The sequence below is a fragment of the Falco peregrinus genome, chromosome 7, assembly GCF_023634155.1.
Source record: "Falco peregrinus isolate bFalPer1 chromosome 7, bFalPer1.pri, whole genome shotgun sequence".
NCBI classification, from domain to species: Eukaryota; Metazoa; Chordata; class Aves; order Falconiformes; family Falconidae; genus Falco; species Falco peregrinus.
Genome location: NC_073727.1, coordinates 61,675,438 through 61,747,526, shown reverse-complemented (window position 1 = coordinate 61,747,526; position 72,089 = coordinate 61,675,438). Strand labels below are relative to the sequence as shown.

Below are 72,089 nucleotides of genomic sequence, written 5' to 3'. Positions count from 1 at the left end.
GAAAGTCATGGAAATCTAGAAAGCAGCTTTGCAGAAAAAGACCTGGGAGTTCTGGTCATCAGCAAGCTGAGCAGGAGTCAGTCAGGTGCCCTTGAAGCAAAGGTGGCCATCTACATACATCCTGGGCTGCATCAGTGTAGACAAAAGTGTAGTCAGCAGCTCCATGGCAGTGATCCTGCCCCTCTGTTTAGCACTTGTGAAACCACATTTGGATGTTTTGTCCTGTTTGCAGCTCTTCAGCAAAAGTGTCACCATATAGCAAATCGAGTGAAACACCACCAAGCTGGAGCACATAGAGTACAAACAACGGCTGAGGGAACTGGGTTTGCTCAGCCTTAAGAAGAGATGGCTGAGGGGGAGCCTTTTGCTATCTGCAGCTATCTATTAGTAGCATACAGAAAAGACAGAGCCAGAGGTGTAGACTGGGAGGAGGAAAGGTAGCAGTCACTAGCTGGAACACAGGAAACTCCAAGCTGACAGAGGGGAAAATTAGGATGACAGCAGTCAAATATTGCAGCAGGTTGCCCAGAGAGGCTGTGGGAACTCTGTCCTTGGAGATACTCACACCTTGAAGATACAAGACCCTGAGCACCCTGCCATACTGAACTTTGTATGAGCACGAGCTGAGACTGGGGGTCCCTCCAGGGTCCCTCTCTTCCAGCCTATGCAATGCTGTGACTGTCATATCCCTCATTCTGTTTTGTTGCAACAATGATGTCTTCCTTTTTCATCACAATAAAATGATTACAACTCAGAGTCTTTCACAAGGCAATGTAACACTGTCTCCCACACAGACTACATTATACTTTCCATCCTTACAGCAATTTGCATACCTTAATCTACATCTGCGCCAGGTAACTGAGCAGTTGCAGGCTGCACCTGAGCCCAGCTACTGTGTTCAGTCCCCAACCAGACTCTAAGCTCTCTTAGCCTCCAGAATTGGCTGATGACACCCATGCTTCCCTTTGGCAGTTTTTGGACTGTGCTTGCTCCTGAGTCATGCCTGGGAGTTGTCTGGCTGAGTGCAGGCTGGCCTGGGTCAAAACTGTGCAAGGGCCTGAGTCAGCAACGATACAGATGACCAAGTCCCAGCACCTATACAATAAACAGTGTCAGTTTTTAAAGACTTTGCCTTCTCTAGGCTGGTGTGCAAAGGAGGATGAGCTGTCCATTTTACTGCTTGAAAGAGAGACATCTACTGTAAACAATGTTAAGTAAAAAAGTTCACTCACCACACAAAACTGATAAAGGCATCCCTGGTAACTGGTTACCTGTGTGGTTTTGTTTTTTTGAGCAAACAAATGTGCATTGGTAAAAGACTCTCTGTAAATATTGTCCTTTCAGATTTTTTATCTTGTTCCCCCTTGCTGATTTATTCTATGTATAGAACACTGCTTGAATTAGGAACGCGGTATTGTTAACATCCAAATCATGTGATTATTCAGGCTGCTAAAAATACACAGAAAGTGACCTACAGGGAGACACCTGTAGACTAAATGAGATACAAAAAAGGTTATTTCAGTGTTCCTCTCACACACAGCTGACATTATGATGCACAAAAGTGAATTCTAGAATAAAACCATGGAAAATTGTGTTACTAAGACATCATTGTATTTCCACATTGCTGGTAAACTGACAGGGGGATAGTAAAGAAGGAAATAGAGCAAAGCTCATCATGTTTGGGGAGACATTATTAAATTAAGCTGCAACTTGAGCAATAATTAATTAATGTAAAGCAGAAGATACAGGGTGGAGATCTCAAAACAACTCTGCATCAGCCTGACTTCATTCTGATTGAAGTCAAATTGACTTGTTCCCAGTGACGTCAATGGGAGCAAAGTTAGATCAGTACTATTTCTGACAACCCAATCTTTAGTATGCATTGGCCCAAATTGTCAAGAATCATTTGTGGGTTTGGGTGTCCAGCTTAAAGCACCATAATAAGGTCTTCCTTCTGAGACAGGTGTTCAGCATTAAGGTTACCTGGTTGAGTAGAAGCCTGATAACCAAAAATCACAAATCAAATTTTAAGAGTTAAACCTTACAAAAGTAAGGTTGAATTTGCTATAGTGTCTCCCAGTATTTAAGATAAACTGAAATTATATTTGTGTTCAGTTCAAGGAACTGAAGTGCTTTGATTTTCAATAGCCTTTAACAATGTATTTTGGTTTGATTCTTTCATTTCTGTCATGGAAAATTACAATTTCTGCATAAATTGCTTTTTCTTTCAAAGTGATTTTTCTTAACAAAATTCCCAAGCAGCTCTATTAATTAGACATGCTCAATCACACTAAGGAATATCAACATGTATTACAAGTGCCCTTGGAGTCAACACAGAGAGTAAGTTATTTTTTAAAGCAAATAAATTGTTTTGTTCCTTTCATTGCAGAATATATACTGGTTAGTGACCAACTTCAGAAGCAGATCTGATTCCTTCCCTACAGGTTATCCAGCCATAGTACATCTCCCCTTCCCGGTTTCTTCAGACTCACCCTTTGAATTTTCAGAAAGCCCTCAGTTTGACTTTGCACTGCATTCTCAGCCACTGTAAATGGACTAATCAAACCACAGCCTCTTATGTGCAAAATGTCTTGTTTATTGTTCTCATTTGGAATCTGTGCTCTAGTGCAGGGTCCCACTGACTTCTCCTGGCAGTCATAGAAATAGATACACAAATGAAGGAGGTTCACTGTACAATACTTCATAGGGACTTTGAAAAAAGCTACATACATGAGCATTTTCATCTCTTTACAAGTGTCGTGGTTTAACCACAGCTAGTAACTTAGCCACTCACCCACCCCCCACCTAAACCCAGGGGGTGAGGATGAGAATCAGAAAGGAATGTAAAACTCTAGGGTTGAGATAAGAACAGTTTAACAATTGAAATAAAATAAAAACAAAAGAACAATCATAATAACAATAACTTTTATAATGAAAAGGAGGGAGTAGGGGAGAGGAAGGTAATCCAAAGGGAAGGGAGAAAAGAGAACAAGTGATGCACAACACAGTTGCTCACCACCTGCTGACTGATGTCCCTGAGCAATGATCAGCAGCCCCGGCCAACTCCCCCCAGTTTATATACTGAGCATGACATCCCACAGTATGGAATATACCTTTGGCTACTTCGGATCAGCTGTCATGGCTGTGTCCCCTCCCTCCCAATGCCCTGTGCTCCTTCAGCTCTCTCGCTGGCCCTGAGAAACTGGAAAGTCCCCAGCCACACTGTTCCCACACCAAATCCAAAACACAACACTGCACTAGCCACCAAGAAGAAAATTAACTCTATACCAGCTGAAACCAGGACAAGGTACAGAAAAACCTCTCTTTTAGTCCATCTCCAGATTTCCAGTTCAATGTAAGACCCATCCAAAACTTAAATCCTCAAGCCATAACCATGACATAATGATTGTGTTAAGCAGTTGATGCCCACTCAATACTGTCCTCTCATGTGAAATACAAGTTTCAAGAGAGGAAATGGCTTTGCAATGAGGGAGATTCCATTGTTGTTCTACCAATCTAGCAATCAGGCATGGAAACTTTTGTCCCATCTACTGAATCTGTTACCCTTACTGTTAGCTGTGTTTCAACTTTGTTCTTACTTGGATAAGAAAACAACTACTGATGTGACATGTCTCCTAACCTGATGACACTTCTAAATGCAAGTCACACAACATGTATTATAGGTGCAAGATTGATAGGATTGTCTCTGGATATTTCTGTGGCTCTTACAGGGCCCTACAGAAAGGTTTTTTATCTTTCCAAAAAGCAGCTTTATCTACAAAGCATGTAGCAGCTCAAACAGCAGAGGGTGCTTTGTAAGCAAATACAAAACACTTGATCTAAAATTATTGCTGTAGATAGATCCTGCAGCTGTGCAGATGCTTTACTACCAGCCCTATTCATGAAGTGGCAGATTCAATGGGTCACTGCTTATTAGAATTGTTTCAGATGCTTCAATATATGTCTTGTGAAAACCACCCCCAAAATTCTGCATATAGTGGGTAAAATTCTACATATAAGGGGTAGCTCCATGTTTTTAAATTAGGTGAACAGTATGCTATGAAATAATGCATTATTCATAGATTCATACTGTTTCAAAAGCTTAATAAAGAATTTGATTAATAGTCTAGGCACATGTCCTGCATATTTATGCCCTGGTATGCATACAAATGTAATGTATAACATTAGATACTTGTAATATCCTCTTGTCTTTTATGCTTTTTAAGCACTTAGAATGCAGAGCAGTTGAGTCAAATTGCAAAACAAAGTCAAACATGCCGAATTGTTATCATTCTGCAAAGCGGGTGGGTGGTCATCCTTCACAAGGAACTCTATTTCATCACCATTGTGCTGATATGGAACAGTTTGGGGGGAAAAATGCTTGCATGGCCAAAGCTCCCTATTATGGATGAGCTGTGATCATAGGATACCATCTAAAGTATAAAAATTAATCTTCATGAAAAATGAAAGAAAGCTGGTCTACTCCGCACATCACAAAAATATTTAGTCTCATTGATAATCTGCTGCCATGTAAGGGATTCAGCTACTCTGGGTGAAAAGAGAACAGACTTGTTCCTGGGAAGTTGTGAGCTTTTGAGACATTTGTGTAGGTATTTGGTAATGGACTATACATAATAAAGAGTGCTGTATGGAACCTGAACTAAAGCTATGGGTTCTCCACAGGAACATAGGGACTGACATCATCTGCAATGTCATAAAGGTGCTGACCTGTGTAAGAAATAAATCATAGTTTTGAGGAAATTTTTACAAGAGGGAGGTTTTTAGAATGAAGGTTTGTAACATCTGTCAATATTTGCTCCTGCCTGTTCATCTGACTTCTCCAAATTTCTTTCATACATAGTTGACTGGGTCCACTTTTTATAAATGTCCTTTGGCTTAATTTGCATGTACATCTTTTTTCTTTCTTTGATAGATGCACTTTCCCCTCTTTAACATTGCCATAGACTCTTTCCATTGAATTTCTCTTTCATCAAGGGGAAGGGAAGTTCAGTGCTGAGCAGTGAAAAAAATGGCAGTGTTTTCAAGCATGGAGGCAAACAGGTGGGAAATGGAGAACAGCATGAGGGAATCATTAGATCTTCAGTGCCAACATTTACTACAGCTCTGCAGTTACAGTTCTGAAACTAAGATGACTTTCACCAGCTGAGGATCTCATCCAGAAAGCTTTGGATGAAAAAGTGGAATAAACAAGGTTTTGGGCCCATCCATTTCACCTTCTTATAGCGATGGAAGTAATGGATAGTATGTTGAGTAAAGAGCTTGAATGAAAGGAAAAAACAGAAGAAAGCAAAGACATGGCATCACTACAGAGTTTCACAGGCAGCACTACAGGGTTTAATCATAGGAGTAGTAAAGATTGGAATACAAAAGAGGAACAAGGGTGCTGACGCAGAAGTACTAACCGGCACAGTTCTTAGTAGATAGCAACAGGCAGATTCACTCAAGATGTCATTGGGGAATAACACTTACTGAGGTAGAAAGCACACCACAGAGTACAGAGAAGTCCCAGCATGTGAGTTGTCTCACATAAAAACTTTTTATACTAAAGACTTTATTCATATTTTCACGTTTTGATTTCTCTTACACTTCTGCTTGCAAGATCCATTTCAGCAATGTAATTTCTATTGACTTACAGCTTCTGTCTACATATGCCATGACCACATCAAGACGCTTAGTCTGAGGACAAGTTCAGGGCTGGAGTGGACCATGTAAATCAGCAAGTTTGACTTCTGTCACACATTCTCAGCATAACACTTCTGAATTCTAAACTATATTGTATTTTGGGGGGAATAGATAATAAATGCCTTCAAGTCTCTAACTTAAGTTATTCCATTGGCTATTTCTCCTCATTAGTAAAAATTTGTTGTACTTTTGTAGTCTGAACTTGTAACTTTTTTTTCAGTCATCTATTGCCAAAAATCTCTTCCATATTAGGTCCTCATAAGACACAATGAAGCAGCTCTTTTTTTTTTTTTTAAGGGAAGGAAGAGATGTAAATCTTCCATTGTAGACATCTTTCACTTATAAAAAAACAAACACACACAAACAAAAAAAAACAAAAAACAAAAGAAAACCCACAAAAAACCCAAAACAAACAAACAAAACCAAAAACTTACATCTCTTTTCAACTCTTTCTGGTTAAGCGTAAGTTTTGGGAAGCTGATGAATCACTGGCTGCAGTATTGTGCCAACGTTTCCTTGGTTTTGTTACTTCCCGGTAATGAGGCATCTTCTACATTGGACTCTGGAGGACATGGGTGATGGGAAATGAGAAGCAGTAGAAAGTGGCTGCTGTTAGAAAGAAAGGCAATATATAGGTTTGTCCTGTGGGTAGACAGGGTTAAAGGTGCTACACAGCACTTCTACATTAGAGATGAACACTGAGTACAAAACCTTGGGGAAATTTCAAATGGAGAGAGCACTCCAGGCAAAAATGAGAGGGAGGGTCCAACACAGAACCTATATTGTGGTGGTGGAAAGGAATCAACAGAGAAAAAATACAGTGAGTAAAAAGGAGATATTACGATAAAGGCGATATTGCAGCTCTGACAAATACTGGGATTGAAGAGGAGGAAAGGCAAGGAAAAGAAGAGTTAGGGAGATGAGTGATGACATGGATGATAAAGGGAGGGGGAAAGCAGTGGGACACAAAGGCAGAGGAAAAACCTTGTTACAGCAGGAGTCACCAGATGGCATTGTTATACATAGTCTTAAAGGTTATTTTCCTTGGCATGCAAGCAAGTTTTTGTTTCAGGAAAAAATGGTGTGTTTTAACTGTTATAAATGTCTACAGAAGGAGTCATAACAAGCAGCAGAGCTAGAGACAATGTTAGAGATGGAAACTCTAGAGGAACTAAACAAGAAGGTTTGATTTTAAAGTTTTAAAAAAGTTACCAACTCTTCATGGGTGACTGATCTATGAATGATGTAAAACTCCACTTTTTTTTCTTTAAGTAGTGACATAATCTGTAAAGCCCTGACAGCTCCTATCCCTCAGTAGAAACACAATGTGATGATATCAGGAAGGATATGAAGTTTGAAGACAAGAATAAAGTCAATCGAGGAGAAGACAATGAAGTGGAAAAATAGCAGCATTGGAAAAGAACAGGGAAAACATTAGATACAATCAATGGGTAGTGAAGCATACCTACAAGTCAAGGCAGTCGATAGAACAGCAAATACAAAACAATGAAAATGACTCAAAAGGCCATGTAGAAGTGCTATGCAGACAAAATAGTGTAGGTAAAACATTAAAGCGTTGTTTCAGTCTGTTCTAAAAGTGTTGGCGTATTTAAATAACACAAACTGCACTGGAAATGAGGACCTGGGGAGAAAAGCATTGCTGGGGGTGGGAAAGACTTTGGAGCAGAGGGTGCAACAACATTTGCAACAGACACTACTTGCATTACTGCTGAACAGCAGAATTTTGCTTCTATAATACAAAACAAAAATATTACATTTAATACCATTTCTGTCCAGGTTTTAAGTGATAGATATGAACTCTGTAAATTAAAAAACAAACAAACAAACAACAACAAAAAAAAACCAACAAACCAAAAACATTCTAAGAAATGGCTTTTAAGTGTTTCCCTTCTTGCCAGAAAGCAAACTCCCTAGTGAAGAAGTCCAAGAGATGGTCTCTGAGGCACGCTGCTTACTATTCAAAAGGAAATCAGGGAGAGAGGATGTAAACAAGTGTATTCCCACCCTTCTCTGGGCAGAATGTGCACCATGTGTTCATTCCAGATTTCCCTCCTTCCCATGGCCTGACCTTTATAATAATTCAGATGACAAAACAAAAACCTAAGAGTTCTTCACAGTCTTGACTGCTCATGGAGCTTCCCAGAGAAGCTCATCTGTCACAGCATAAGGCTCTCTAGCAGAGAGTACGCTTCAAGCACCTGTACGTTCTGCTACAATAAAAGCAAATTCCATTTAATTGCATGTGGTAGTAAAAATCCTTGTAGGTAAATTCTTGGACCCAATGAAGTCAGACTTCTGCCCTCCTTCTCGCTCAATAGGCAGCCTCTGCTGTGAGCTCGAGCTGCAGTAGAGCTCTGTCCCATTTGTCTACAGCTCTGCAGCCTGATCTTTCCTTACAGCAAAACTAGGAACATGAAGGTTGATTGCTATCAGGGCTAGCTGAGCTGATCTCTACAGCTGTCTGGGTAGCAGCTTTCCAGGGTGATGTCCTGGAGCTGTGCAGTATGTGCTCAGCTACCTCCATGGGCCGTGGAGACAGCCCTGAGTTCCCTTGGCAGCACTGGCTCTCCCACTATGGCCTAACTGACAGGGGTCATTCAGCCCACTAAGGCCCAGATCACTCTTACTTTAAGGCTTTCAACCTACAAACACTGCACAACAGGGAAAAGAATAGCAAGTAATTAAAAATAAGGTAAAATAATAGGAAGAAGGGGTAAATCTTAGAGAGTTCAGGGTATCGGAGCTGGAGATATTGAGGCTTTGGAAGATGAAAACAAGCTTGGTCAGGAAAGAAGGACCACACACAGCACCCATGACAGGATGGGCTGCTCTCAGTTGAGATGGGCTACCTTCATTGTGGTCCCACACTACTTTTCTTTTCAACATTTCTTATTAAAAACAAGATCTAGCTGAGCACAGAAGAGCCCTATAGCTACCTCCACACCTCTTTTCTGTCTTCAGTCCTCCTCTTCTTGCTCTCATCGCATATTGAACTTTTCAGGAACTTACTCAACCCTAGGAAATCCAGGAAACCCAACCTATGGTAATCTTAGCTGGTTTCAGAGCCCTCTTTTTGGCTACTCAGCTGTGTCTAACCCCTCCTTCCTATTCTACTCTGGGAGTCCTTCCAGAACTACCTGCTCTTAGGAGGCCCATGTCTTTAAATAGCATTAGCTATTTCCAGCTAATCAGGGCCTGCTCTACTTAAGAGCATATACCTACTGGTATTTAAGTAACTTTAAAAAAGGAAACAAAGCACTAATACATGCCTCGGCCCACCTGTTCTCACCTCCACCTGGACTCATGAACCATTAGCATCTCTTTCTGACATAACAAGTAAGAAGTTATCTTGTTAGGACAGAAGATTAAAAGGCACTGGATCATACCAGGAGGGTCTCTTTAAAAGGAAAACATTTTAACACTAACCAAACTGATCAGTCAGCAAAATTTCAGAGCAGCAATTTGTATTTCTGTAACAGTACTTCCCTAGGTCTGGATTCCACCTCTTCACAGTTTTGTCGTTTGGTTTAGCTGATCCCAGTTACATAAGTGCTTTCTTTAGTTGGTAAACTTAAAGGTCAGTATAACATAAAGTCAACATCAGGATTATATCACAACACAACAAACTAATGTGCTTTGAGCTGGTGAGCCCATGTGATGTAGCTGACTAGCTCCTCCCCGCTTCCTATCTGCAATTGCCCTGTGACTTGCATCTCACTGATACAGGCCAGAAGAAAAGCATCTGTGCCAACACTCAGGTTTAATGCTTTGAGAAGCTGTTAGTTCCCAAGAACGGAATGTTTTTCAGATTATTGGAAACTGGGGAAACAGGGTATGTAAAAAAATACAAGGGAAAAAACAAGTAACAATGGTTGCTAGGAAATGCAACAGAATCAGCAGGCATGGTCATGCTCTTTCAGCCCTCAAAAATCTATCTGAATGAAGTACTGGATGACTTCCAAAGTAAAGTAATAGTAACAAGGTAGTACAAGGATACACCTCCTATACATTGTAGAGACCACTTCCACTGTGTATGTTTCAGGTTGTCCAAGTACAAAATATAAAAAAAGCCAACTGTATATTTTTAAAGAAGTAAAATAGTGAAACATCAATGAAGAAGCTCCCACATAGCACAAGAAAATCTCAAATTCTCTAGGCAAATGATACAATTTCAAGAAGAAAGTTTGTAAACAAGAATGCTTTGTATGAATTTAAGAATCTTCACCTGAAAGGAAATGTGTCAGTATGGACAATTTCCCAGTTCTTCAAGAGGATCAATGTCATATCACTTGCATTTTCACACTGGAAAATATATCCATTGAGTTATGAAAAGGAGATACCCATTGGTTTAAGTAGCACATTGCTACTTCTGCTGTTCACTTCTACCCATCTGCGAATTTAGTCTCAGTTCACCTTAATTTTGGCACATGGTTTTCAGACTTCTTACAGTTCACTGGAATTTGTTTACGTGCTTAAAAGTTTTGCAGTACTAAGAAATAAAACAGATTAAAGAGGCTACATTTCTTTCTATGAGTTTTACAGTTCCAGTCTTATTACTAACAACTCATTCATTTGCCATTAAAATTTTAGAGATGGCCATGAGCAAACATGAGCATAGGAAAATAAGACTTAGGCAGATGGAGAACAGATCATAAAGAAACAGAATTCTAAAGATAAAGTAAATCACCATCATTGCTACTCACTCACTTTTTTTTTGGTGAAAATACCAGAACCATTTTTCCACATGTAAAGCACCATTCATCTTCCAGCATAGACACAACATTGTCACATTATGTTCTCCAAATTATTGGTGTTAATCTAGTTTAACATGACATGTGCTATCTTTCATGAACAAATGAAATATTTGAAACTCTCTGTGTCTTTGTCCACAGAAGGTCACATTCCAAACCTACTCAATTTTGCATGCATTAAGAACAAATTCATAGCAAATTAAATCCTATGTTAACCTCTTACACAAGGGGACAGAATTACAGCTCTTCCATGATAGGGACAGAGTTTTGGTTGACTATGATTTCCAGGTGCTCGACTTGAAACTGAGATAAATAATCTGATGGTGGGCCTATTTTGTTATTTGTTTTGGTGTGCAATCTAATATTTGCTAAGGATTTGAAAATCTATAAAGCATCATCAGCTTGTGAAATTTTTAATGAATCAGTCCCAGATCATAGCTCTTGGGTTTATTTCTCTCTTATCAGGTGAGAGATGGAGTCCATGGAGGGAGATGATGACAATAAGCTCTCTAGAACATACCAAGTTGGGTGATTCAGCATAGTGTCTCCACACATTGTAATTAAAAGGCAGGCAGACACACATTTTCAATAATGTGAAGGAAAGTGTTTTCTAATTGCTGGGTTTTTTCCAACTGAAATGCATTTGTTTAACCTATATTGCAATCCATCCTTTCCTACCATTATGTGTCATCAATGAATCTGAAGATTTATTCAAGCTCTATGCTATCCTCCCTCAATCATTTTGTACAGGGAAGCTTTAAAGCATGTGTTAGCATTCTGCAGAATTATCTTAGACTGTCTATACAGACATTTCCAATATCTTTACCAAAAAATCAGAAAGGATGGACAAATCTATCTGAAATCAGGTCTGAGAGCATTTAATGATTATAGATGAGAGTCATGCTATCATCAAGTCCTGTGTGGAGTATATGAATCTATTTACACCTCCCTCTGTAGGCGGAGTGGTTTGTTCTCACATACCCTTGCAATGATACATTTACATACAGAGCCTACTCACAGTCCATATCAACTCTGAAGCATTTGGCACCATGTTGCATTATATTTAATGTTAACACTTATGTTAAGGAAGGATATACCAGGAATACAGAACAGTAGTGTAAAAACATTGCTTTCTTTCAGCTTCTTTCCCTTTCTAGCTTGCTGTCACCATATTATTCTCTGCAACACAACACTGATTTATATTAAATTTTAACTTCTCTTTCTATAGAGCATAATTAAGTCTTTTTTCTCCCTTGCTTTTATTTTGCTGATTCCCAGTGATCTGACTGCTGTTTAGTCCTGGGAGATGTCATTACTGTGTGAAGCTTTTTTTCATTCACTACTATTTGTAGGCATGAATACATTTTAGGTTTGGACTCGATCTAATGTTCCAGAGCCACATTTTCCATGACCTTTGCTGAAGCAATTATGTTGACTAAATTAACTGAAGAACCCTTGTATTGCTGCTGATTCAGGGAATCTTGAATTTTCAGCCACTTTTCAGCGAAGGCCCAGGAAACAGTTACTGGACTGAAATTAGGACCTGAAATCGGAAAAAGGCAACCAGCACAAAGAGAAGTATATAATTTTAGTGATTATTTTTTTCCTCCCAAGTATAAAACAAACATCCTCTTTAAACAAAGGGATTCTTTCAGCTGTAACTTAAAACATGTAGAACATCCATACATAGTCAAAAAAGGAAAAGGGTGAAGAGTTACCCAAGAAGGAGGAATGCTCAATACTAGCATTTTGGCCTCCATTGATAGCACTTAGGTTTCAACAACAGCCTAGCAGAAGCTCATATTTTTTGAATACTTTGTCTTACAGATTATTTTATGGAGGAAATCATGATGGAGCTTAAAGTCTTAGTAGACGTTATTCCCATTATTAAATATTTTTCCTATGATCAGTATTGACTGAATAAAGCCTGAGGTTATGGAAGAGCCTGCACAGAAGGAAATTTTGCTGCAGCTTATTTTGTTCCTAACTAATGAGGGAGTAAGAAAGCTCGTCTGTCTAATGAGTCCATTTAGTTATGTTCAGGTCCAGGCTTTTATTGAAAAAGCCCCAGGCTGTGGAGCTGTAACAGGTAGATTAGGTGAAGAGACCTCTGCCTGGTTTCTGGTGCCTGCTTAGTTTACAGTCAGAAATAAATTTTAAAGATCATCCTGGCAGGGCACACAAATAGCTTTGGGCTATATCTACAGCGGGGATTTGTTCTTTTTGCAGTCGTTGGTAACCATCCGGTGGAGCTGATGCACCAATCTTCTCCTCAGGCTTGAAAGACAGGGCTGGAGCAGGAACAAAGGTAGCTCACACTGGCTGCAGGCAGAAAGAGAAAATCACTGCTTGTATATAATGGGTCTGTCTGGGCCTATGTGCCTACAGACACAGAGGCAAATGGCATCCCCTCCCCCCCATACAAACAGGGACAGAGACCCAAACTGGATTTCTTTTTCTGTTGAAGTAGATATACCTCTCAAGTCACAATTTTCCTGGCTATTCCTCTGCATGCCTCTGGAACACTGAGAGTACCTAATTCTGAAAGCAGGTGTGGTCCTGCTCCTAATGAAATCATTAGAAATGTTGCCACTAACATTGATAGGTGCAGGACTGGGCCTGTAGCTCACATGCATCATGTTTCTTGAAATATTAGCTAGACCATGAGTTGCAGAATGCCACACGGCATCCCTGCCAATCCCCGTCCCTCCGGGAGCTGTTTATATGGAAAAGAAGACACCCTGGCACTCTTAATCTGCTTTAGCTTACCGGTGGTTAAGGGACTTCACAGACTTTATTTGAATGAAGTCTATAAATAATTATCATTTCTTGCACTTGGAATTGAAAAGGTGGCTTGGAAAGGATTTTGCTTTTCTTTTGAAAATATACTTGCCTTCTTCCTGGCTTCTTTAAGAACATCACAGTGAAAAAGCTGAAGTTTTTATTGTGTTCTTAGATCATGACATTTGACAGCTCATGGACCTTCTTTTACGTACATGGAAGAATCCCCTGACTGTCACAGAACGAGCATTAGCTCCCACAATTTCACAGCTAAAGGCTCAACATACCCACTGACTTCTTTCTTCCACAGTACTGCTGAAATGAAATAGATATGAACAAGGGCACAAAAAGGTGAGGAAACAAGAAGTCTGTCTGCTACCCTCTCCATTCCTAAATGCATTTGAAAGCATGCCTCCCTTAAACAGCCTTTTCTTCTACCCCATGTGAGCAAGTTAGGTCGAGTAAACATGTCTGTGCAGTGATAATACAAAGAGAGCCATGTATCATTTCATCGCGAGGGAAGGAGCATCTGGTGCATCACAGATTTGTCAGGAATTAGGTTGGGAGTCACAGTACTATGTTTTTTAATCGTTTCACTTAAAACTGTGTTTTGTCATCAGTGTAATAGAAAGGCACCGCTGAGACACAGGGATTAGCTGTAGAAAAGCAAAACAATAGTACACATGGCTCTTTGATGTATTTCTATTTGAATTAGAAAGTGGCACTTTTAACAGCTCATAGAGTTGCATATAAAAATCTCAGTTTAGCAATCACACCGTCCAGCACTTGAACTTCCTGCAAAGCATTGTCAAAGTCAAACAGAAGCAAACTGAGCAATTTAGAAGTGCAATAAAGGGTTCAGTATGCAATAAATCACAAGAAACATGGATCATATTGAGTGGCTACAGCTATCAGTAATGTCAAGCATGTGAGTAGAAAGAAGCACTTAGTAATGAAAATGAAATGTTTAACAGAAGATGTTTAATAAAAGAATGCCTGTTCTTTAATTAGAGAGAGTGGAAGGGAATCAGGGCAAATACTACATATGATTTTAGACTTTTCCTTGTTGAGATTTTCTTGAATTCTGGCTTACGAACACAGGCAGAATGATTATGGAGACCTTCTGTCTGTGGAACATAAACTGGGATTTATCACCCTAGAGGAACTGCCACTGTAGAAATGTCTGTTTCAACATTGTTAAAAGCTGAACATATTTGGCAGTGGAGTAAAGCATTAGGAATTCTTTAAAATCCATCTTTTGATCCAAACTTGTATCGTAAATAACACAGCAGCAGCTACAGAGGATTCTCAATTTTCGCCATTAAGTTGGTAGGCAGAGACTTTTCTTTCTGTAAGTACATTTAACACTTGCTGAGCTGAGTCCACAAAGCTTATACACATCCGTAAGAGCAAATAAAAGCCAAATATATGCTGATGCTTCTTCTTCCTCTTCTTTTTCTTCTTCTTCATCATCATCATCATCATCATCATCATCATCATCATCATCATTATTATTATTGGTTTTGTTATTATTATTATAGTGGATCTGCTCCCACAAGTTTTAGACTAGCAAATCCTTCTTAAATAATACAAGTTTTGCAAGAATTTGAGTTACAGAATCAGGACTAAGTGTACCTTGGACTGTTCTTTTCTGCTGACAGTCAAGTTGCATGCCATCAGCATTCCATGGATAAAAAGAAAGTATTTAATCTGGAGTTTTACAAATTAAGTTTTAAGGAGAGAACATGGCCCAAAACTCTCCACTTCATGCCACATAAGCTCTGAGAAATCAGATGGTCTGTCTGAGAAAAGGGTTAATGAGGCTTATTTTGGAAAGCTGCTTTAGGCTGCATCAGAAAGAAAGATCCAGAAGATTAACCTGAACGGAAAACATAAGACTGTACTCCCTGAGGTATGAGCCAGTGATCAGTTCAGCTGTGGCCAGTTCTGTTTCTATCCGTGCTCAGCCACAACTCTTTCTTCCAGTGCTAAGCAACTCAATACCTGGTTCATGACAGCCTACATAGATATATAACCTAGACAAATTCTTTGCTATCTCCCAAGGGATTGCTCTTTCCTTCTAGCAAAAGCCTCAGTAGCTTAGTGTTCCAACTAAACAAGCAGAGATCCTTTTCTCACCAGAAGGAGTTAAAACCCACACCACTGTTTACTAGGAGAAAACACTTACCACCCAGCTGTGGATTGCAGTAGTGTGGGTACATAGCAGACATCTCTCTCCCCATCAGTTTGATACTCCAGTGGGCCCATACCCATTAAAAATAATTGAGTAAAGTTACTTGCTGGTGAAAACATGAACTAAGTTCTTATTTCAAAAATATGAAATAAACTGTTCTGGGAGCAAGAGGTACAACCCAGTCTGTCTCCATTTTCTCAGGAACCCAGGCTATCGACCATACACTTGGAGAAGCTGACTCTACGGAACATAAGAAGATATTTTTTCTTTTTTTTTCACCTAAGCTGTCTTCCACCTTTTCTTTTTCATGGTCAGGAAATAATGAGGTTACTTAAAGTACATAAGTTCATTGAAACCTTCAGGAACTGACCATTTCAGACATTAAATATACCCCCTCTCCTTTTCACCAGCCGGTGTCTTTGCTTATAACTCAAATCTTTTTAACTATCAAGAACATTAAATTACCTCATAAAGCACGAGGGTTTGGGTGGAACGCCTACAGGAACTCTCCTGGCAAGGCTGCATGTTTCCCATGCCCAGTAATGAGGACAGCCAGGTACAATAATATGCTGAAACTGTACAGGAAATGTAATTGCTGCTAAAAAAGGTTTGTCCTACTCCTGACAGCAGTCAGGGGTGAAATAGACCCTTTGTGTTTCCGCAGAAATTCAAAGACTGCCTACATAGAGAGAATGATGCATCTCAGCAAAGAATTGATGGGAACTGTGAATCTAGAAAGATATATAAGGAGGAGTTTGATTTCCTTCTTTTCTGAGACTCAGGGAATGAAGTATTCAGCAGATATTTGGTATATTTATGACAACAAATAACAAATATCTTCTTTTTCCTTTGATCTGTTACAATAACCTTGCCCTTAAAATTTGCCAATACAAATCTTTTTCTAATTCTGGCTTCTATGATTTCACCCTGAACTATCTCATTACTCAATAAAGCCAACTTTCACCTGCTACATGACTATTTGGTAGCACATGTACTTGGCTAGCTGCATCCAGAGTAATGTTAAGGTAGTTGAGGGGGATGACTTGTTCATTAGATAAATAGATATAGTTAAGCTGTTTCAGGTCCAGTCTGAGCGTTTGAAAACTGACATGGATCAAATGGGTATCTAAAATCTAGATCTCAATGAACAAGCTTCCTGTAACAAACCCACCTTTTTGTCAGGAGAAAAGGCTAGACACGGTGCATCACCTATTCTTGTTGTCATCAATGGACAGAGCTGAGACATATCCAGTCAGAGAAGCTAGCATTATTTTTCCAACACCATTCTTCTTGACAGACTCCCATTCAAGAGCACTATATGCAGCTGGACAGAAAAGTAAATTCAAGGAATGTGCTATAACTTACTTAAATGTGAGATACTACAACATTTATCCCTTCATCTTTCTGATTCTCAGCTGAAGACTGGAGAGGTTATCCTTCCCATTTCCCTTTTTTTTCCAAGGTAAATTCAATGAGACTATGCCTGTTTTCACCTGATGGGGATTTGGCTTACTGAATATCCGACTAATGGCTTCAGAAAACACTTCAGCCTTGGCAGTGATTGTAAATACTGTTTCATGTTAGTTATGTATACCTCACACACTTAGCTCTACCTTACTGTAAATAGAATGAAGAATGCCTTGTTGCTGAATATTTTATTACACATTAAATATGGCCCAAGGCAATAGAATTTTCAAGTTCCACAAAGGCCTTATATATTTCCTGCTGTTATAATTATGTAAAGGAAATACTGACAGTCTGAATTATGTAATATAGATTATCCATTCAGCAACAGTTCAAAGATATATTGTGTATGAGGGTAGTAAGCAAAGACAGGAATTTTCAAACACTGTGTGTATTCTTATGGTAGGTACAATATCTGTTCAAATACCTCTTCGCTGTATAGCAAGTTGCAGAACATGAAGAGACCTTCAGTTACCCCAACAAATAGGCATGGCTGACACTACTGACTCATATCCTCTTTAAAGCCACATTTCTTTCTCTTTTATTTCTTTTCTGGTCTCACTTTATCCTTCTTTTCATGTTTTATGAGACATAAAAATACCTTTACTTCACTGAGCATCTTTCATCCAAGCAGCTCAAAGAATACCACATTAAGGCTCACAACACCTCTGTGAGGAAGGCAAGAGGTACCCAGAGATTTTTTTCACCTTCCATAAGGTTTATGTGTCTCTGAAGTGGAGGGTAGTAACTATTCTGAGAAGCAATGTATCTCAAGATTACTCTTAAATACCATATCACATTGATATAGTCCCGCAAGGTGCTGTATGACAGATCCTCAGTCAGGAAAAATATTCAGTCCTTCTGCTTAAATTAGATGTGTAGGTTTGTTGGAGTTACTTCTTCTTAAAATGTCAGGTGATTAGAAGTTTCACTTCTACACCGCAAAGAACCAAACATCTTAGGAAAGCAGTATGAATGGATTCTGAAGTCTCAGTGAGACCTAAAAAAACATACCAGCTAACATGGCCATAGACACATTTTATATATAAATTTTAAGAAGGATACGTTGCAATTCTGCAATTACTTCCATCAGAATTTAATATGCATTATAAAATTTATGAAGCACATTATCTCTGTTTTAGAAATGAGGAAGCTATGCACAGATGATGTGATTTCCAAAGGTTGACAGTAAACTAGCACGGTACAAACAGGAACATCCTGCTGTCCTCCTGCCCCTTACTTTTCACATTTGGTTGTACTTCCTCTCATATACTTTTTAGAAAAACTTATATGCTCCCTTTTGAATCTAGGCAAAGCTATCCATTGATTTCAATGCTGGAAACTCTGATCTGGGAGTTTTTCTTATATTTTTTTTTTTCTTAAAGAGCCATTGGGCAGGGGACAAAGATATTTTGAAAATTATAAACATGGAGATTTAAACATATTTTTTTCTTGGTTATTCAGGAGTGATTTTTTTTGTGCATTTACGTTTCCTTGCTTTTTAAAACAAATATATTTAACAAATACTTAAACAAAGATATTTAATGGAAGGCTTTCAGAAAACTCACACCTTTCATAGGGAATTTGCTAACTTTTCCAGATCCTCCCAAAACACTCCTGGTCAAATAAATTATGAAACTTTCCTATGATATTTTTGAGTGATGTATCATAATATCTATGGAGGTGATGCATCATACAATTTCTGTATTTCAGATGGAAAAATAATTGGTTTGACAATCATAGGCATGCTGACATTTTAACATAAAAGGTACTTGTGTTGGGTGAAATTCACTACCTGAATGCCAGATCAGATGCACTTTGTTCTATATATGGCATATATATACTCTTAGTCACGCAGTCATGGAACTTCACTCTCGCTGTTAACACTGTATGAAAGGAAAACAGGCTGAGAAAGCAATTCCAGCTGTTATAGTGAGGGTAGGCTGGATTAAGCTTAGCTGAAGCAGAAGTGCACTGCAGTCACTGGGAGGGGAGAGTGAGAGAAGGCATTCTTGGCACCTGCAAAAAATAGAAAAACAAGTGTGATATGATTAAATGGCAGATTTAGGGAAGGGGGCTTGATTTGCCCATACAGCTTCTCTGTTCTTCCTTGTGCTTAAGCATTATGGCTATTTAATTATATTGATCATGTACTATTTTTTTAAATTATTATTATTTCTGCAGAATCACTGCCTCATTTAGTGGGTGGTACTGAGTAAACAAGGCAGCTGTTCAATATTCCTTTTTATCCACTTTATTCACTGTGTGTGGTCTCATGCCTTATTTAGTTCACACAATCCCAAATCGGCCCTGGGTCTGGAATTATTCACCAAATAGTATGTGATTATGCAATTAAAGACTGTATCAAAACACAAAAAAGGGTAGAATTAGGATTGCATACAGTTTAATTTAAGTTAGTTGATTTCTCTACATTTTGAGTGCTTGAATTTTCTACCTTAATAAACTTTTTTTCAGTAGTTTTGGTTTTATTTTTGCTAACTTTCCGAGGAAAAGTCTGTGGTGGACCTTTGTAAGCCTCAGTTACTAGAGCTGCAAAGTTGTAGCCTAAGTTGTGAATGGTTTGCTGTGTGGAGCTAAAAAGCCTTAATTCTCAGTGTATCCCCAGAAAAGCCTCAGGATTTTCTCTGCTGGGCCATTGCCTGGTGCAGCAGTATCATTCATTCCTATGCCATTCTCCTAACAGAATCTTCTGAGAAACAACCTCACCTTTGCTGGAGGAGTAAAAAAGGCTCGTTGTACATCCTACTAATATAACACTGTGTCTTGCACAAGGAAATCCACAAGGGTCTGGAGAGAGATGATGCATCCTGTTCAACAACTGCTGACCAGATGCGGATACCTCAGGTACGATGGCATCCCTGATCACAAACCATGGACAGTGCTTGTGGGTTTACGGGGACATCCCTTCCTCCTTGCTCAGCAACCAAAAAGTATAAGCTGGTCCTTTATAACATCAGAGAGAAAAGACCTATCCTGTCAGCTACTCCATTTCCCCTGTGGTTTTCACACATTTTCGCCTTATTCCCATGTATAAGGGATCCCACTGTTAGCAAGGCTGTTTTTTCATGCTGCTTTTTTTTCCCCCTTTATTTAATCCAAGTCTAATTATACCCAAGTATGTCTAATTATATCCCCTAATAGCAGGCTAAATAATTTCCAACCCTTCTTGGCTTTTACCCTGTTCAAATATTTAAAACCAGGGCCAGAATCTCCTCTCATTTCTACCAGGCTATGTCAGAGTAAAATTTAGCTTTGGAGCTGGACTCATGGTAGTGGCAATGTGGCGTGAGAAGAGGGCAGTGTTTTATACTGCAAGATAATCCTAAAATACAATCATTTTGGTAATCTGGGCCTAAATTGATTCAATTTGGTGATTTTCCATAAGCCAAATTTCTGAGTCTTTGGGGGGTCTGGGAAAGAGGAGGTAGAAGAGAGCAGAAGGATTAACTCATCAAAGGGTGAACTGATTATTGTGAATTTCAAGTGCAGAGGCTTTGGTAAATGAATGCACAGAGGGCTCCAAGGGCACACTCAGAAGCACTGGGTTGCAGGCACTACAAAAGGCTAACTGTTAATTAATTATTGTCACATATGTTGTATGGATTGTTAAACCACAATCACTCTCACACTAGGATATAGCTGCAAATGTCACTGTTCTTGCTTTACATTACCTGGTGCGAGACACAGATGAACATTCATCTAGCTCGTGTAAAGTAGCCTGTGTGTTGGCTGCTGCTCGGTTGTGGGTTTTTTTTTCTCTTTACATTGGCTGTCTTCCTAAATGTATTGCAAATTCCAGTATCCTCCACTTACCACCACTGCCTCCTCTTCCTCCTGTTCCACCTCAAGCTATGTATAAAGAAAAGCAGCTGGGTTTTCTGTCACTTTACATGCTTAACAACTATGTAAATTCACCCCAAATGTACCCACCTGAGACAACACCTTGCCAATGGCCTGAACTGATTCCCACAAAAGGAAATCTAAGTAATCCCATTGACTAATATCCAATATAAAATATTCCATACCAAAATTGAAAAGATAAACTAATATTAAAGGAGCCTTTCTGTTGAATAGGAGCTGAAGTCCTTGTTTTGAAGTAAACACAGCAGAACACCTGAAGTTCCCGTTTCCTACCATTTCAGGGGAGGGTTATGCCATAGTTTTTATAGGAAATTACTTTTTTTGAATAGGAAGTTGAAGAAAGAATCTACAAAAATAATTTTAGTCAATATTCAAAGATTTCTAAAACTATCATAAGAGTTCCTTTGGAGGTTGCGTAAAGATTGGTCTTGAAGCATGAATATAACAGACTTATTGAACAATATAGCATGAAAACATGAAAAACAACATTTCCACATTTGTCTTTGACTCAGACTGAAATGCTCAAAAATATACAGATAAATTAGTACACGTGTAATTTTAAATTAATTTTCAAACACAGCTTTTAAAGAACTGTAGACTTCTTTTTTTTTTTTTTTTTTTAATTACTTCTGTAAGATTTATAAGAGGGAGCCTGAGCCTGCAGGTTGGGTCCAGTCTGCTGAAGCAGTTCACCAGGTACAGCCCATTCCCTGATGGTCCCTTTCCAATCAGCCCCCTAGAGGCAGGCCCTTAATAAACACAAAGGTGTTGCCTCTAGCTGAACAAGTCCCTGAAATGCAAATGCAGGACACAAGGCAAAATACCACAATGTATTTCTTTTGCTCTTCTGCTCTTGACTTTGACTCTGGTGTGAGCCAGTACTACCATTATTATCATTATTTTAATTTAATTGTCTGACAAATTAATTTCTAGCCTCCAGAGGAAGGCATGTGGATTACACCGACCAGAAGGGTGGACACCCAACTGCTCTGAACCACTTACAAAGTCAAAACTCACTGAGATTTTCTCTCAACTGCATTTCAAATGAGGAAGAAGGAGGAAATGAATTAATTTATTATAATTAATACTATTTATACATTAATGCCTTATTTATATGTATATATGTTTCTAAAAGACATCAGACTTGGAGTTGACTGTTCTTTCACACTTTCACAGAGAATTCCACAAATAACTTCCTTTTTTCAAATTAGATATTCAAAACTCACTGTTTTCCAGGGGAACAAGGTTGCAGAGCTGACACTAGCAAATATTATTCTTTTAAAAGGCTTTTTCCTTCATCCTTCTACCTCCAGTTTCTGAAAACAACTCACCTTTGGAAAATATGGTAGCCCAATATATTAGGTTTGCGTGGCAAGGTTTTGGTAGTGGCGAGGCCACAGAGGCGGCTTCTGTGAGCAGCTGGCAGGAGCTGCCCCCATGTCCGACGGAGCCAGCGCCAGCCGGCTCCGAGAGGGACCCGCCGCTGGCCAAGGCCCAGCCCGTCAGTGACGGTGGCAGCGCCCCTGGGACAGCAGATTTCAGAAGGGGAAGAAACCTGTGCAGCGGCAGCGAGAAAGAGGAGTAAGAAGTAAGGCCAGGGCAGGAGGAGGCCGGGGGGCTCCCGGCGCCGCGGCAGAGGCTCCCCCCAGCCCGCGGCGCAGCCCCCGGCGGGGCAGGCTGTGCCCCCAGCCCACGGAGCCCCCGGGGGGCAGCTCCCCCCCCGCAGCCCGGCAGGGCCCCACGCCGGGGCAGGGGGTGCCCGAGGGAGGCTGTGACCCGCGGGCAGCCCGCGCTGGAGCAGCTCCGGGCAGGGCCCGTGGCCCCGCGGGGAGAGGAGCCCGGGCCGGGGCCGGGCTGCGGGCAGGGCCGGGGCCCCCGCGGGGACCCGCGCCGGGGCCGGCCGGGCCTGAGGGGCTGACCGCAGCCCCCTGCACTGTGGACCGTAGAAGGGAAATGAAATCAGGGGTGAAGCTGAGGTTGGGAAGAAGGGATGGGTAGGGGGAAAGTGTTTTCAGATTTGGTTTTATTTCTTATTACCCTACTCTGATTTTTGATTGGTAATAAACCAGTTTCCCCAAGTCAAGTCTGTTTTGTCCATGATGGTAACTGGTGGTGATCCCCCTGCCCTTATCCCGACCCACGAGCCTCTCACTGCATTTTCTCTCCCCTGCCCAGCCTAGGAGGGCACTGACACAGCGGCTTTGATGGGCACCTGGCAGCTAGCCAGGGTCGACCCAAAACACGCATATATGTAAATATATAGAAATACACAACTATGACATCTTAATATCATGGAATTTGTGACACTAGGAAAAAAATGCCTTTAAAAAAGTCAATTGCATTTACTTTGAGGCTACAAAGTCTACTACATTCCCATCCTAAGCGTATTGCTTTTTCTTTGCATCACCCAATGCAAAGTCCAGGGTATGTGGGCCCACTGCCAGTCCTAACTTGGTTAGACGTCTTCTGCGTTAACCTCATCTCTGATTTTCAAATGTTGCAAGGGTTGGGTTTGGAACACTTGTTATTTGTTTGCATTTGTGTTTCACCATGTATATTGAACTTTTATCTAGCATCAGGGAGATCTTATCTAGGGATTTCTATAGTGTCATGATTCTTTTTCACTACTTAACATATACCTAACATATACTTTTCAAGCACAAAGTCTGGAGTGATTCTTTGCTTGAAGGTTTCCTCATGGTTCTACAGTAATTCCAAACTCTGCAAAGGCTAAACCAGATGCTTTAGTCTTTGAGTGAAACCTCTGCAGGTTTGCAGACTAAGTTAGTGACAGCTGATGAACTCCTGATATAACCAGTAGGTTTATGTATGGATGATGATAAATCTTCCAACAACAGAATACAGTGTTCCAAAACTTTGGACCCTTCATTAACTTTGCACTACTTTATTTTCCAAAAAGCTTCTTGTAGTCATTCTACTCATAATTTTTACAGTTGGCATGGTAACTGCCTAAAAATGTGCTAGAAGCATTACAGCTCTAAGCTTTTCTTGTAGCCTATGATGCTTAATCAAAAAGTTTGCAATACATCCTAGTACTGTAAGTGGTAAAGCTAAAAATATTGGTCTCCTCAGAGCATAAACAATGGCAACATGCTTTGAAAAAGAGTTTGTGCTTACGATGAAATGGAAAAACACCAGCACTTACCCCTTTATCCATATCTGCACTTTAGCAGCATGCACCAATCCTGGAAGTCTTGCACGTTTGATATTGAGTAAATTTTTCCTTTATAGCACTATATACTTTCAAGATTGAGGTATGTATGTAGGCTGAAATAGTTTTCTCCCTTTAATATGTGACAAAGACGCTATTTAAAGCCATCATACTGCAAAAGCATACACATAAGGGGGATTTGCACAGAAGTGAACAGTAGCAGTGAACTCATGGGGATGACTTACAATAGTAGTAACTTCTGTGTTCAGCTGGCTACAGCCCTTATAAATCATACACGTGGGCAAATATTTTTGTAACAAATTACTGGTATTGTAAATATTCAATATTTCTTAGAAGACATAAATGCAGACTTAAAAAGGGAAGATGGAAACTGTGAAACCATCACAACACTTGATACAGAAAGATGTAATATTAACAAAGAGCTTAATGGCACACAGCTATCTTTCAGATAAATCTGCACCTGTCTAAAGGTCGGTACTGAAACTAGGGCTATCATAATAACAAACTGTATGAACAAGGAGCATTCCTTGCTAGAATGAGATTCCTTGTATTGATAAAATACACAAAGTGGTTGTAGCCTTTGCTCTAACACACAGGGCAAACATCTTGCAGAGTCGAATGACAGCCCTCACATAGCTTGTTTATGCCTGTAATGTGGGTTAGAATTTTACCTATGGGGAATACATTCCTTTTTGGTACTATTATAAATGGGTCTATAAAACCTGGGATGACACCATAGTATCTTTCTGGAAGATTATGATAGTTCAGATTTATGCACCCTGAACTGGCATTCATGCACTCAGTGGGAGGTCAGATGAACCCTGCTACTTAGCAAATACGAGCTTTTAGAAGGTATGTGGCTGGTTTCCAGGGCTATAGCCCAGCCATGCAGTCCCTAGCACACAGCAAAAGTGATACAGATATTTGCAAGGCATTATTATCTCTCCTGAAATACTGGTCTTCTGGTACTCTCTCCTTTTACTGAAGACTTTCAAACAGGGATATTATCTCTACTCCTGTGTAAGAGGCATGACTAGCAGTGCATTGATGGCAGAAGTGGTAATGGTGGTGACAGCAAATGATGCAGACTCTTGAAACTGTTGCTTAGATTTGCTGGAAAATCCAATGCTGTAAAGCCTTGCAATCTTAATATCCAGCAGTTTCAATGTTTTGATGAGAGTCAGAGGTGCTCAGAGCTTCTGAGAATCAGGTTTCTTAGTGAAGTGTCATGTATGGCTTGGGTAATCTGTATTTGAAAACCTTGCTTTGAAAGGTTTGGCCTCATCACTCACTGCTGTACTCTAATGAGAATAAGAAAGGCTTTTTGACTGTCATGTACAGCTCTAATGAGGGTATATGTAAGCCTGTAATTTTTTTTTTTCTTGTTTCAAGCAATGAACAATTTAATCACAACAGAGGAAGGTCATTTTTATGGTCATAACTTTTTGGATGAAGTTACAGTTTCCTTCTCTGTACATCACCAACTTCTTGCAGTACCTTTGATAACACAGGGGCAGAAAAAGGGCTAGAACCATAAGAGTAAACAAGTTCCATCTTCCACATATAGATACAAACATGAGAGTGATGGTCTTGTAGAATATAAACACAGAAGCACTCAAAACCCCCAGTGTGTTTAATATGTTTACATTTGTTAAGGAAACACCAGGTACTTGTTTGTAAGGGAAACCTTCATTCGACATATAAGAGGCAATGATTGTACTGATATAAGTACAGTTTCTTTATACATTATTGTAGGAACAGGCTCTTAAACAGCATCTTTTTTCATTTTTTAACAAATCTAGGTTTGTTTTAGGAACAAATTTAAGGTATTGCTAAGTATTACACTTTCACAAGAAGGCATAATTCTGCTTGTCATTAAATCTATAAAGTTGCTGAAAAACCAATTATTATTTAGTAACTTTTGTTCACTTTTTAATCTAGTTTCCTAAGGAATGGGGGCCAAGGTAACCATGATGCACTCACTTGTCCATCAGTCTCACTACCATTCTATCTGCCTTGTTTCACAAATAGGTTTTGGACCTCTTGAAAAATTTCAGAGAAATAGAAATTGCAAAGTTATCATACTGCTAAAAGTATTTTGAAAATATGAAACTGCATAGGACAGATATATGATGTTAGCTGTCCTCAGTGGGAGTAAGGATGCAATGTGAGCTCACTCCTGATTACGTATCAGAGCATCCACATAACAAAACAGAAGTGTCCCAACCACTATAATAATATGACTGAGTTATACCTTAGTCAATGCTGGAGAATCTGTTTATCAGTTATAGTATTTCACTGGTGTGGTTTCACTGAGTTGTAGTGAGGGCTGAGCTGGTCCTGCAATTTTAGTGGAATTCAGTTAAAAATTTTACCTCTATTTCCCATTTATTGTCACAAAATATTCCATAATTTTGTAAATATGTTAATTTTAGGTCCATTTTGATTGTCTACAACTTTATCTACGATACATTTCTGTCCCATGAGTGTGATGAACACTGTTTCAGACATTTGGGGCTCTCCTGCAGCTGCGTGTGCTAGCAAAACCCCAGTTTTTTCAATACTCAGATAGGCTGTCACCCAGCCCTAAGGAAACATAGTCACCACTCCAGCTTTGAGCTCCGTCCAGATGAAAGGTATGGCTGAACTGAAACTTCAGTTATTGTTCTGTGATCACCACAGCTTGTAATATCATTCAGTGCAAACTATATAAAGGGCAATTAAAACATCCTTTACACATAGGTCTTCTAAAATCCATGAGAATATCTATGAAGACATTGTCATGATGTTTGGCTTCTGCTCCTACTGGGAGAGACAACATTTCAGTTTGAAGACAAGTGAGGGCCAGACGGCAGTTGTGTTTTTCCAGATCTTGTTCAATTCACTTCAAAACCCTGAGTATACAGTGAAGTACTTCTGATGCTTAAGATTAAGGATGTCTCACCTTAATTACTGATCAAATTTTACTAGGAAACTTCAAATTATTTCAAGCCAATATTAGAAATACTAAATGTTACAGAAAAGCAAAGATACATTGAGAAGTGGGAAGTTACTCAGGCTTTATAGTGTTGGTACATATTTTACCATTCCTCACTCTGTGCAGCTACTATTTCATGAAAACGAAACATACTTTGCAGTTGAATTGGTTTTTAAGCACAGGAAGTTTGCAGTAGCTGCATGTCTAACACAGAGGTTGAATTCAAGGTGGTCGCTCCTCCGACTCAAATGAAACAAGGTGGTGGCTCCCAGGACAAGACGAAAGGCAGCAATCCCTTCTTCCCCAGCACTTTGAGTGACCAACCCAATCCTGAAGAATGACAGCCTTGGGAATGACAATGCTTTAAAACCTCTGCCTGTCTTTACATACACTTAAAATACACCTGAAGTAAAACAAACTAGATTTTCTTAAGATTTAACTATTATGCTTGTGTATACATTTTCCATTTAAAATATAATTTAATATATGCAATATAGATGTGGAATACTTTGTCAAGGAGATTGCAGGGCTTATTTTAACTTCTTCCTTACTTTGCAACTCTTCTGTGACAATATTAAACTCAATTTATTTGGCTTCTTCAATAGTTGAGACTTTCAGGAGCATGGCTTTCTTTTAAATGCTACCTGTGCCATGCTAGCCAGGAAAGCCCCTGTCCTTTGATAGGTCATATTCCTGCACGAGAATTCAAGATACAAACAGCCCCAGACCCTGCAGACATGTAAACAGGTCTACCCTTAACATCAATGTGAAGTTACATATGTGAGTAAAATATGTGGATACGGGCCAGGGTAACATCAAGGGACGTTTGCCAGATCCTAATTGAGCAATAAGGCAGGGTGTAGACTCTGATCCCATGCTTTGGTATGTTGCTAAGCAAAGGGCAACAGCTCTGCACTATCACTCAACAAGGTGTGCTGTCATTGCACAATAATTCCATACCGTGTACCAGGATGATTATAGAGTGCTATTTTCAGTGTATAGAAGATATTTTATTTATGTATATTTTATTCTGCTGACATGCAGAGGAAATAGCTGCTTGGTAAATGTCATGTTATAGTAAGTGCATAGTCTATTTTTAGCTAGACAACACCATGAAAGGTGCTGTTGTTTATAGGCCACCATAGGTGTGCATGGTCTTACATACAAAGTCTGAATGGAAGACTTAAAAAAACCCAGTGCCTTGTTCCTGCAATGATTTGTGGACATGCAGAATCCAACCTACACATGACATGGAGGAGAGAAGAGTTCAGTGCCTTGCTGAAAGTATACTGATCCTGAAAGTATAGCTATAGCAAAAAATTCCTAACACATTTTTTTTTTTTAAGAAAGCCAGGATATATAAAAAGATAACACTGCTCCTTGGAAAAAAAAAACCTCATAGGAAGTAGCATGAAATTGTTTTCAGCTTCACAGTTATCTTGTTTGTTTTGCTAATCCTCACAAAGATTAATAAAGGATGATGAGACAACAGCAAACTGTAAGCACAGGAAGCGACTATTGCCTAAAGCATCTGGATATGATTATGTAAACACAGTGTAATAAGAAAGCTGAGAGATTTAACTTTCGAAATCTCTTTTATTCCCTCCTAAAAAATGCACCCTCTCAGAATATTTACCTTATTCCCCAAGTATCCTGCAAGTTGTTAAAGCACTGCAATTTTCACTGCAAGTTCCTTGCTACCCTAGATTTGATCTTCTATCCAAACTTTTCCCAGCATGTATTCTGGTATCTGACCCTTTAATTTGAGAGAGGTAATTATAATTTGAAGGGGATGTTTTGTATCTAACTGATACTGATACTACTTTCCTTGTACCTGCTGGTAATCAATTAATATTTTGAACATTTATTACATGGTATGTTTTTTTTCTTTTGTCACTGTTTCAGTGTTTCTTTAAGAGCAAGAAGTTGAACATTATTCACAGTAAGCCAGGCTAATCAGCCCCGTTGACAACTGTGCCACTCAGTAAAATTTCCAAGAGATAAACCTTTAAGGATACTGTTCTATCATATATAAATGTTCTTAGCTTTTTTCCTCCCTCTGCAATTCCATTTTGTACAGAGTGCTAGCTGTACCGGTTAATTCTTTTTAGCCCTTTTGTTCCAAGCAAGGACTACAGATTTATTAATGAATCACCTTAAATCTGTATTTTGTATAAAATATATACTTAACTCATTTTGACCTCTTTGTGGTTCTCTCTCCATAGATAATCATTACAGAGCTCATCCACATAAGGCTCCTAGGATATTCTGTGATGCTACTATCTGGCGACGGTTGCAGAGACAACTGATAATGTCTAAATTTGATCCTTTGCTCCCATCATGTGATTTAGGTAAACAGAGGTAATAGGAAGAGTTTTGCATGTCCTAAAGACGACCCACAAACCCCAGCATGCTGAAGGAGGTTGTCCAGAACAAGTTAAGAGGAACCCTTACTCATCCTCATCCTGTGGCATGCAGTCACTGGAGCCAGGGGTGCATCTGGCATGTGTGTGTAACTCGGCAAGCCTTACATCTTTCAGGCTTGACTTTAGACAAATTCTTAAACAGCCATAGAAATGGTGCTATTCTTTATGGTTTTTATAGCAATCTACTGGTTTGGAAAGGTTCCATAGGTCAAGACAGTGCCATGCCCAGGTCATACACAGCACAGGCTCATCCTCAGCCTTCTTTTGAAGCCAAGCCACTGGGAAACCCCAAATGCAAGAGGCATGGGGAAAGATGCAGAGGAAGACCAACAGCTCAGTTACTTGGGCACTTCATAAAAGCAAGAGAAATACGCCTGTCATTCTGTCATTTTGTACCCATTTAATAATGTAGAATGACTGCAGAGTCCAGAAGAGAGAAGGAGGTGGACTGGTTACTGTCTGGCACTTTTATAGCATTCCCTGTAATGCACAGAAAATCCTGCTTAGTCTGAGAAGCTCTTGGCAGAACATAGTCATTGCAGAGGCCTTTTCAATGAAGTTGGGTCTCAGCTCTACTAAGCATATGCACAAGGAGAATGGTGGTAGGAGGCTAATGATTTGGTCATGCAGGTTTGTTTCATGGGGCCACAAAAAATATTTCTCAAGTGGCAGAACAAAAACCCCTGACTCTTTTCCTCTAGCTTTTGCTGTTTAAGCACAGGGCTGAAAGACCTTACCAATGGCACACATGAGGCCAAACACAGATTCCATTGTCCTTCCCCTCCCCCATCCCCACCCCCCAACACCATTTTAGCTGAAATGTTTCAAAAGCAAACACATGAAAAGAGGTTGAGACAGATGTCTGGCGAGGGTATTTTCAATTCAGTTGGTTGGAGTCTGATAAGGTTATAAACAACAAAAAATGTTCCTCTTGCCTAACACAGTTAGTCAACCTTAACAACAGACAGTAGACCAGTCAACTACCTTTGCTTGTAATTGTAATAAGGAACTACTGAATGCCAGACTATTACAGTTTTGCCCATAATATTAAGTTATAAGAGATAATTACAGGTATCAAGATGGGCAGCTGTTTCCCTGAAATAATATTGTCCTCTCATTATTTTTCATTTAGATAAGACACCAAAAATGTTAAAAATGAGTAGTCATTCATTACATAAAGCAGCAGCTGAGCGGTAGGTGGAGGAATAGTTGTTTGTTCTTATTCCTAAGCAAACACACATAGAGTTTCATTTTTAAAATTCATTTTATTTTAATGGCAAAAAAGTGATCTCTAATGACAGAGTTTTGACTGGTAAATCTTCTTTGCAGTTTTTCCTGTTTAATCTCTGAAAGTTGATGTAGCTCATTCCAATTGCCCACAGCATCAACTTTATACTCTTGAAAGAACTTGCTCTCTTTTTAGTTTTCCCTTAATGTTTTGAGCCCTTACCAGAAATGGTAATCTTCTGAAGGTGTTGGCAGGAGCCATGAAATTCGCCAAAAAAGCTCATGTCTAACCAAGTATCCCATTATCAGGACCACCCAAGAGATCCAGGTTTGTCACAGACACAGTATATTCCTTTTTATGTTTTTCTAGGATTAGAAAGAAAAGAGAATTTGGGGTGTTGGTTAGTCAGGTTAGGAAAAAGTTATGAAGTGCATTCTACCTAAATAACACAGTCTTTTAGCTGTTTTGGAGCAAATACATTCAGGTCCATTTGTTTATTACAGCCAGTCTGTTTATCAGGGTTATTTGATTTCACACCACCAACCTGGTGCCGCATCTCACATATTGCATTGAGGAACTTCCCTTGGTAATTTGTGACCAGCGTTTGCCTAAACTCCCCTCTCTCTGCAGGCAGGCACTGGGTCCTATGTGAGATGGAAACCCCACAGGAGCTGCAAGGTGCTACTGCGCCTCTCTGTTATAAACTTTCCCCCTGACCACAGATTTCTGAGCTGAAGCCTCAATTACTGTGACGCACTGCCAGGGATGAGCCATGGAGGTGCATAGGTGTTACTCCACAGTGGGGTGGAAAGGGCAGAGCATTCACCATGAACTGGTCTGGGGATGTCTGCTCTGTCCTGCAGTAAGAGCCCAACAATCAGGTGTGAGTGTCAGCTTCACTCTTTACTTCTCTTTTTTCAGGGAAATGAAAGCCCAGAATGGGGTTGGCTGTGGAAATTCTGAAGCATTGTGATTGTTTCAGCACAGGTTGGGAGTTGCTGCTTTAGCACTTATTGAAAAAACAGTGGTTTGCATCACAAGAGCAGGATGAGACATAATAATACTTGAGCTAAGTCACCGCCACTTCCCAGCACGGTTCAAGGTGATGACTAGTCCCAGAGTAGCTGGCATCCCACTATAGGAAAGATCACTTCTTTCACTGTCTCATACAGTAGTGATTATAATCTGTCAGATCAATCTTTCCTTTCCTGGAGCTGAAATCTCTGTGACTGACAGAAGATCATATTTGGAGGCTCCACAGTTCTGAAATTGGCTTATTCTGGAAATCTGCCAGTGTCACAGCCTGGCAAAGCAGAGGGATCAGAATTACACTTGGCTATTCAGTCAGTGTTGCGAACAGTTTCATCACTGCTGCAGGATGTTGTAAGCTTAAGGGACAGCTCTTTATTTTAGTCTTAGGATCATTTCCATTAATTTCCACATTCCTAAAACCTGGAAAAAATATACACTTCTCAAGTCTATTGCACTTTGAAAGCATAAAATTTCTCTGTTCAATATTTCTTTGTCCATCTTAGCTGAGGAAGTCAGGAAAATACGTAATGTGAAAGGCCTGTAAATAGCAGACTGGGGACCCACATTGAAAGATTAGATGACAATGGTTATTCATTCATGCTTTGTAAGACAGAAAGAAAATGACTTTATGTTCATTTCCTCCCCACACCTTCACCCTTTTCTAAAGGTAACAGAAAGGATTCCTATAGTACACAAGTTATTTTAAGCTCTTGAACAACTTACAGATCTAACATCTTTTTCCATGTACATAAATAACCCCACCTGTTGAAGTATCATATAAATGTGATCATTAAAATAGATGTAAGTAAAAAATAGCAGTATACTACATTTCAATCTAAAAATTATTCTAGGAACAAAGCACAGATATGAGACACAGGCTTTTCCTATTTCAAAAAGATAAAAGGGATTCTCCAGTATGAGGTGTTTTTTTCCAGTGTCAAAAGCCTATTATACACTCATCAACATTTTAAAAGTTACTGAAAACTGAAAAAATAGAAATTTTCCTTGGTCAAGCTGTTGAAGTTCACAGACAATGTTATGTCACCACACACAGTAGGGGTTGCCAAAGTGGTGCCACAGATGCATCAAATTTGTCTCAGTTTCACAAATTCCTCTGTCCTTTTTTTACTGTTGCATCTGAAACAACCACAGTTCGCCAGCAGTTAATGAAGTGATTTCCCTCCATTTTTCAATAGAGATCTGAGACACAAACTGAGAAGGCCCACAGATACTTTGTGATAAAGAAGGCACAAGACACAAGGACGACACAATACCTGCTCCAAACTGTTTCCAGGCTGATCCTAAGTACAATGGAACAGCCATACTTCAGATAAGAAAGAGATCTGAGACCAAACTTCCTGCAAATTTTTCCTAGTGAACTAAAAAGCCACAGTGTGAAGGTAGTTATTTTTAAAGTGGTATTTTGGCTTCTTTGTTTGGTGGTCATATCACATTTTCAGCACCTAGAAATCCTCCGCTTATGACAGTGTCTGAATGAAATGTTGTTACTGACGTAACAATTATCTCCTCACCCTGTAGCTTTCAAGTTATGACTTAATGTTGAGAAAACTGTGGGCTAAGTGAGTGAAATAACTTCAATACCTTCAAAGGATGTGGTTAGAACAGTCTGTAGGGGTGGGAAGAGAGTTTTCCTTTGCAGTTGGTAGAGTGGCAACAACAGAGTGGCTTTTCAATTGCTTCTGTATTGCAGCTTAGGGCTTTTAGCCCCTGTCTGCTGCACCCACACACGATCTGGTGCAGTCACTTAAAAAGCATATAGCAACCTCTCAGCTCAAGGAGTCCTTTCAAAGCAAGCTTCAGTCACCCAAGGGGCCAGCAATCTGCAGAGGCTGCTTTTTCTATCCCTGAGATAGAGAATCACATTGGCTCTGCTGCACTGGGACCACCCTATGCCCATGGTGGAGAAATAGGATTTGCTTTTCATTAATTCTGTTACTATAAAAAATTCCTGTAGGATATTCTGCAGCTAGAGCACTGAATCATTTCTGAAACTTCCTATTCAAATATTTGTTTTATATGGCAATGGTATTAGTAATGTGCAAGTTTTATGCACTGCTATTTCCTCCCACACCCATTGAAAACTAACAAGAGCCAGCCTGTCAAAATAAGAATGTGAATTATAGATCAGCTATAACATGCTTGAAATAGCCAGTGTTCCAGCCTAGGTGATACCATATAACTCTGTTTTCCCTGTGCTTGTAAAATTGCACAGTCTACAATTCACCAAAGAAACCCTATAAATTAAAACCTGAATTTATCCCATTTCATTGGAGATGCTTAAATCAGGTGCTTAAGGTGAATTTTCTCCTATGATTCTATGCAAAGAGACAGAAAACTTCCTTTTAGCTCACCTAGGATTTAACTTGTCCTTAAGGAGGTCCATTGCTCACTACTGACGGAAGCCAAGGTGACTCAAGGATTTCAACTTAGGTGCCTCAATTACATACATCATTTTCAAGGAAAAGAAAAGGAGCCAAGGCTCTCTCTAAAGCTCCAAAAAGCTTGTAGGAAGGCTGAGCTCTCCCTTTTCGGTTTGGTCCTTTTTCATGGACTGCATTCATATGCTGCCTTGGAGGCTGGCTCTGGCATTACTCTGTGCTGCCAGCTGCTCTCAATACCAAGCACCTAGTATGTATATTGTCCTGTGTTCTATATTCAAAACAATCAGGAAACGGAAGCAAGTAATGTGTCTGCAATGTTTGCTCATGTGGGGTAATAAAAATGAAAGCTGACTCTGAGGAGTGGCGGAGAGGCCTTATGCTACAGAGTGATTCGGTAATAAAATGGCAGAGGAAATCCCAAGTTGATAAATGCAAAGCATATCAGAAAAAGGTAAAATACCCCTAACTCATGACCCACCAACAGGCTCCGATCTGGTCTTAATCACTGAGGGAGCACAGAAATCTTGCAGCCATGAACACAGCCATAATCACAGTCACAATCAGCAGTGGTCAGAAAAGCAAGTCAGTATCAATAACTGGTTATGGAAGGTTATGGAGCAGATCTTCCTGAGTTGCCATCACGCAGCATGTACAGGACAATCCGGTGATCAGGCCCAGCCAGCATGGGTTTATGAAAGGCAGGTCCTGCTTGACTAACGTGATCTTCTGTGACAAGGTGACCCACTTAGTGGTTGAGGGAAAGGATGTGGATGTTGTCAACCTGGATCTTAGTAAAGCCTTTGGCACCATTTCCCACAACATTCTCCTGGACAAACTGGCTGCTCATGGCTTCGATGAGTGTAGTCTATGCTGGGTAAAAAACTGGCCAAAGAGTGGTGGTGGATGGAGTTACATCAGCTGGTGACTGGTCACAAGTGGTGTTCCCCAGGGCTCAGTATTGGGGCCAGTTCTGTTTAATAACTTTATCAATGATCTGGACGAGAGAATCGGATGCACTCTCAGTAAGTTTGCAGATGACACCAAGTTGGGGTGGAGTGTTGATCTACTTGAGGGCAGGAAGGCTCTGCAGAGGGATCCGGATAGGCTGCACTGATGGGCCGAGACCAGCTGTATGAGGTTCAACAAGGACAAGTGTCAGGTCCTCCTGCACTTGGGTCACAACAAGCCTGTGCAATGCTACAGGCTTGGGGAAGAGTGGCTGAAAAGCTGCCTGTCAGAAAAGGGCCTGGAGGTCCTCAACCAGTCACCCCAAGTCCCTGAGGTCTCTCTTGAGTGCCCTCAGACTTCTTGTTGTGTGGACTTCATCACTGCCCACTTGGAAGACCAGTAATGGATAGTGAACAGAGGGCCGTGCCAGACAAGGTTGCTGTCTGGTAACATCCCTTACCCAGCCCCCAGGGAGGCAGCAGCCTTCCCTGTGGGTTGGGTATGGTCAGCATAGCAGACCTTCCATTCCTCTCAGAGTGGAGTCACTGGTGACAATCCCCTTTCTTTTCTTCGTAGCAAAGTTGGTCATGATGCATGGGGTTGAACAACTTTCCCCAGGCAACTTCTCCACCTGGATGGGCTTTTGTCCACATCATCATTTTCCTGGCCTCCAGGTTCCAGAGCTGCATACCTATTGTATAGGGGCACCTGGGAAGGTGAAGTAGGCTGGGGGTGATTCACCTGCTGCCCTGACCAGGGACCTGTTTGGTCTCTTCTCCCAAGTAAGAAGCAATAGGACAGGAGAAAATGTCCTCAAGTTGCACCAGGGGAGGTTTAGTTTGGATACTAGGAAAAATTTCTTCCCTGAAAGGGTTGACCAACATTAGACCAGGCTGCCCACGGAGGTAGTTGAGTCACCATCCCTGGAGGTATTTAAAAGACGTATAGATGTGGCACTTAGGGACATGGTTTAGTGGTAGAAATGGCAGTGCTATGTTAATGGTTGGACTTGATAATCTTAAAGGTCTTTTCCAACCTGAGCAATTCTATGATTCTAACTATCAGAAAGAAATATGAAATAAACCAGAAGCCAACAATGTGTCACTATAAATCCATACTGCTTCTGTACACTGAATATTGAGTGGGATTCTAGTTTCCCATCCCAAAGGGTATAGTAGAAGCAGAAATGGGAGAGTGAAATGAGATCTTTATAAAAGGAATTATTAAATAGACTGAGATTCTTCAGCTGGGAAAAGAGATGGGATATAATACAGGGTCTATAAAATCATGAATGGCAGGGAGAAAGTAAGTACAGAATTACTGCTTGCTGTCTCCTCTAACACAGTAACGAGGGGGTATCAAATGAAATTAAGAGGCTTGAATGACACAAGTTCAAACAAAGAGTTACTTTTTCACATCTATAATTAAGTTATGGAATGCCTGGCCACAGGATGCTGCGGTTGCTAAGAGCACATGAGGGCTCAAAAGTGAATCAGAAGAATTCACTAAAGAAAAATCCGCTGATGGATATCAGAAAGGCACTGCTGCTGGTTCAGTGAGCAAATGGGCTCCAAACCACTGGCAGAGGGGCCTGAGAGACTTCTGTGAGGGTGTGTCATTATATGCTTGCACTGTTCTTGTCCTCTCCCATGGACATTTGCTGTTGCCCTGAGTCAGAGAGAAGATAGGGTGCTCGATGGGCCACTGCTCTGACTTTGTATGGTCATGGTTATGTTTTTAGTGTACCTACAGAACTCCTATGCTTGAAGGTGAGAAAAGATCATTCCAGTAAAATCATATATCTTTCTGTCTGGTTGATGTCATCACTTAAGCAAATGGAGGGTAAAAAAATGCTCTTGGAAATCCAAACAGGAAGCACTTTGCAAAGAGGCACAGGCTGGTGCCTGCAGAGCTGCTGGTATTCATGCTCCATGGGACCTGAAAGAGACCTTTGCTACCTGCAGCCTGAGCACAGATGCATAAGGACAATTAAATGATCCGATTCTTTTTTTTTTTTTTTTTTTTTACCTTCTCCAGATTATGGCAGATCTGATGCTTATCATTTGAAAGCTAGGACACACCTGCACAGTAGCAGCACAGTGCTGAGCCAGAATCATGACAGACAGTATCTCTCCCTGGCTAATAAGTTCTGACAAAACCAAGGCCAGCACTCAAGGAAAACTCTCTGGTTTTAGTGCTTTCACGGACTTCAGTGCCAGCAGTGTGGTTACACTGACAGTATAGCATGAACCAAGGCTTTGTTCCAAATAACCCAGAACTGGCTCATCTAACCAGCCTTACCTCTGGGTGTAGAGTGACCTTCCCGATTAGCCTTTTAAAAGCCTTTCACTATATATGGCACTTTCAGTCTTAGCAAGATAAATCTGAAGGGAGAGCAAAGGGATGTCTCATGATGCAAGTACTAAAGCATTCTTGGATTTTCAAGAAAAAATACACAAAACAACTTCCTGACTAAAAAAGAGCTGTATCTGGCATGGGAAACTTCTACATTAGACCTTATCCTGACAGGGAAATATTAATCACAAAAGTTAGTTTGCTTAGGTGGAATTGATGATGACTTGTGTTCTGTGTGCTTTTAAAGTGCATTTTACATGTTTTACATGTAAGCAGGATAAAGTCCTAAACAGTAAGATTTATAACCATTGCCTTAAAAGATCTTGTTCCACAAAGCTGAAAAAAAATTAAGAGATGTATCAGCCAGCCTGGAGGAGAAAATTTAAACCAACAAAAATATGAATAATAATTTACAGCAACTCAGAAAAAAATTGTTAGATCTTCAAGAAGCCACAATTAAGAAAGATGTGCACACCAGCTGAAACCAACATTCTTCTGAGGAGGGACTGGATGATAGTTAATATTTTGCCATTACTTCTGCAGACAAAATAGGGCAACCAGGTAATTATAGGCCTGTCAGTTTGAAGTCTATTCCAGGCAGAGTGATGGAGCTGCTGATAGGAAAGTCAATTAATAAAGTATTAAAACAGTGCAATTTAATTAATGGCAATCAACACAGATTAATGGAAGAAAGATCTTATCAAATTAATGTGCTATTTTTATAAGATTACAAATTTGGTGAATAAAAGCAATTGTGGTAACATTGTATACTTTGACTTTGGATGCATTTGCCATACAGTATTACAAGAGATTCTTACAGAAATCAGAAATAACAGGATGAACACACCTGGCCAACCAACTTGTTCTAAAGCTGGCTAGCACTAGATCTGACAGCCTAATGTAACATGGGGCTATCAGAGAGTCAGTTCTTCAGGGACTGCTTATCAGCCTTGTGTTTACTAATAATGCATTCGGCAATGTGGGAGAAAGCAGTGTCTTCGCTAATAATATTTTTGAATGAACACAAATTTGGAAATGGGCAGAAATGGGCAATGCCTTTTTGGCATTGCTTAAGGAGCAGATGCAAAAGAAATAACAGGTGTTTCACATGTAACCCAACATAAAGGACCTATTTAAGAAGAAACATCTCAGGCTTTACTCATTTAAGAAGAGATCTCCTGTGGGAATCTGAGATTGGAAAATGAACTGGGGGTCCTGGCAGCCAACCAGCTGAACCTCAGAGCCCTCTGAAATCATGTGGCTGAAAGGGCCAGTGCAATCTTTTTCTATGTGCAAAGGATAGCATCGAAGGGGGGTAAGAAGGTTGTATTACTTCTGCATTTGGCATTGGTAAAAGCTGTTGGAATAATGCTGATCATGATGTCAGCAGCTCCAGAAGGATGCTGGCAAATTGGAGGTAGTTCAGAGAAAAACCACAAGAGTATGAATGGAAAAAGAAAAAGCTGTAAAATGGAGTGACTCCACAGGGTAAGTCTATTTAGATTTAGTGTATCAAAGTAAAAGCTAAGGAATAACGTGATTATGCTTTGTAAGTGCTTTCATGTGGAATAGACACTGTCCATTAGGGCAGTTTTGTTCTGTTAGAAAAATATACAAGGAAATCCATGGAAAGCTGAAGGTGCATATTTTCTGTTAGATTAAGGATAGGCAACTACTGCAACCATTTACTATTCATTATGATACAGCTGGGTGTCTTTTCTGTCTAATCCTCCTTAAGTCCTGCTCTTGTTCAACAGGAAGGAATCAGCTCAAGTCGAGGTAAGCTAATGACCCATGTTGAAGAGTCAGAAATGGTGTTAAGATGGTTTACATCATTAACGTCTGTGAATGCAACTGTGTAAATTATATACACAAACATTTTTTTAAGTAAATAAAATAAAGTTATTTCTAAGTGAAGAATGCAATCCAAATTTAGCTAAAGGCAGTTTTTTGTGTAATCAAAAGGTGCTTTGTGAATGATGGGGGTGGTGGTTCTTTCTAGCTCTGCTTTGGGAATCTGCTCATTTTTCAGTGTTACCTAAAAAGATGGCAACACAAGATTGCAAGGAGGTTTTGGAGAACAGCTCCTAGAAGCACATCCAGTTGTTGTGTTTCCATCTCACATTCATCTCCACCAGCATCATGCTGATGGGTGCAACTAAGGCAGCAAAACCTGCCTAAGAGGGATCTGGTTCAGGTTATGTACTTGTATGGAATATAACTTCCAAGGGAATTTATTCTTAAAGTGAAAAGTGTATGTTATACCTCCCTAAAAGAATAGAGACCTTAATGGCAAGTGGCTTCAATCCCAAAAAGTTAGGAATAACCACTCGTAATATTTCATAGCTTCTCTTGCATACAAAGGTTTTCCTGGAATGTGCAAACACAGCACATCTCTTCCTGATCTCCTGATCTTACACCCATGGGTGTGCTTTACTCACCTAGTTCATTACAAAAGAAATAAACCCACCCTTTTCCTTCTCTTAGCAATACTAGTACAACTTAAAATACAGGAAATATAAAAGGCATGCCACTTACATCTGATCAGTGAGGGAGTGCTCTTCCTCAGGTAATTTCATACAGCTAAAAGAGGGGGCTGTTCAGAAAAGAATTCTACCACATAAGATTGATTTCAATTAGTGAGGGATAACATTGATATGGATATACATAACGCAACCACTTTTTAGCTTCTGGGAATGGTGCCATCTGTGAATAATGAGAGCTAGTGGTAACAGAAAATATAAGGTCTGACTAGGGTAGCTAACAGCCCACAGTCTTGACAGTCTGATTTGGAGGGCAGTGTTGTGATTTAGAAGGTCAATTTGCTTTTGCTTATGCTACCTGAGACCCATCAGCAACGCATCCAATGTACAGATGGAGATCTCTAAACTACCAGGAATGGCTAGGCTGGGAACATACCATAGTCATAGCCACAGCCTAAAATGTGGATATGTAATACTATCACTTTGGAAAAATTTACTACGTTACTGGGATTCAGAACCAGAGATGAAGATCCCTGATTCTTGACCCAAAGACTGCTTTGTCTCCTAGGCAGAACACTCTTCCATACACAGAGATTTGTCCTGCAGACAGCTAAGATACTTCCTAGGTCCCAGATGAATAAACATATGAAGGCAAAGCTCACAACACTTCAGTTAACAGCTTTTTTTCTTTACAATTTCTGTACAATATAACAAGAAGACTTTTGCAGAAATGTTGGACCTGCTTCTTTCTACCCTGTTTAACTGGCTTCTGTATGTAAATCACTTTGTGGAGGGCTGGGGGTGTTGGGTTTTTTTGGGGTTTTTTTTGTTTTTGTTTGTTTTTTTGTTGGGTTTTTTGTTTTGGTTTTTTTTGTTGTTGTTTTTTATTTATTGCAGTATAGTCAGTTGTAAATCTTGCAATGAGTTATTGAATAATACTTTTTTTTTTACTTTATTTTTTTGGTGTGTGTTGTTCTTTGAGTGAAGAATTAAGCCTAAGGCTTGATTCTGACTATAGATATGGTACATAGGTATTTATCCTTACATACTTTGTTGTATCCCTATTACACATGCATTTAATCACCACATATGCAGTTCATGCAAATGGGTACGTTTCCTGTCAAGTTACCTCTTGAAAGCAGCTCAGTTAATAAAAAAAAGGACTTACAGACCAAAAGCCAAAATCACATCTCTTTTTAAAGACATGTCTCCACGTCTTTGAATTGCCCTTTTTGATGTATGGAGAAAACACTTGCCCTTTAGCATCCCATGATTTATCATTTTGCTTAGCCTTCCTTATTAACATACTAAAGTTCTAGTGTAAATGATTACAAAAAAACTATTAAAAAATAGAAAAACATATCCAAGTTGTCATGGGAATTCAGCCTTGACAACTGGTGGAATGGTACTTGCAAGCATATTTTGAGCGAGCTACTTGGATTAATTTTGCTGGAACAAGACTGTCGTCTCAATATGACAGTTCTCAACACCTAATAGTTGTTTAATGTTCCCAGTAGGCTCAGCCCTGCGCTTTGTAAATCAGCAAAAAATAAAATGAAGTTCTTTATTTTACTACTTCAAAAATTATTATCCTTTTTGTTCTAGCTTGTGTTTGTACGCCGATAATATATTTTCTGTAAAGGGACAAAGAGCAGACTGACCTGGAAAAGGAAGTCTTTCTTATGTAGAGCTGTCTTTGATCACTCGCAAGACTTGTGCTCTGATCTACGCTCATTGACATCAATAGAAGAAAGACTGCTATTGGCTTGGAGGGGGGGGTTGGCTCCTGTCCACGCAGAGTCCATATTCACCAAAGCTGAAAGATAAAACATACCGAAATTCAGAGTTACAGAAAAGATGCTTTTCTTTGCACAAGGTTAGATTTATAACACACTATTCACTTTATATTTTTCCTTACTCTCTGACACAGGAAACTCCAATTTCTACATCCTATTGTTGCTGTTTACTGGCAGATAAACCCTAGACAGAGAAAAGGGGAGAGTTTTGTGGGTACTTTCTATAGCATGAAAATAGAAGGCCTCCTTCATAGACTCTCCTGGGACACTGAAGAATAGGAAAAAGGAAAATAAGGCTCCAGGGAAACTGCCCCCCCTACCCCACCCCCAGCTGCATTTCCTGCAGGAAGAGCCATTCCAGAGAGGGAACTCAGCACTATAGTAATGAACACAGTAATCAAAGTGGATAATTGCAGAGTCTGTTTAAAAGATAAAGAAACTTCTAATGGGATTGTCTCTCTTAGTGACAGTTTCCAGACAAGGTAAATCAGCACAATGAAGTCCAGAGATGAAAACTCAGTCAGTGAACAGTCCTAAAAGGAATCCTCCCCAGCTCGGTTGGGGGAAGGAAGGCAACCTTTATTCTGACTTGTATTGGTGTCTTCAGGAAGGTCATGGGAGATGATGATAGTTTTGTTGTATGCCATTCTGCTGGCTGTTTCTTTGGTACCAATGATTCAGTAACTGGTTTATATTACATATTCAAAAACATTATCTCATTCAATTGAATGAGAAAATATAATGAAACAATATTTGCACTACCAACACAGTTCATTTCAAACAAGAGTCTCCAAATACTGTGAACATGACATTTAGGCTTGGATCAGCCAGTGGCATCCCTTTAGCTCACACATTCTGGGCCAACGTTTTTCAAGTCAGGCATCTCTTTCTCATTTTGTTAATGCCTCCTACATAAGTACCACAACTATGCAAAGCAGGCAGCAGTCAGAAAAAACTTCATTGCCGACTTGATCTTCAGACTTCGATCTGACTTGTAGGATCTGATTCCTGTTCACATCTCATCTGTTATATGTTGAACTTGCTTTACAATTTCAGCTGACCAATGGAGACTTGGGTCAATAAAAACAGGCACAGGATTATGTACACCTATTGTGTCTATGACGGATATAAAGATTTGCTCATTCAGAGTTTATTCCTGTAATGTCATACTAAAATGGCAATATTTTCATTGACATATCTGAGAGTAGAAGCAATGTTTACAAAGTGTTGGTTTGGGGAAATACGGCATATAAAAGGGAAGTAAAATTATTAAAAATATACTGGAAAAGCAAAATTTATCTCATGGATAGATAAAAGTGTCATTCCCACTACATGTACCCTTCCATGCCTCTTAGGGCAGAATTAATCCAGAAACCAAAACTTAAAAAGTCTTCTTCCCAAACTTGAATATTTAGGGCAAGTGAATCCCATTCTATGCTGAATCACTTCTTTAGATTCTATTAAAAATCAGGAGTTTCTAACCTGAGGCTTAGAATTAGATTTTTCATCTCTTTCTCCTTTCACTCCTTTCTCCTGTTGGGCTTGAAGGCTCTGGATAGCCTTTCCAGAATTACTAGGGGCTGTGGCTCCAGATGATGCTGGGTAACTAAGAAAGTTAAAGAGAACACATAGGTTTAGAGAAAAAAGGTTGATGCAAGAGCCCATGTCTCTCGGGCTTTGTCATAGTCAGAAGGAGTATGCAGGGGAAGAGGAAGGGAGAAATTGTGTAAAAAGCCATCTACTAAGAAAAGAATGTTTGATTTGGATCACAGGATGTGAGACGGGAGAATGTATTGCATAACTTTATGGCTTGTCCTTATTTGCAATGATTCAATATCCGGCAGTGCTCATCCCATTTCTAAAAATGGTATTGAAAAGTTACAGAGTATTCAGAGGTGATGGGAATAAGTGAGGAATGGAAGGAAAACACCTTCTCATTTTATGGCAAATAGCAAAGACCAGGTCTGGAGGTCATCCTACAGGTTGTTGCAGATCACTGATTCTGTGTCTTTCCTCATTACCCATGGGACATTCAGCAGGTCAAATCCCCTCTGTTGCTGAAGGCTCACCTCCATGCCAAACTTAAGATCATGGCAATCCTTTCTTAGTGGAATCCTATCTTACAACTGCATAACAGGGCATGTACAGCTCCCAGTGTGGGGAACGAGATGAGGCAGGTGCAGTACCATGGAGGGAGAACTACCCCTCACCACAGCCATTTCTGAAAACTCCCCTGTCAAGACTAGCTCCCGATGGAAGAATCCCTACAGCCTCTCTGGAGCCCTGTTTAGAGGTATTTTTTCTCTCTACCTGAAAGCAGACACCTGCGGAACAGACTTCTCTATCAGGGTTATTTGAATATTAGCATGGTAATTTCTCCCTACCCCTTGAAAACAAGCATCATTCAAGCCTGCAGGTCCTTACACTGAAACAACTCCTCTCCCATTTCTGACCCTCCCCTGTGCTGATGTGGGGAAAGGGGAGCCAAAATACAGCCAGCCCCATGGCAGCATGGCATCACCCTCAAAAGGCTGCAGCTCGGGGCCACAGCCCTGCTCTCCCCACCACCCTGTTCTCCTCTTACTGTTGGGTTTTTTTCTGTTTTGTTTTGGTGGTTGTTTTTTTTTTTTTTTTAGGGGGTGGGTACTGTTTTGGGTTTGGTTTTTTGGTGGGGTTTTTTTGTGGGTTTTCTTTTTGTCGTTGTTTTAAAGGGATTCACAACCAACACACAGACAAGAACTAGGGAGTAAATGCCAGACTCATTCGGCGTTCAGGGAGCCGCTCATCAAACTTCAATATATGTCCAAACTCCTGTTATTTAAACATTAGGGGAGCGGGTGAAAACAACCTACCAGACCGCAGTGGTGCTGGGCGGGGACAGACCGACCTCATTCATGGCTTTCTCTGTGCAGGGCGAAAAGGTTTACGTCTTCCCTCTGGCCCCCCCATTTTAATTTTGGGATGGATTAAGAGCCTGGAGTCGGGAGAACTCCTCCCACCCGACAGCACCGGGAAGCAACCGCTCTTGCTCCCGTAAGTACGCGGAGACCCGCGCTGCCCGGAAAAAAACGATTTCTTCATTGAGAAAAAAAGCCGGGCCGGCGCCAGCCTGCCACCGCCTGCGCCCACCGTTATGGCTGTTAATATTTATTAATTCGTTATTATATTAAAATTAATTAATTAACATTAGTGACCCCAACCGCACGGGTAATCCCCCCGAGAGGCTGGACCTGCCGGCGCTCAGGCAGCGCGGGGGGAGCCGCAGCCAGCATCGCACCGGTGCGTGGTGGTGTACAGCGGTGCCAGGCTGCGCCCGGAGCCCCCCGGCACAGCTCGGCTCGGCACGGCTCGGCAGGGCTGCGGAAGAACGCCTCACCTTGTTTACCCCGAGCGCGGCTGGCGGCGGGGGGAGGTGGCGGGCGGCCGGGGCGGGGCGGGCGGCCGGGGCGGGGCGCGGCGCGGTGGGCGGTGGGGCCGGGCCGGGCCGGGCCGGGCCGGGGCGGGCGGCGGCGGCGGGGCAGTCAGCCTGCGCGCTGGGCACCGTGCGGGCGTGCGGCGGCCGGCAGCGAGGCACGGAGGCAGCCAGCGTCCCCGCCACGTAAGTAGCTATTAATACGCCGGGGGAAAGACGGTGCCTTGCTGACGGGGAGCGGCGCGGCCATCCCTCTCACTCCCCTTGTCCTACTCCCGAGGGAAAAAAAAAAAAAAAAAAAAAAAAAAAGGAAAAAACCAGCCTCAAAAAGACTCAAACAAAATCTTCTCTCTGCATTTTTTTTTTTGTTTTTAAAAACGATTCCAATTTCTTCCTTCCCCCCCAGCCTTTCGCTTATTGCCCTTACAGCCCCCGCAGCAAGAAGTCGGCCCCCTTCTCGCCGTGCTGGTTTTTCCTTTCTTTGTGCGTGAACTACATCAAAACGCCGCGAAGGCGCCGAGCCCCCAGACAGAAACCCCGCCGTGCCGTGGAAACGTGAAGGCGTTCCGCTTCCCTTGCCCGTGGTTGCACTTTTTGTTCTGTTGAGGCGGCCGCGACAGCGACAGCGCGCTCCTTTTCGCCGGCGCGGAGCGGTGCGCCGCCGGTGCCTGCGCGGAAGCCGCCGGTGCGCGGCCCCCCCCCCCCTCCCCCCGCCGCCGAGCCTCCCGCCGCGCCGGGCGCTCTTTTGTCGGCCCGGCCGCTGCCCGCTCTAAGTTAAATGCTCCCTCGCTATTTCGCGGGGCATTTTCGGAGCGCCCCGGGCGCCAGCGGCGAGGCTCCCGCGCCATCTACAGCCCGGCCGCGGCAGCGCGGCTCTGCCTCGCCGTAGGAGAGAGAAAGGACGATCCCCGCTGCGCACAGCGCGTTACCTAACCTTTTGTTTTCGCCCGCGCTGCGCGCCCGCGGGAGCGGCGGCCGCCGAGGCCCGGCCGCGCCGCCCCGCGCTGCCGCCCCCCTGCCCCGCGCCGCCCCGGCACCGGGCGCCGCTGCCCCGCCGCCGCGCTGCTCCGCGCCCGGCCGCCGGCGGGAACAAAGGGCCGCGGGCTGAGCGCTCTCTCCCTGTGCCCAGGACGCGGCGCTGAGGCTGGTCGCCCGCCGCCGCCGCGCTCCCGCTCCCGCCCCCCCCCCGCCACACAAAGGCAGCCGCAGCTGGACGGGCGAGGGACCGCGCTCCACGCCAGGGCTCCGGTGCAGCGTCTCGGCTGGTCTTCTCCATACTCATGAACATACAAAGGTCAACCCCTATCACGATAGCACGATATGGGAGACCGCGGAATAAAACCCAGGATTTTGAGGAGCTCTCGTCCATACGGTCCATCGAGCCAAGCCAGAGTTTTAGCCCGAATCTAGGCTCGCCGAGCCCGCCGGAGACCCCGAACTTGTCGCATTGCGTTTCTTGCATCGGGAAATACTTATTGTTGGAGCCTCTCGAGGGAGACCACGTTTTCCGAGCCGTACATCTGCACAGTGGCGAGGAGCTGGTTTGCAAGGTAATGCCTCTGCGCCTTGTTCTCCCCCGGGTTGGCCGCCTGTCGCGTGTCGGTTTCCCGTGGCTCGCGGGAGGGCCGAGCACGGCCGTGTAGATCAATTATTAAACAGTTGAGATACAAAAGGGAGGGAGACGGGATTAAAGGCGCATCCTGTAACTTTTCCCTCTCTAGACAATGGCCACGTTATAGCGGTGGCCCGGAGCCAGTTCTGCCTCTTACCCGAGGGATGTTGTTCGGGAAAGGGCCGTTCTTTAAGTAGGTCTTAACGTGAGTTCAGATAAGGAGAAAGCCTCATCTTCCCTACTCTCACTTTTCAAAATGGAGTAGGGAATCCCCGGCTAATTTTAAGGTGTTGGGACCTGCTGGCTTCCTCGGTATTTTACTCCCCTTGTTCTGTGAGTTGGGGTACAGAAGAGGATGGAGAAGCAGGGGAGGGGTGGGGGGAGGTTGCCGTCAGCTTTGCCTTAAAAGTGATTTTAAAAAAGAAAAAATCCACATCGAATTAATCAGCCTGAGCTCCCTCACCGTGGAGGTTGTTTGCAAACAGCATCCTCCCCCATTGCACAACTGAGCAAGAATAAAACCTGCACACCTACGGTTTTTAGAGGAGCAGACAAAATAGCTATCCCACTCTTTGTAGCCTGCCTGCTTTTCCCTGCCTCCTCCCAGTTTGCTCCTACTATTCAAAGGTGTGCTGTGAGGGGAAAAGAAACCCACACGCGTGCACATCTGTGGAGGGACGTTTGTCTCTTTTTTCGGGCTGAGGGAATATTTTCCTTTGTTCCTAAATTATGATTCTCATTGCCTGTGGTGAGCCAGACTTACGCCCAGCACACTGAGGCAGTACCCAGTAGCAGTTTTTACAACTACGTAGCAAATTGCTACCTTGTAACACACACTGCAGTGTTTGTATTGTTCCCAAAATGCAGGATAGTGCCATTTAGCTACCCGGAGCAAATACCTAGCGTCGAACTAACTGCAAAACGGAGAAACAGACATACTGTAGCTTATTTATATTCTAGGGATTAATGGTGGTATTGCTGACTGTTTCATACTTTCTCATACTTGATTCATAAGAAGTTATGGACTAGCCTGTAGCAGGGAAGTGAAAATAATTGCTCCTGTTTGCTGTAAAGATTGGCGTTCAGAGGGCAGTTTAAATATGCTTGCTGATTGAGTTATAAAATGTGATGTTAAGGCAACCTAGGACTTTGTGTGATTATTTAGGGGGAAAAAGGGCCCGTGACTTTGCAAAGGACTAATACTGCATGCTGAACTGAATGCTTTGTTACTAAACTGAAACAGAACATGAAAATTTCTAGAATGAAAGCCCTGCTCAGTGCAGTAGTACAGTGCTGCACTCTAGGACATTGGCATCTTTTCATGAAATAAACAGATCCCACAAAGCTGCTGCTCTGCATGGAATTATAGGTGAACTTGCATAGCAAGTGGTAAAGCGGAGGCTGTGCTCTTTGTTTCCTGTTTGGTTTGCAGGATTAAGGCACTGTTTTGATAACAGTATGAACAGCATAACTGCAGCTCACAAAGAGTGGACGTTTATATTTTTTTTCCCTTCCCTTTAAGCTGTATGTTTTTGAGCTGATCCTGACATTTGAAAAGTATCAGTTTTTCCATATGTGTGAGGCACTATTTCTAGCCGTGCTCCAAAAATATGATCTTAGCCTGAATTGCTAGTTTGTGAATACGCAGTTGTCAGTCCTGAACTCATCTTAATTTAATGTGTGCTTTACAATGCCTGCAGTATCAGGACTACTATTTGTCAAGTAGCCTTCCAGCTAAGCGACCTGCTATCTGGTATCTTATTGAAGATGCTTAGAAATTGCTTGCAGAAACATTGGTTTAGATAACAGACACATACTGATGATTCTCAAGATTCATTTGGCTGCACCCACCGACTGTACAGATGCCGTTATTTGCTTCAAGGCTCTGTGGCATCCAAACAATGGTAACTTCTCATTTCCAGTTCCCAGCAAGAACTAAATCAAACTGCAGCTTGCTGGACATTTGCTGAATTGAGGCCAGGGATCTTAAAAGCTGGGATACAAAGAAGCCCTTCATAAAAGGTATTCTAGACTGTAGCAGTATGACAGCGCTTCCCATCTCCCCCCATCCAAACATAGTACTAGTGTGTATCCAAACCTACTTATTTAACATCGTCTGAGAACCACAAAATGTCACTAATTTATGTTAAGATAATCTAGTTAGGAGAGGATTCTGGAAAGGTGCTTTTTCATGTGAAGATTTGAGCTACATGAATGTTCCTGCTTAAATTTTATTTTATAGCAGCTGCTTTGTAGAAAAGCCATTCACTTACAATGTAGTAGTTAGGAGTTTTGAGATCCAAATGTCAATGAATTCTGCTCCGGAATGAATTACACACCAGGGATTTTAGCAGCACCCCCTCCCCACCCTGGTCCTGCTTCCCTGGCCACCGTGTCACCAGAATGCCTCAGTGCTAATTTAACCCCCTTAAAGCGTGTTGGATCTGTTTGGCAGCCTGCCTTTAAGGTTGTTTCTGCCTGTGCTGGACCATAGTAGCACAGGTATGGGGTGGGGGGAAAAAGAGGTGTGTGAGGAGGGGGTGTCCCTGTTTCTTGGGGTTTTGGTCCTGTTCTGCAGAAGGAATTTGTTAGGGTTGCACTCTGAAGTGTTAAATTACTCTGGTTTTGAAACCTCAGATAAATTTTGATTCAACCCTATCTCTCTCACTGTTTTGAAGCTTTTTAAGGCTTCAAAGAAAGCAGGGAGATTTGCCTCTTTGGAGAGGATACAAATACCTGCTATTGGAATACAAATACTAGAATACAAAAAGAAGAAAAACAACTGCAGTTTAAACCAGTTGGTTAGAGACCAATACCAGTTCTTCATTTTTATGTTCAGTTAGAATGACACATGACTACCTTAAATTCTTTTTACCAAAGTAACAAAACACCCAAGAGTGAGTTACATATTAATTGAGTTTTTATGCTGGTGGAAATGCTAATCCTTTGCTTTGTAATACCTCTGGAGCAGGTATAATTAAAAGTAAAACAACTCCTACCTGTACTTTGCTCATATTTTCTTTTAGCACCCTGACTTCTGTTATTCTCAATGAAGTCTTTCTTTTTTCTTGTAATGTGGGCATTTCTCAATTGACTCAAATTCTGATTCATTCGTCATCACTAGATTATAGTAACTTTTTATATTTGGGTTTCCCAGCAGCCTTTTTAATTCTTACAGTTCATTCATAAGATCAGCGATAACATATTTACTAGTAAAGGGACACTTTGCTTTTAATGGAGCACTTGATTGAAATGCAGAGAGTTCAGGGTGGTTTTGTCTTTGCCTTTTGAAGGATGTTTGTCTGCACTCCAACAGGCAGGGCTATTTCCCGGGTTGTCCTTCTGATCTTATAAACAGCCATTGTAAAACTGAGACTTTGAAAGTGAAAGTGACTTTGCTGTTTGTCAGAGATGAAAAAAAGGCAGGAAGTAAATATGAATAGCAATAGATGATACTTTAAAGCTGAAAATCCTAATGGGTTAATAAAATCAAGAGAGGGAGGCATGTGTATCAGGGTGGATTAAATGTGACAGCTTCTCTTAATACAAAGCTACTGGCTGTATTCTCCGAGTTTATTTGGATGGAAAATAGAAGATAAACATGTTTCCTTCTGAGTACTGCCCTTATACCTCACTGATGTTCACAGGTTAATTCAGATTACATTTTAAATTTGATCAGCTTTTAGCTAATGAAGCTTATTCTTGCTACAGGTTTTAAAGACTAGCCTTTCCTGTCAAGGTTACGTGCATCTTCGGTGGGGGCTGTATAGTCTGTTTTGTCTTGTCCTCAGTGCCTTGAGCTTGTGACTTCCTGTTTACATCGGTGCAGCTTCAGTAACAGCATAAATTGTACTTAAAGATGGTTCTGTTAACAGAATTAGATGTACTGCAACTTCACTGTCCTTCGTGTTGCTAACCCTGGCTTTACTGTCATTGTTCCTGCAGGTTTTTGATATTGGCTGCTACCAGGAGTTATTAGCACCATGTTTTTGTCTGCCTGCACATAAAAATATCAACCAAATTACTGAGATAATTCTTGGGGAGACAAAAGCGTATGTGTTCTTTGAAAGGAGCTATGGGGACATGCATTCGTTTGTTCGAACCTGCAAAAAGCTTAAAGAAGAGGAGGCAGCCAAACTCTTCTATCAAATAGCTTCTGCTGTTGCACACTGCCATGATGGTGGACTGGTACTGCGAGATCTCAAGCTGCGAAAGTTTATTTTCAAGGATGAAGAAAGGTAAGAGTCTCCCTTACTTTACAGGTGGGGATGCCTGAGGTCAGATATTCAGTTACAGGCACTGTGCCCTTTGTTGTCACCACACCATTCATTTGTGGTACGCAAGGTGTCACAGTTTATTTTCCTCTGCAACCTGATCATGGGATGGATGTGCCATTTTACCTTCTGGCTTAGGCTTTGGAGTAAAGTAAGTATAGAGCGCTGTTTGCATCTGTGTCTGGCCTCTGCATCTCCAGCTAGAGGACCACCCTCAGTCCTGAGGAGGGGATAACTCCTGGAGGATGGCTCTGCCTTACTCTCTGGTGTAAGGAGCTCCACTATCACAAGTGCTGCTGGTGTTAAAAGAGGAAAGGAGCAAAAGATCCAGTATGTTAAAGAGGGTTAGAAATGACTCGTTCCAGCGAGGAGGCATGAAGAGGAAGAGCAGCCAAGTGGTTAATGCTGACATAGGTTGGAGGGAAGGGCCATCAGTGCTCTGAAGGGCTGCCTTGAAGACAGCTTCTTGTTTTCTGTGCTGGAAGAGTCTGGAGGCTGCTTCTGTGGCTGTTATGTGGTCACTAATCGTACTAAGACTACAACTGCCTTGCTGTGTGTGTGCGCCTGTTTTTAGTATTACAGCTGTTGTGGTACTTGAGGAACTATTGGTTTTTGTTGTTGTGTTTTTTGTTGGTTGTTGTTTTTTTTTTTTTAATATCTCCTCCCTGCACATCCTTCTCACAGTATCTGGGCGGGAAACGATTTGGGGAAAGAGTATGGGAAGACAGGGAGAGAAAGAATGCTGTATGCTCTGGATACATTGTTGATGTGCTATTTCTGATGCTGAGCTATAGCTATATTGTTGTATCTGTGGAAACTTCATGTGCCTTTCCTTGTGGTTACCACTTTTCATTATGTTACATCATGTATTCACTTGCAACTTCCATGTAAGGCACCAGAGTAATAAACACTGCCAGACTGATGCCAGGCTTTCACAGAGGCATTAAACTGGAAGATGACCATTACAAACAAAAGAAACTAAATGAGGGCAGAGCCTGCCCTTGTGCTTCTTCATATCTTGGTAGAAGATGGGGACATGTATTTCCCTTTTAGTTAAATCCTACAAATTGTCTGAAAGCTTGTTCATAGTGAAATGCATGTTCTGGAGAGCTTTGTTAAAAATAACCAGTGCATATCAATTCCATTTGGGGCTGTTTGGGGAAGTTATAAGCAACAGCTGAGGCACATAAGTTTTCAACAGACTCAGTAAGTCCGTGATCTGAGAACTAGAAAAACTAATCCACAATTCAGTCAGGAAAGAGAAATTTGTGGCCTTAAAATAAAAATTACAACCATCTATCCTGTTTAAATACTTTCTACTTAAATGTTATTACAAGATAAGTTTTGCAAAATAAACTTCTTTAAATCTCTTTACAAACTGAAAAATAAGGGACATATTTGCACTTCTTAATTCAGTTCAGGCAGTTCTCTGCAAATAGCTATTCCTTATTTCTATACTGCAGCCCTGATACATACAATTACCCATTCCTCCTCTTCAAATAAAAAAGCCTAAAATGAAACCAGCTTAATGTCCATACAGAGAGAAACGCAAAAGAGAGATGTAAACTGCACTTTCACAACTTCTACTCCCAAGTTTAATAATTAAATGCCATTTATAGCACCTCTGATGCAAATAAGACAGCAGCTTCTACAATGTAGAGGGGAGGGATTGTTTTCTGTTGTGTCTGGTAATGTCCTAATGTTTAAATGGATTTTTAACTTTTTTTTTTTTCCTGGGGTTATATGTAAACTTGTGTGGTTTTGCATGAAGGCCAGGACTCAGAAAAGCTGCTCCAAGTGAAGGCAGCATGAGCTCAGAGCAGTGCAGTGGGAGCAGACGTGGGCCCGTGCTGAATACTTTTGAACTCCTACCCTGCCTCTTACTAGGAACTGAATGCAACACAAGGCACAGGGCCAAATCCTTTAGCCACCCAAGAAGAGTGGTGTGTACTATAATAGCAATGTTTGCTTTTATGAATGTTTTTAACGTAACTGTCATCTGCAAAATCACAGTTACTCACTTTTGAACAGTGTCTTCTAATTATACAATAATTCACTTTAAAGGTCAAATAGGACACACTGGTTATTTTTAAGATAATCATAGTGTGGTTTTCTACTGGACGTAATGTTGATTTGTAAGCAGGGAGTTACTGTAATCCTTTCTCTGCTAAATAAACAGAGATGGAATAGTGTGAGGTAGAAATAGAACCAAACAGCGCTGTCTTTTTTCACATACTCTGATCATCAGACTGTAATCAGTCATCACTTTCAATGTGCTGCTATATTTAGGCTGAAAAATCTTCCCTGTCCTTTTGGGTGCACAGAGGTGTTTGTGTGTTGCTTGCACAACCCTCCAAGCTTGCATCCCTGTGAGGATGCCTGCGAGCTGAGCAACCTGCCTTTCAGAAGCTGCCGTCGGCAGCAGTGCCTGGGAATGGGTGCTGCACCATCTATTGTTCTTTGATACCGGTAATGAACCAAGGAGGAAGAAAAGAGGTGAAAATGATGGTTTGAGGAATATGTGTGAACTCTACTGCTGTGTTGCTTGTTCTTCAGTAGAGCTTTTTCTTAGTAGTTCTTTTCCTAACTATTTCTTCAAGTCTGTTTTTCTGCAGTTCACCTTAAGTACCTACTGCTTTGAAATTTTATCCTCTTGAAGACTCTCATAGCTTTTATTTTGGTAGAAGATGGGAAATCCAGTATGTAGGTAACACATGAATGGAAAACTTGCCTTTTTTTTTTTTTTTTTTTTTTTTCCCTTTTTCCCCCCCTTCTCCTCCCAGTAAGATACTACTTTGCTCTTAACTGAGAGCTGCCAGACTGGAGGAGCCAGAGAGAATGTGATGGATTTATGAAAACAGTTCCATTTGTTTAGAAAAGAAAACCAATTAAAGCTTTTCTTAGTATATACTCCTTCCATTGATCCTAATGACATCCTGGTAGTTCAATATGAAATGAAAGCTCCTAGAGTTTTGCAGAGGGGTGCATACAGCGCTGAAACTCTTTCCATCCTGTTCCCATTATCTAAATTACAGCTGGAATTTGCAAAGATTGAGGCACCTCTTCTAGCAGCCTCATGAGTGCTCTTGGCCGCTACTGATGTCACTGCTAAGAATGTATGTTATTTGGATGTTGCAAATGGCAACATTTTTGCAACAAAGTTGAAAAAAACCACCCCAAAAAAACCAAAAACAACAACCAACCCCCCCCGCGTGCCCCCCCCCCCCCCCCCCCCCCCCCCCCCCAATCTTTGGGATGTCTGTAATGAACCAGAAGGTAGAAAGGTGGAAAAAAGTAATGTTGGAGGCTGGTAGTGCTGAGCATTTTGTAGGGGTCCTAGTCTTGCTAGTGATGTTTTCTTGATGAGCTAACTCAAAGGTTGACTTTGATGGTGTGTTACATCTTACTCCTGCGTGTGTGTAAATACATCAGCACTTGAAGTGAAATCAAGAATTCCAGTGTGGAAACAAAAACAGTTTGTCTGTGTCAAGGTACTTTATCTACAGCTAGTTTTAATCCTGAACTGCAGGCATTTTGAAGATGCGGTAAATTGCATTCCATGAAGCACATTTGTATAAAAGAAGGCTGAGGGGGTTGTGGTTTTTGGGGCGAGGTGTGTCTGTGGTTCCATTTGTAATAGATGAAATACCTAGTCTTGTAGTATTGAAATGAGAGTTAAACTCCTTAAACCTGCAGCTGATCTTGAAGCAGAACTTCTGAGACATTACAGCATAGCTGGAAATGTTTTGTAACACTGGGTTAGCAACAGTAGCGCATCTATTAAATGGGGATAGTGACTTTCAGAGCACTGGAAGTCTCACCGAACTTTCTAATGTACCTATAAGATTCTTGAATACTTCAAGTATGGGGCCCTTAAACTTCTAAATGAAAGTTCAATCCAATACAGTGGAGTTGAGTTAAGACAAAACCCATGGGTTTTTTTATATTTTCTGCTTCCACTCATGTTGGTAACTTTTTCTTGTCCCGGATATTAAGCCAGGTCAATGTTGATGTTGTGGGGCTCTTGCTTTTGATTGTTTTTGCTGTGTTCATGGCATGGTATTTACAGTTTTTCTTGTACAGCCTGTCCTTGTAGTAGGCCATTGGGCAGAGCAACTGTGCCCTTCTTCTAGCTGGTGTCCCATAATGATGTTGCAGAACAGGTAGGGCTTTTTGGGCTGTGCTAAAAATAGTACTATACACAGTATATAACTGATAAAGCAGTTCATCAGTCTGATACAGAGCACATGCTTTGAGAAAGAGCCACCTCAAAGATCTCAGAATTAAATCAAGCATTTCTGTGTTGGTTGTTCCAATGCTTTTCTTATTACAAGAATATTTCTGCTGTCAGGGAATTATTAATTTCTTTAGTGCATTTTTAAGCCTTTAATTATATTAAAATATTAGCTGTCGTAATATTTGAAGCTTAAAGACCTTGTACATTCATCATACTTGTTGAAGGGAAAATTAAGATAATTTTAGTATTTAGATATTGTAATTTTCCTGTATTCTTTGAGTAAATATGAGGCAGGTGGGATTCAATAAAAATAAATAGAATTTGACACTTTTTGCTCTGCACCAGGGGAATTCAGCCAGTACAATGCACTAATTTAGGAAGCCTGTGTTAGCATAACATATTTATTTGGTGCTCTTAGAATGTTTTTTGCTTCTCCCCCACCCCCCCCTGGAATTTATCAGCTTTGAGTGGATGATGCTTTAAAGTGACCTAGTTAGTTGTTTACAATCCTAGCGATACAAACCTGATCCCACAAAAAAATACAAAATGCATATACCAATCTTTCTCCAGGTAGACCTTTCATTTTCTTACAGTAGTAAATTTCTTCCCCAGTATTTGTCAAATTGTAATGCAGTCAGCCACTTTTCTCCCATGGTATTAGAACTTGCTGTTTTACTTACAGTTCCATAAAGAACAGGTAAGTTGACGCTTTCCTTAAGTCCTAGAAAGAGAGCCCTGAAGTGGAAGAAAATCAAACAAAATAGGAGTGCTCTTTAAATACCAGAAAATTTAGAAGTAAAACCAGTCTTGATCTGTTTTGTCATTTAAGCTCTTCACATTACTCTCAATGGGGCCACAGGACCAAAGAGCATAAATTCTTCAGCAGTAGAGAATTATAGGTCAGATTCCAACCCAGAAATTACTATTCCTAGAATATGGGGAGGAAGGCAAATTTCTTCACAAGCAGCAAGTCTCTGCTGTCAAACTCGGGATGGAAGATTAAGTAGTTGCACAATTGTTTTCCACAGAAGAGTTTGTGCTCCCTTTTGCCTTCATGTGGTTTGGTTACTGAGCTTCTGTGTTCTCCTGGTGTTCCTGGGAGCAATGAGCTTTGGATTTGTTGAGTATGTGGTATCCTTCCCTGTGGGGCACAGAAGGCTATCTGTGGATGTTGAACATCATACAAGCCCTGTGAAGTGCTTAAATCTTCTCCCGAGGATATAGATAGATTGAGCTATGCCTGAGGTCATAAATGAAAGCAAAAGCCAAGGATGAGAAATAGGAGTTCCAGCAGACCTTGAGTCATCTCAAGGCCCTTCAGTGAGACCATGAGTGGTGAGAGCCTTTGCTTCAGTACCCAACTCTGGAGTTTGCAGGAGGTTTTACCCTTGGACTGTGCTGTCGTTTGGTATTTGGCTCATAGTGGGACCTGTATCTTCTTCACTCTTCAATCTTTGCCCCTTTGCAGCCTCATGTGCTAGCTCTGCTGAAGGGCGGTGTTGAGGTGCAGCCCCATGCCATGCTTGGAGCAGGAAGGGAGCCCTGCTTGGGGGCCTGCCTGCCTTTAGGCTGGGCTGTACTGCTACAGGTTGTCACCATGTCCTGCCTGGCGTCCCCAGCCACACTGTCTGACTTTCTGAGAGGTCCCTCTGGCTGAATGCTGTGTTACATGCTTGCTGTAATGCCAGATACGGGTGCCTGTCATGAGATGAATCTCTCCAATGATAGGTGCTTTGTGGTCCCTGGAGGTAGATGTCTCTTGAGACATCTTGCATTAAGAGTTCAACAGCTGGTCATTTTGAAGACATGGAAACCTCCATCCATAATCTTGGTGCAAAATACTTCATGTTGAATTTTGAGCAGAGACTAAGGACATCTGTGGATGTCTGTGCTGGGGATGAGGAGGGGTGGTGGGGAGCCCAGCTAGCAGTGGCTGCAGGAGACTGTCATGGTGAAATTCTGCTGCCTTTTCTTCTAATTGTCCTTGTTATTACACCACAAGATTACTTCAAGTTTGGGAGGGAGAGGAAAGGTGGAGATTGTAAACAGGAGCCAATGTGGGGCATATTCAGTCTTAAGAACCTGCTTTTTGGTAGATGTATATTGTTTGGTTTACAGACATCTAAGCAAAAGATTTCCAGCGGGGTTGTGAAATAACGGCACTGCTTTGTCTTGGAGGTGCTGAGCACACCTACTGCAGCCTCAGAAATCATAGGGCTTTTTTCACAACATGCCGTTGCGTTAACAAAATAAAATTTTGGTCTCCCTGTGGAGTTTCCCGACACATCATATGAAAAGACCTAGAAAAGATGGTGAACACAGCATACAGTTGACAGCAGAGCCTTTTGAAACTCTGACCTTTGGTGCAGTCTGAAAAGATAAAAGCAGGTGAAGGAGCTGCCCTGAGCCAGATGCTTATCAACACCTTGCAGTATTGTAACTGAGCCCCTCCGCAGCAGGGTCTGCATCGGATTTCAGAGCCTGCATCCAAACGCACACATTGCTACCTACCTACCTACCTACTTCTTGGGGAATGTGTTGTCTCCTTAGGCAATAAGGGCATGGCAGAAACTATGCATGTCCTTACGGCATACAGGACAGGCTGTTCCCAGCAGTAGTATTTGAGTGTTGTAAAGCTGAGGTCTTTGAGGCCCCAGCCCTTCGTGGAGGTGTGCAAGGGGGTGGTCTCAGAGCATTTTGTAAGTGGAATTCTGAGGGGGAAAAGAGCCAGCTTGAAAGAAGTTAAAAGGCCAAAGTTGCTGGGTCCTGCACATCAGGAAGGGGGTGCAGGGCAGGGCTGAGTGTGCTGGTAGCATCCCTTTGGAGGAAGGGTGGGGGATGTGTCATTTTTAGAAGCTTCCTCATTCTGCGGAAGTACCAGTGAGGGAATCTTCCCTTAGGAACAAGGTTCATCCTGTAAACCTGTTCTGCCTGCAAGTCCCCCTTGTCTTTCGAAACGTATCCTTGAGCTTGTTTCATTATGCAAGAGACTGTTTGTCTGACAGCCTTTGTGTAGGGTTTGAGTGTTGGTTTTTTTCATCTGAAGTTGTATAGGATGTTGTGTGGTGAAATCCCAGGCTGTGTGCTGTTACGCACTGGAAGGGATGAAAGGAGCAGAGTTTAAATTAATGGCATAACATTTCCCCTCTGATCCCGTGTGCCTCACCGCCCCCAGAGGAGATCGGGTAGTTCTGAGTTCAGAACAAGTCTTTGCACCAAGCTGCAAATCATCTGCAGGGGGTTTCGTTAGCTGCCTTCACCATCTTGCTGTCTTCATGAGGGCAGCCTACTTCTGCATTATTTAGGAGAGATTTCCCTTAGTTAAAACAATCAATTAGCAAAAGATAACTGTTTCCAGTGTGAACATTATTTAGGAGAGATTTCCCTTAGTTAAAACAATCAATTAGCAAAAGATAACTGTTTCCAGTGTGAAGCTTCCCTTTTATCCCCCCCCCCCCCCCCCCCCCCCCCCCCTTGTGACTTTAATGGCATCATTGTGTTCATGCTCATCTTGTCTTTATGATGGGTTCTAGCAACTGACCTTGATTAAACGACCTGTAAATTATTGGCCACATAGGAGCAATCCTTGATCTACTGGGCAGTTGATGGCTTGAGTGCTTCTACCTAGGGAAAGGCTTTCCTGGCCTCTGTCAGAGTAATGTTGAAATATGAGATAGCATTGCTTGGGTGCCTTCATTTTTATGTGTAGGGGGGAATATTGTGAGGCACCGCTTCCCTTTAGATGTTGCTGGTTTATGTTTACCTGCAGTCATTTTAATAAAATGGCAATTCAGATGGTGATGATGGTTCTTTTCTGATCTCTGGAGGCATGAGGCTGCTGTATAGAATCTGTAAATCTGGACCATTTGACTTTGACCAAGCCTGAACTGCAAGTGCATGGTGTACCTGGAGTGTCCAGAGCAGGATGGCTCCTTCCATCCTCTCCCAAAGCAACTGATCTGGCTGTCATCTGGGGGATGATGCTGTATTAAAATTGTGGGTCTGGTCTGCAGTTAGTGTTTCCAAAATGGTAACGGTGGCTGAGCTGTGGCTCAGGTGTTATTTCCCATACAGATGGCATTGGGGACAGACTAGAAGCAACTGCCTTCATTGAGTCAGGCCTGCGTTCCTTTACTACTGACTGTTTATTCACTGCAGTGGAGATATTTTCCTCTAAAACACTCAGACTTTCAGTCAGTATTTCTGCTTTAAATGTTCCAGATTTTTTTTTTTCTCCTGCCTTACGAGCTTAGAGCCCTCTGAATAATTCCACTGACTTTGGTATGGAAATTATGTTTGCTTTTGAAGAGCGAGTGTGAATGCCAGGTTCTTATAGCCCTGGCTTCAGTGTCAAAAGGCAGGGTAGCAGTAGCCCCTAAGCTCTGCATGGAGGAATAATGCGAATCACTGGAAAAAGTGGAGGATGTACAACAAAGCCGTCTGCCAGAGTGCTAACTCCGGAGGTTGCATTGAGAATCTTCTGGAAGACGTTTAATTGATTAGGTTTTGTTACATTACTGAAGAGCAAAGTCTGAATGCAGTCAAGTAATGAATGGCATATTGATAAGAAATTCAGAGTGGTATTGTTTTTCATGGGTTTCCCTGACGGTTTCTATGGGGACAAAGACGCGTTTCCCGTCCGAGTGCTGCTGCTGCCCTCTGATTGCACTTCTGTGGTTTCATTCACCAGTAATGGGAAAGCATTCACAGGCAGAATAGCTTCCCCTTTTTATATAGCCATGATTCAGGGTTGTATTTTTTTTTAATGCATTAGACTAACACAGTGTTTTATCAATGATCTGATAGATGCATAATGCTCTTTTTCCAAGTGCTTATTCAGGGTCTGCATTAAAACTTGAAATTATGTACTGTAATTACGTAAGCCTTGACAAAAGTCTTTGTTGCCCTACAGTATGTGTACAAAGTGATTCTCATCCGGCTTTGGCAGTGGCTTACATTTGAACTTTAGGGATTAATTTTGTTGCAACCATTTGAATGGTTGAACTCGAATGCTGATGCTTTTGGAGAACTTTTTTTCTCTTGTGGGGGTCTTTCAGTTGACTGATGGGAATTATTTAGAGAATGAGATTTTTTTAGAAATGTGACTGTAAAAAAAAAAAAAAATTTGTCCTTTTTCTGCTCTGTGATGGGAGGCCCTTCAAAGTTGATTGTGATTTCACATCTCAGTGTTTGATTTTGCTTCTGTCCCTTGCCTGCCAAGTGTCAAATTTAGGGTTGTCCAGTTACTCTGCAACTGGATGCACTCCCCACCCTTTGCTGTGGAGGCTCTGTATTTTCAGAAAATACTTGCAATTTTGAGGGTCTGTTTGTTGTTGTTGGCTTCTATTCTTTTTCCTGGGTATTTGATTTCAGTGCTTCCTCTGAGAGAGCGTGTGGGGGAGAGAGAGATTTCTTCTCATCCAGCACTTCTCTGCATTTCTGTGTATTTAGACTCCCCTCTTTCCTGTCCCACTCCACCACCACTGCCCCATGCCCCCCCCCCCCCCCAAAAAAAAAAAAAAAAAAAAAATCTCTGCCTTGCAGAAAACAAGAGCTCTTTTAGGTAATGCTTGAAATGTGGAGGAAAGGAAGGCCAGCCAGAGCGGGATCGCACAGAGACGGGGTGCTGTGCACTGGGAAGCAGCAGCTCCTAAGCCAGGCTGCTTCTTTTTGATTGCCTGAAAAAACGTGAAATGACTGTGAAAAGGGGAGTGAGACTTGCTGTTTACACCTGTGTATTACTCAATTGTGGTACAATTACAGGCTGTTCTGTATGCACGGTTGAGGTACTGAAGTAATCCATCCATCACTGGTGAAAACAGACTGGAGTGGGTCTCCCCAGCCTGGATGCTAGCTCGTGGCAAGGGGTGCTGCCAGAGCCAAGCCAGGGTCTTTGGCAGCAAAAGCTTGTGAGTGCTTCCGTGCACAGGCTGTGCCAAGCGGGTGAGCTGCCGTGCCGAGCTTCCTGTGCTCCCTGTGCTGTAAGGATGGAAAACCTGCATTGTCACTTTCTGCAAAGACACCCAGCCTTACAGGTAGAAATGGGGACACCCAAGTTGCTTATGGTGATAATTGGAAGGGGGAGAAAGTACACCAAGGCCTTGTACCTGGCCATATGTGCTCAAGAGATACAGCTCCTGTAGTTTGCAAGGGAAATGTGTACCTGCACGGAGTGGTGTGAGCACCGCCTCGTTGCAGAGGAGCCATTTCACAGAGGAGCCATTTCACCACTTGTACTTTACACACAAGGATGTTACTGGTTGGGGGTTTGGGGACTGGTGAAGAGGGAGGAGGAAGACTGAAGGTTGTATTTTTGTTTAATTTGGGACCTTTTGTTTCCTCAAAGCCTGTCAACTCAGGAGGGTGAAAAACCTGGTTTGAGTGTTTGCTTCATTTGGCCACAGCTTATGGAAGAGCAGGCAGATAAGGGCCAGCTGTTGTTCCATTTGCTTGCTTACACAAAATCCGCTGTAGCATGCACAGAGGGCTGCAGCACCTTGCAAGAAAAGCAGGACAGGGATAAGGCTTTTGCATGCTGCTTCTGATTTATTGTCAGTAAATGGTTTCTCCTCTTGTAGAAAAGGATGAATGTTTTTACACACCTTGCAGTCTGCTCTATGTGGTTTTGTACCACATCCATTGTAGAAAATAAGAGATTAATAAATTCCGATAATTTTCTGTAATATAAAAGCTTCTTATTGAACCATTTCTCTAAATTTTTGGGCAACTCTTGGAAATGTAAAATAGGATGGGAGAGTAAACAGTTTCCCTGTGCTGTTGACACTGAGATGGCAGAAGAGTGTGTGTGTGGGTGAACTCACTCCTGTAAGTTGTTTATAAATAGCATGCTCTGCCCCACTCCCTGTGTGTGTGTTCTGCTTCTGTTAGTTAGCAGGAGTGAGTCGATGCTTTCCTGTCTGGCAGTTCAGTGACTTAATGCATGTGTGAGTAGCTGGTCTCACCGGTTTATTGCTACACATCCTTTTCTATGGAAAAACTGAGGTGGGCAGTGCATATGGAACCACAACTCATGTCCCTGCCTTCCCTTTGATTTCCTCCTCTCTGTTCTTCTGTTCTCTGCCCTCCTTGATGTTCAGTGTTTGTTGGTTTTATGGGGTTTTTTTGTTATGGTGGTGGTCTTTTTTTTCCCCGTGCACATTTCTCCTCCTCGCTGCTTTTCCTATGCTGTGCAGGTGCAGGAACATGTTGAAGCTGTTCATCGTGGAAGGACTGTTCTCTAGTCACCGTGCTGTTTTGGACCCTCTGAGCTGTGTACAGAGGGAAATTGCTGTGGTCTTGATAATTGTAGTTAAGTTTCTCCATGCAGCCAGCTTCCTTTGTGAGGTATTGCTGCTGTAAAATATTGTTTGAGTGCTAATGAGGGGGTTGTCCATCACCGGGAGAGGTGCTGTTAGGCTGGCAATGGGTAATTAATCCGGAAGCAGGTGTGTTGCGCAAACCCCCACAGCATCAGCGCTGGAGGAGAAAACACTGCCCTGTTTAAGGAGAGAAGGAGCTGCCTTGACACACTGTGCTTGGGAGCCAGGTATTCTGAATTCTGTATTTATGACTTCCTGATTCGAGGCACGTTGCCAAAGGGGCTTTCACCTCTGCTAGTAAACGTCTCTAGCTGTTGAAAAGGTCCAAGTGTCATTATGAGAGTTTATGGCACAGTTGCCTCTGGAGTACTCCACAGAGTAAAATGCTCTTCTGTTGGTTCAAAGAAGATAGTGCTGAGCTGCCTGGAACCAAGTCTCAGCCAAAGCTGGCCCAGCTGTCTTTTGCAACTCAAGCTCGAGCAATGTTGTCTTCAGTAAACATTTAAGAAACAGGGCTCTCCTTGTCTGTTTAAATGCCTGTAAAATGATGTGCTTTAGTCGAGAGACGTGAGCTCTGCTTTTTGGGGTGATGTTCAGTCCCTGCCTGTGAATGTCTGTGGTATGGGAACATGGCCATGACACAGGGCTAAGAGTGAGCGTACAGACCAGTGAGGTTGAGGGACGAGGACAGTAGTACCTAAAGTTGAGTTATCATCTCGAGTTGATGAAAGGAAAGCCTGCACTACTGCTAGGTTACTCTTCCATCCAGCTGCACTGGGCAAGTGCTGTTGGTGGTGTAGTGATTCTGCACTCAAAACCAACTGTTGCTGGCAAATAGTCTAAAGGGTAATTGCTAATCCTTGTGGATGCCTTTAACAAGGTCAGATTTTTAAATATAGTTACAGATGCTAGCAGTGAGAATTAAAAGGAAAGAAAGGTTATGTTCCATCTAGTGCTGTGACAAGCAAGTCTGCATTGTTTTTTCTGCTGCTGTGTGATATCCCTAAAGGAAGAAAATTGTCTTGCAGCACAATGACAAGTTCACAGTGCTTTGCAGGCAGAAGGAGCCTGCAGTCTAGATCAAGGCATCCCTGTCATCTTTCTGTAAGCCCTTTGCTAGCCTCTCCATTCGTTCCAACATAAGGAGTTCCTCTGGTTCAGCTGGGTAGATAAGCTTGCTGTTAATCTTGGTGGTGTTCAACTCATCTGATCTCCCTTTGCCCAAAGGTCTATTTAGGAAGACTGAAATCTGTTAAAATTGCTTTTCCTTAATGCTGGGATAAAGGAAAATGTTGGTCAGAGCGACCATTTTATTTCTTTTGAACCTTGTGGAATTCCAGGTGCAACCAACTGCTCACAGGTGTGAAGGTGTCAAAATAACCTTGTCTGGTTAGGGCTAGGCTTGTGTTTGGGCATGAGTCCTACACAGGTACATTAGAGTGCAGCCAACACAGGAAAAATCTTGACAATTATGTCTCCTTTTGGAAATCATATCTATGTAAAGTTTACCAAACGCATGAATATGGCAATTACTTATCAGTAGGTCTTAGAAATATATGTTTACTGGACATAACTGTATTTGAAATCTGGTAGCTGTGCGTGGGGCAGTGTTTCCTATGTGCCTCTAATATCTCTAACCAGCGTAGAAAAGACAGTATCAATTATCTGTGACAAGTGCTGGAAGTGGGAGTTTAAACTGATGCACTTCTGCGGTTGTTGAATTTTGTAGAGTATTACTGTTACAACCATGTAATTGTAACAGACAGGAATTTGTGTTTTGATGTTTGCTTACCTTGATGGTTTTGGTTTTTTTGCCCGCAGGACTAGAGTGAAATTGGAAAGCCTAGAAGATGCTTATATTTTAAGAGGAAATGATGACTCTCTTTCTGATAAGCATGGATGCCCAGCCTATGTGAGTCCAGAGATCTTGAACACAAATGGCAGCTACTCTGGCAAAGCAGCGGACGTGTGGAGTCTAGGCGTCATGCTTTATACCATGCTAGTTGGACGCTATCCTTTCCATGACATTGAGCCTAGTTCCCTCTTCAGCAAGATCCGTCGTGGGCAGTTTAACATTCCAGAAACTCTATCCCCCAAGGCAAAATGCCTCATACGTAGCATACTGCGTCGGGAGCCATCGGAAAGGCTGACTTCACAGGAAATTCTGGACCATCCATGGTTTTCTACAGATTTTAATGTATCGAATTCAGGATATGGTGCTAAGGAAGTATCAGATCAGCTGGTGCCTGATGTCAACATGGAAGAAGACTTGGACCCATTCTTTAACTGAGCACACAGACTGGTGTTCAGAAGGTACACAACCTGGAGATGGACGCATGAAGGAGCCCTTCCTGACCGTGTTAAATCACATCCTGCATCAGCCTAGCTTGGTAGCAAAAGACACTCGGAGGTCCTCGGATTGAGAAGGAACCTCCACAAGGAGCTAATATAACAAATGTAGCATGGGGACAGACTGGGGGTGGGGGTGGGGGGCGGGGGGAGCTTGCTATCAGGTTAGATTGATTTGGAGGAGAAAAGGCAGCATGGAGCAATTGTAGCTTCTCACCTTTTTGGAGCCAAGGAGACTGCACATGCCAATTCTGGTGCAGCTGTATCACTCCTGTTTCTGTTCCATTAAAAATAGTGGTAACTCACAACAAATAAAAACTTTTTTGCCTCAGCTCACATCTTGGCATCGCACTGTTAGATATTTAACTTCAGCCATTATTCAGGGAAAGTACAATTGGCTAACATTTTTTTTAATCGGATGTCTAATAATTAATGGGATTAATTTAAGAAAAAAATTAGGTGCACAAAGACGGACATGAAAAGTGGGTGCTAAAAACAAACAAAATTTCAGTTCATGTCTCTTGATAGCTATTTTCAACTCATTTCTTCTAAATAAACTACTTAATATTCTTGTCAGGAAATGACATTTTAATGCTTTGTTCCCTTAAGGGGAAGTAACTGTCATTTAACAAGCTGTTCTGTTTTGTGTCAAATGGTTTGTTGCAGGAAGCTATTATAACTCGAACTTCCAGATGCATTACTGCTATAATGGGGGGGTTGGGGGGAGAAGAAAACTGTATAATTTTTTTTTTTTTTTTAAGATATGAGATAACTGGCTTCCATATCTGCCATGCTGCACGTATATGACTAGAGAGGGCAGAAAGCCCTTAATCATGTCTTTATCTGAGAACCGATCTCTTCTTTAACTGACTGGCCCACATGTAAATAGAGGGCTCTTTATTATTGAAGAAGAGTATTGTGGGGTTTTTTTTTTCTTTAAATTCCTCTCAACTTGGGAAAAGAATTGTTTGGGTTTGATTTTTGTTTATGTCCAGAATAAGAAATAAGAGGGTATTAATAAGCTGAACATTTATATTACAGATATTCCTCTTGAAACATACACAGTAATATGCACCTTTTGTATTGTCAAGACTTATTCTATTTATTGAAGAAAATGTCACAGTAGTGATGTATTAAGCCAGTACTTCAATTACGGGTTGACTTGGGATGACATGTTACATGCTGTAGTTAACACACTTCTTTTCTGTTCAGGTATTTCTGTCCCTAAATAACTTTTTATTTAGCTTCTTTTTCTAGATAGCTTTATTTGATTTAGACTGGCAAATGTTTTTATTACTGCTTTTATATTGCTGTATGATATTGAAATCTCTTGGCATAAATATTTGTGTTTCCAGTACCTCAGTTGTTCTGATATTACTGCCTGTATATGTTTTGTGAAGTGGTCATGTTTTTTGGGTAGGTACATGTGGACTCTGTAGTATGTAAATGTTACTTGAATTTGTGCTTAATTATAGTATGTGGCATGTGCGTACAGCTACTTGGCATTTGACGTATGGATGCTATTTGCCTGCCTTGCAGGAAGGTTATGGTCCCACTCTCAAGAGGATGTTTCACAGTTCTTTATCAAGAGACAAAGCTAGCTGCAGCTGACCTGCCTTGGTTCTATTTTGGTAACTAAGAATATAAAGGAGCAATGTTTTTACACTCTGAAGATGGTGCTGTGTCAAGAAGGACTTTTTTTTTTTATTTTATAAGTACCTTATAGGAGGAAAGATTGGTGATGTGCATGGTGGGGTTTTACTGCCTCTGGTGCTTTGTCATGTATTTGGTTTAATGTTTTTGTCCTAATCTCTTCAATAAATAAAATTGTGCATATTTAACTAAAATTCAGTGGTGAACAATGTTCTTGCTGAACGTCTGAGGTGCTGCAGGAGTTTGCTCCATTAGAATCATTTAGCTGGTATGTTTTGTGCTGCTAACAAGCTCTTGCCAGACTGTGAGCTGAGAAAGCTTGGCACTTACATTTACAAGGTTACACTGTAAGCCTTCTCATCAAAAATTTTACCATTTGCTATGAATGAAACTGGCTTTTATTTTGTTTGTTTTCTTTTGGCTTGTCCCTACCACTTATCAAGCCCATTTACCCTTTTCAAGGAGGGTATTGAAATGCCGTGAGAAGTATGTCTTTGATGATGGGAGGCTCTTTGGCTGGTGAGGGGAGATATCAAAATGGAGCAACCTGGAACTTGCACTTTCCAAAGTCCTGAAGAAACGTGCATCTTGCATTTGCACCTCAATTCCAGAAAGGATAGATCAGAAATAGCATCTCCTCGTTTACCATTTTTTTTTTAGGGTCAGATTCTGTTTCTGTCATTCATCTTGGATAACAATTAATAGATGCAGGTAGTGAGATCATGCAGAAGTACATGTGGAGTAATAAGGTGCTTTGTGAACATTGAGGCAGGATAGATGAATCCTGGTCCAGTAAGAAAAGACCATTTCAACTGGCCTTTGATTTGAACCAGAATGCAGTCTATTTCCAGCAGTTCTATGGTTTGAAAAAGCTGTAGGTAGCTGATGATCACCCCTAAAGAAACGCCACAACCCCAAACCTCTCCACTTCAAAATAAGTGTTACACCAAAACTGCTAGCATAGGGATTACTGTCAGGCTGGCTAACTTTGTGCTACATGATTTCATCCTAGGTGATCCCTGACATGTGTTGAATATTTCAGTTGGTAGGTTGAGAATTAAAACCATTGAATATAGCACCAACCAGAAATGTTATTAACATGTAGAAACACTTGAATATCAGTTTTTAAATGATCTGTGTGCCTGCAGCCAAAGTTTAAATTACTTGAAATTCTTTCAAATCAAACTCCCACAATAAATGTGCTTTATAGAAAAAAACAGATTGTAATCAGTCATAGAAGGGGAGGGGGGAGTGCTGAGGATTTCCCTCTCCCCCACTAAAACTTATGTGAACGGCTTCTGTTCTGTTTGGGTGGAAGTAGTTAGATCTTATTTTACAGCAACCTGCATGCTTGGTTTTTCACTGCCAGTAATTATATGAAAAATGTGTCTGACTAATGATTGCTCGTTTGCAGTGAATTTTTTATTCGAGGGAAAAGCTTTCTTGGTATTGCTGCAGAGGAATCCTTTGGCAGCTGAAGTCAGATTTACAAAACGCTGAAGGGGAGCCTTGTTTTCTGAGCTTCCTTGTCCCTAAAGTGAAACCTGAGAGGGGGATCTGTGATTCAAAACAGCTGATTTCTGGCTCTTTTATTTTATTTATTTATTTATTTATTTATTTATTTTATTTCTGCTTCATGGGCGCTGTTAGTGGAGTATGGGTATAGTACTGCTTACTGCAGAAATGCCTCAACAGCTTTCTTAGCGCTGCTCAACTCCTGATTTGGGTAGTAACTGTAGTGGGATGCAGGATTTTGGTGAGCAGAGGCTGTTCGGATGGGCTTAGCTGCCTCCCAGTCCTGGAAAAAGGGATGATCATCTCATAACTCTGCAGGGTGAAAAGCCATGCCTACAAACAGAACCATTGCACAAAACTTGACCCTATGGCAGATGTTGGAGGCAGAGACCCCTCAGCCCCTCTGTCTCCTCTACCCCTCCCAATTAAAAAAAAAATAAATTAGGTTTTGTTATTTACAACAAAATTTACTTTTTCAATGCAGCATTGTGTGTGATTTCAAGTTACAGGCTTTTCTTCAGGACTGCACAAACAAGTGACAATTATTCCTTTGGCACCATGATGTCATATAACCTGATCCCTCAGTCTTACTGTGGTGTGCATGTGTTATGGGGATAAACAAGTCAATTAAAAATACATTCTTAGAGATGAAATAACCTTGGTAAAATTGTGTTTCTGAAAAGAAAAAAATTCAAAAAAAAGCCCAACCCAAGCCCCTAAAACCCCAAACCGCACTTTCCTGGCAGTCGGAGAGGAAGGGTATGAAATGTGATGCTAAGGAAAAATTATTGGGAAGGGGAAAAAATAATACTCCTCATCCTGAAATGATTATGTTGAAATTTGGAAATGTATGAGTGAGCTCTGTGACTAATAACATAATGAATACCAAAAGAATTAGTAATGATCAGTTCTTTATTCTTAAAGTTTTGTCTAAGGTTTCTATGAAAAACTTGCTAATTTAATAAGTGACAGTATAGCTAACAACTTAACTAGCTTGTAACTTTCCTATTCTTTCAGTAGAAGCAAATGTTGAAAATTGGTAACATGATGAGACAAATTGAAATCAAAGTGTAAGTAAAGCAGGGTATAAATGACAAGTAATATGGTGTAATTCCACTGGAACATGAAAAATTACTGAGGAAAATTTCTTCTAAAAAAAAGAAAAAAAAAAACCAATCCAAACTTAAATCAGGCCAGTTGTGGCACTGACTTTTGCTTTTCCCAATGTCCTTGCTATATGTTCTTGGTACTAGTTGCCTATGCCTCCATTTCTGCTTTTTTGACTTCTGAATTAAGCAAATTTAGACTATTTTAGCAAATTTTAGGCTAATTTTGATCCTCCTGAGATGTCTCCCCAGAGGCCTCTATACAAGTTCAAAACTCTAGGCCATATTTGGCTTGGAAAGTTTTAAGTATAGTGGTGAGTGTATGTAAGTGTGAGGAAAAAATGTATTTACAGTTATGGTAGTGTAAATCCTGAGAAATTAATCTGATATTATTTTTGCTGATGTAGATCAGTGGAATCCATTTCTTAAGGGCCTAAATGAGCCTGACTTGTATGCTGAAAGGTGTCATTTATTCTAGTTATTATTCAATTTAAATTCATTTACAGTCCTCACAAAAAATGGCTCAGCACAGAAGTGGATCACATTGTTCTGGCTCTCCTGCCTTCTTTGTACAACTTCCATAGCCTGCAGGGGAAAAATAAAACAATCTTTGTGTGGCAGATTGTGGAAAGTAATAGGTTAGCTCTGCTGCATTTATTTCTGCTCAAGAGATTAAAGTGTAGTTGCAAAGCTGGTGCTGACATCATTCCAAGCACACAAAAAGCTGACGTCGGTTATACAGTATATTGCAAGGTGTTTATCTTCATCTGATTAGGTTAGCAAAATGCATACTGCCAAGGCAGCACAGAGGGAAATAGCCTGTTTGCCTGCGCTTTCCACTTGCCCTCTGACACCAGAGTTGGTCCTGGAAAGGCTGAAACACTTTGTGCTCGATAAGACCCCTGTGAAAATCTATGAAGCTTCCATCAGGCTTGACTTTTCCCATCGTAATCTCCAAACGGGTGTTGAGCGGACAGTTTGTTTGAGGTGGGCATTGGGCAGCCCCTCCTCATGGGGAAATCCAGATCTGAACTTTTGGCCTCCACAAAGCCAATCACAGTGAAAAAGTGAGAATGGATGTTGTGACACAGCAGTGCAAATGCCAATCTTCTCTTCTGCGTGCTCATCTAAGCGTGTGTAATCGGTCAGTGAGGAAAGTGGGAGAGCTGCTGCCAACCAGTGAGTAGCAGGGTGGGAGGCTGCTGCCCCTACCTGCCGCCCTGCCTGCCCTCCTGCCTGCCCTCCTGCCTGCTGCCCTGCCTGCTGCCCTGCCTGCTGCCCCTGCCTGTCGCCCTGCCTGCTGCCCCTGCCTGCCGCCCTGCCTGCCCTCCTGCCTGCCGCCCTGCCTGCTGCCCCTGCCTGCCGCCCTGCCTGCCGCCCTGCCTGCTGCCCCTGCCTGCCGCCCTGCCTGCCGCCCTGCCTGCTGCCCTGCCTGCCCTCCTGCCTGCTGCCCTGCCTGCTGCCCCTGCCTGTCGCCCTGCCTGCTGCCCCTGCCTGCCGCCCTGCCTGCCCTCCTGCCTGCCCTCCTGCCTGCCACCCTGCCTGCCGCCCTGCCTGCCCTCCTGCCTGCCGCCCTGCCTGCTGCCCCTGCCTGCCGCCCTGCCTGCTGCCCCTGCCTGTCGCCCTGCCTGCCCTCCTGCCTGCCCTCCTGCCTGCCGCCCCTGCCTGCTGCCCCTGCCTGTCGCCCTGCCTGCCCTCCTGCCTGCCTCCTGCCTGCCCTCCTGCCTGCTGCCCTGCCTGCTGCCCTGCCTGCTGCCCCTGCCTGTCGCCCTGCCTGCTGCCCCTGCCTGCCGCCCTGCCTGCCCTCCTGCCTGCCGCCCTGCCTGCTGCCCCTGCCTGCCGCCCTGCCTGCCGCCCTGCCTGCTGCCCCTGCCTGCCGCCCTGCCTGCCGCCCTGCCTGCTGCCCTGCCTGCCCTCCTGCCTGCTGCCCTGCCTGCTGCCCCTGCCTGTCGCCCTGCCTGCTGCCCCTGCCTGCCGCCCTGCCTGCCCTCCTGCCTGCCCTCCTGCCTGCCCTCCTGCCTGCCGCCCTGCCTGCCCTCCTGCCTGCCGCCCTGCCTGCCCTCCTGCCTGCCGCCCTGCCTGCCGCCCTGCCTGCTGCCCCTGCCTGCCGCCCTGCCTGCTGCCCCTGCCTGTCGCCCTGCCTGCCCTCCTGCCTGCCCTCCTGCCTGCCGCCCCTGCCTGCTGCCCCTGCCTGTCGCCCTGCCTGCCCTCCTGCCTGCCTCCTGCCTGCCACCCTGCCTGCCGCCCTGCCTGCCCTCCTGCCTGCCGCCCTGCCTGCCGCCCTGCCTGCCACCCTGCCTGCTGCCCCTGCCTGCCGCCCTGCCTGCTGCCCCTGCCTGTCGCCCTGCCTGCCCTCCTGCCTGCCCTCCTGCCTGCCGCCCCTGCCTGCTGCCCCTGCCTGCCACCCTGCCTGCCCTCCTGCCTGCCGCCCTGCCTGCCGCCCTGCCTGCCGCCCTGCCTGCTGCCCCTGCCTGCCGCCCCTGCCTGCCACCCTGCCTGCTGCCCCTGCCTGTCGCCCTGCCTGCCCTCCTGCCTGCCACCCTGCCTGCTGCCCCTGCCTGCCGCCCCTGCCTGCCACCCTGCCTGCTGCCCCTGCCTGCCACCCTGCCTGCTGCCCCTGCCTGCTGCCCCTGCCTGTCGCCCTGCCTGCCCTCCTGCCTGCCCTCCTGCCTGCCACCCTGCCTGCTGCCCTGCCTGCCGCCCCTGCCTGCCGCCCTGCCTGCTGCCCCTGCCTGCCGCCCTGCCTGCCGCCCTGCCTGCTGCCCTGCCTGCCGCCCTGCCTGCTGCCCCTGCCTGCCGCCCCTGCCTGCTGCCCCTGCCTGCCTGCCACCCCTGCCTGCTGCCTGGAGGGTGCAGGCAGCTCGAGCTGCTACCGTGGGAGTTCAAACTACACTGCCTCCCCTTCCCCAGTCTGCAGGAACGTGCTTGAGATCTGGAGGGCAGCAACAGAAAATGGGTATCTTCCTTTGGTTGTGA

The 72,089-nt window shown here is 42.3% G+C and overlaps 1 protein-coding gene and 1 long non-coding RNA gene across 3 annotated transcripts; one reads left to right on the top strand and one right to left on the bottom strand.

Annotated features, from left to right (window-relative positions):
* Window positions 1-30,637: 30,637 nt before the first annotated feature.
* LOC114012385 (uncharacterized) lies at window positions 30,638-45,026 on the bottom strand. The gene is made up of 3 exons (XR_003554787.2): window positions 44,489-45,026; window positions 41,502-41,656; window positions 30,638-30,985 (listed from the first exon to the last, which is right to left on the bottom strand). It is a non-coding gene; the product is annotated as an uncharacterized LOC114012385 (long non-coding RNA).
* Window positions 45,027-45,113: 87 nt separating this feature from the next.
* Window positions 45,114-66,686, top strand: TRIB2 (tribbles pseudokinase 2). Of its 2 annotated transcripts, none has more exons than XM_055810692.1 (4): window positions 45,114-45,234; window positions 46,178-46,598; window positions 50,606-50,898; window positions 64,312-66,686. In XM_055810692.1, exons 2-4 carry the CDS (start codon window positions 46,329-46,331, stop codon window positions 64,778-64,780), a joined length of 1,032 nt encoding a protein of 343 aa, XP_055666667.1. In that variant the 5' UTR covers window positions 45,114-45,234; window positions 46,178-46,328; the 3' UTR covers window positions 64,781-66,686. The 2 variants fall into 2 exon arrangements, with proteins under 2 accessions (XP_055666667.1, XP_055666668.1); XM_055810693.1 differs by having other exon boundaries at window positions 45,158-45,234; window positions 45,455-46,598.
* Window positions 66,687-72,089: the final 5,403 nt, after the last annotated feature.

Excerpts from the sequence above, each read along its gene's own strand:
- TRIB2 (XM_055810692.1), top strand. The coding sequence starts at position 46,329 with ATGAACATACAAAGGTCAACCCCTATCACGATAGCACGATATGGGAGA. Across the intron at positions 46,599-50,605 it reads GCGAGGAGCTGGTTTGCAAG|GTTTTTGATATTGGCTGCTA; the intron begins GTAATGCCTCTG and ends TTGTTCCTGCAG. Across the intron at positions 50,899-64,311 it reads ATTTTCAAGGATGAAGAAAG|GACTAGAGTGAAATTGGAAA; the intron begins GTAAGAGTCTCC and ends TTTTGCCCGCAG.